Raw genomic sequence first — 72,089 nt, forward strand, 5'->3', positions numbered from 1 at the left:
TTCTTCAATAATATGGAATTTTTTCCTATTATTTCCTTTTGTGCCTGGTATAGAAATGATAAAAAGAAACAAATCATTTATTATGTGGAGCATAGTGAACACAGCGGAGAGAGAAATGAAATAAAGGTGGAGGCCTCATCAAGTGAAGCCTTGAGGGCCATGATCTTAATGTCACCACCACGGCCATCTCCACAACCACCACTCATAGAGCAGCAAGGTCAATAAAACAGCAGCAACACACAGCGCACACACTGTCCCCAGAGCACAGCATCCAGGAGCATGTCCTCCCCTCCATCCTGTGAAGGACGTCATTGCTACTCTGACAGGCTACTCGGTTCAGTCCCTGCTTGAAGGAAAACCTTAGGAGTTGGTACGTCTGGGTGGTAGTGTAGCTCGGTGGAAACTTCCCATGATTGACATGGGAAACACATGACTGAGGACATGTATTTCAGTCCAGCTCTTCTTTTTGTTAATAACTGTGACATTTGGGCAAGACCCTTCAGCTTCTGGAATCTTAGATTCCTTGTCTACAAGGTGATCATACAAATGTCAGTATCACAGTTGTGAAGGTCAAATGAGATAGTGTACAGCTTTCAACTGTTTTTTTAAAGTGAAGGTGTGATTATTGTAAACATGAAAATTACTTTCATGCTCACCATCTTTATATATCCTATCCCCTATTTGACAGTAAGAGAAGTAATCCTCTTTCTGCCAAACGAAAGAGGAACATATACAACAAGACTCACTCTTCCAGCACTAAATTGAGATGTTTCACAGACACATGTGACTTCTTAGAGTATACAGAAAAGGTAACAGCCTTAAAAGGAAATTTTGGGCCAAACACTGAATTGTAGACTTTATTTGTGGAACTAAGTAACACATATGACACATCATTTTCTAGGTGGTTTGGACCCACAGGGATGTTCTTTAGGGTAGGAAATTTTTCCATTCTGGGTAGTAATTAAAAACTCTGACAGTCTGAATCATATACTTATGTGGTATTCTTCTAAAAGGGTTTTAGCGCTTTTGTGTATAACGTGTATTTTGTTCAAGGCTATTTTCTTAAGTATTTTTTTTCCATTTTGATAATATAAGCTGATAAAAATCATTGATTCAGTAGAAAAAGTTTGCTTTATAACCAAAATTTTCAAAGTTGAAAAAGAAATCAGACACTCACATTATGGTTATTTCAATTTTAGCATGGAAATGAACAACTCTCCCTAGGAAATCAAGATGAAATGGTTTTACTTTTAAATTTCAATTTAAAATAAAATCCCAAATTAGTTAGCTGGCAATGTAATTTACATCAACCTTTCCCTTGTGAGGATCAGATGCCAAGTGAAGTCTTTATCAGGCATCACTAATGTTAGCTAGCATCAGGTGGCATAATTCACATATATGACTTATTGAAGGAACTGGGTGCAAATGAGGGTCCCCGAGGAAAAAAGTTCCAGCTTGGCTCATTCCTTTTTAATAATATTAGCTTCTGTTTCTATGGAAACTGCACATCCTGTTTTGCTGTTTGCATAAGATGTTTTTAGATTTATTAAAATAGATTCAAATAGTTAAAACTAATAGAAGCATTCTGCTTTGAGGATAATATCATATAGACATTTTCACAGATGAGTTAACAAATCACACTTTATTGTAGGAAACTATGCTAATATAAAGTGCAAATTACTATGTTTTTGAATTTCTGCATGTTTCTAAAATACTAACATTGAAACTCAAAGGGGGAAATGATTGTTTAAAAATCATTTGAATAAAATATACCAATAGAAAAGTGGGCAAAGAATGAAAACCAGTATATGTGTGTGTGTATACATGTACACTATATATATAAATATATATAAATGGCTAATAGGCATAAAGTATATGCAAAATATATATTTATATAATAGGTATGTTATATAAAAATAGATGTATTATTATATAAAATGTAAACATTATATAAAGTGTATTTTGCTAATATTATAAAAATATATTCCACATCAGCAGCAATCAGGAAATGCAATTTATAATGATAAAATATCAGTGTTTACCTCTTGAGTAGCCAAGATGAAAAAGAATGATAAAACCCAGGGTGGGAGAGTTGTGAGGACACAGGCACAGGAGGGGAATGTTGATGGGAAGAATGCAAATCGCTGCATTTCTGAAGGGAACATGGACAATATGTATCAAAATCCTTAAATATATGTAATATAGGTAAGCCACTGGGTCCAGACATTACACCTTTAGGATTTTTTTCTTTTTTTTTTTTTTTCAGATAGGATCTCACTCTGTTACCCAGGCTGGAGTGCAGTGGCACAATCTTGGCTCACTGCAGCCTCTACCTCCTTGGCTCAAGTGATCCTCAGCCTGTTGAATAGCTGAGACTATAAGGAAGCTTACCGAGGGATTTATAAAGAGATAAACTAATAAGGAAATTCATCATAATATTATAATTAAAAAAACCCAAATCTAGAAAGAAAGAAAATGTGTGCCACCAGGAAATTCTTCGCTTTGGTCACACTCCACCAGAGTGACACTCCCACCTACTTTTACTCCTCAGTGTTTCCCTAGTTCCTTGCACAAGGCCTAGATGCTCAGTAACTGTTGTTGAATGAATTTAAATGCTGGTATCAACTACAGTTAATTAACTGACAAGATATCCACGGTATGTTAAGTAAAAAAAAGTGACAAAATAAAATATAAAATGTGATTATTTAAAAATCATCACTCTATGTATATGCAGATGAACACTATAATAATGTACACCATAATGACTACATCAAAACGTGATTGAGAACAAGGGGACTGTGAATGTGAGTTTCAGAAATACCTTAACTGCTGTATTTCCCTCAGATTGTCTATGTTAATACAAAGAGTGACATATAAAACACAATGATACCTAACAGCCTCTCAAATAGTTCTTTCGGTAAGTATAAAATTAAAATTCTATTCAATAATATGTTATATTGTAATTCAATTGAAGTACTTTCTTCTTTAGAATTAAATAACAAATGATGCGTCTAATGATGTTACAGGTTTTATAAAATATGGTGCCTCTACATTGAACTATTATAGCAACATTTTAGCTGGTCTCTTTGTCTCCTTTCAATTCTTCTTACTTATTCACACCAGATTAACCTTCCTAAGCAATCTCATGATTTTATTTGCTTTCTCAAAATTGTCAATGTTTCTTCTTTGAGTATAGGTTAAGACATTATGAATGTTTGTGCTCCCCCAAATTCACATGTGGAGGCCCTAATCCCTAATGTGATGATATTTGGAGGTGGGACTTTGGGAAGTAATTTCAATTAGATGATGTCATGAGGGTGGATCCCCTATGACAGAATTAGTGTCCTCATAAGAAGAAGAAGAGAAGTCGGATCTCTCTCTCCCTCTCTCTCTCTCTCTGTGTGTGTGTGTGTGTGTGTGTGTGTGTGTGTGTGTGTGTGTGTCTTTGCCATATGAAGAGACACAGTAAGAAGGTGTCTGTCTACAAACCAGGAAGAGGGCCCTCATCAGAAACCTAATCAACCTGTACTTTGATTTTGGACTTTCTGGTCTCCAGAACTGTGAGAAATAAATTATTGTTGTTTAAGCAACCCAGTCTATGGTATTTTTGTTAGGACAACTAGACCTGAGACTAGATTTAAACTCTTTAACAGGGCACACAAAGAGCCCTTCATGATGGAGGCTCCATGATTTCCTCGGCCATTCGCCACATACCCAGCAAGTCTATCATTCTATACCCAATTCTGTTGACATCCTCTATACCTTTCTACTTCTGTTGCTTTTTTAATGTTAATTTGTCTACTCATGTTGTTATTCCAGACCCACAATCCCAATCTTTGCCCGAGGAAATCCCACTCTTGTTTCAATATCACTACCTCCATGAGGCCTCCTAGATTGTCTTATTCATAATTGAACTTTTCTTTTCCTAGGATAACATTGTTGGAAATTGATTATAGTACTTACAAAGTCAGTCATATTTTACTGTTAATTTTGAACATGTCTGAATCTAAATCATATCTTATTTGGCTTTCTCTACTCCAATCCTTCACCTGCTCAGATACAAAGTGTAAGGCTAAGCAAATACATAGTGAATGCTAGATTTATTAAACTCTTATATCAGAGTTCTAAACCTAATGTTAAAATATATTTAAATATATTTTAAAATATAGTTTTCTTCACAAAGGTAATACAGTTTGAGTCTTCAAAATCCTTTATTTCAGATTGAAGATTTCTGTACCTGATTGAACACAGGTGACTAACATCACAATCACAACAGTAATCATAGCACATACTATGTGCCAGACACTGAGCTGAACATTTACAGGCACCCTAGGCATTGAATTCAATAAGAACTCTCTTGTGTAGATACTATTATTTTCTCCATTTCACTGATGAGGAAACAAGTTTTGAGAGTTTCAAGTAACTTGCCCAAAGTCACTGTTTTAGTCTGTTTTCTGGTGCTATAAAAGAATACCACAGACTGAGTAATTTGTAAACAATAGAAGTGTATTTGACCCACAGTTCTGGAGGCTGGGAAGTCTAAAAGTATGGTGCTTGCATCTGACAAGGGCCTTTGCGCTACATCATCATATGGCAGAAGGTTGGAAGGGCAAGAGAGTGTGATTAAACAAGACAGTAAGAGAGAGCCAGAGACTAAGAGGAAGTCAAACTTGCTTGTATAGTAAGCCCTCTCTGGCAATAACTAGCCCATTCCCTTGATAATGATATTAATCCATTCATGAGGGAAAAGCTCCCATGATCTAATCACCTCTTATTAGAGCTCACCTCCTGACACTGTTGCACAGAGGACTTTTCCAACACATTAACTTTGGAGTACACATCCAAATCACAGCAGTCACATTCTGTGAAAGCAATGGAGTCAGGTTGAAAACCCAAGTCTGTCTAAATGTAGCCTATGTTCTTAACATCACCTGTTAATATGGTGGGGTTTTTTTGTTTTGTTTTGTTTTAAGACAGTCTTGTTCTGTTGCCAGGCTGGAGTGCAGTGGTGCAGTCTTGGCTCACTGCAACCTCCACCTCCCAGGTTTAAGCAATTCCCCTGCTTCAGTCTCCCAAGTAGCTGGGACTACAGGTGTGCACCACAATGCCCGGCTATTTTTTTTTTTTGTATTTTTTTTAGTAGAGATGGGGTTTCACCATGTTGGCCAGGATGGTCTTGATCTCCTGACCTTGTGATCTGCCCGCCTTGGCCTCCCAATATGCTGGGATTACAGGTATGAGCCACCGTGCCCGGCCCAATACATGTTTTTATGTAACATTTTACTTGACATTTGTGAAAAATCAAAATTAAACTTAACAAACAAGAAGCTACTACTTGAAACTATCAATCAGAGCAACATCATCCTCTCTGTGCCTGTTTGGTTAGGGTTGGCACCTCTTAGATTGTGAGTTTCTTTGACTGTAGCATGGAATGTCTTTGTTACATGCTCTGATGTTCTCAGATTAAGTATACCGTTATAAAAAAGATACATGGACGTATTATTACTTCCTTTAATTGTTGGATAAGTCAGATTTCCCTCTGATATCTGTTTGCTTAAAAATATATCACATAAGAATATTTTCCTTAGATTAATCTAAACTTTCTTGGGTAAAACTTAAGACTTAAACCTGAGACTTGGATGACAGACCTTCATAGATATGTAAAGACCAAAAAAAAAAAAAAACTCCCCATATACCATTAAACTAAATCAGATTAAATTTAAGTAAGTGAATAACACATTCTAAATAACACACAGAGAAGAAAACAGACTGTTTAGATAAAGGCATATGCAGGAAAGCATGATGCCTGTGGCCTTGCAAAGGCATATCACCTGCATAGTTCTATGCCTGAGCTTTGGCCCTAATACTCAGGGCTCACTCTATTCCTCAGGGGCCACTCTGCTCCTATTCCCCTGACAACTGTGCTTCACTGGGACACTAATTAATGGTCTTGACGATTGCTACTTAAAAGGTTATAGTTCTTTTGTTTCCCTATTTATTGTATTTCCTGACTTTCCAACGTTGATCATTTCCTACCTGAGATACAGGAAGGACTTGATTCATAATTTGTTTTGCCCCAAATAATTATTACACTATGAAATTATTGGTTTGACTTTAGAGTGAAGGTGTGGAAATAACTGTGTATATTTCAAGGTTAAATATCTAATAAAGGCAATTTGACTATACCCTTGTCTTCTCTAAATTTTACTTCTTTCTCTGTTGAGAGTTGTCAATGGCCCACAAAGAAAGACCATCCAGAGTACATCCATAGTTAAACCAAACGGAGTTTATTGACTTGTTCCAATGAGGAAGACCATATACCATGGAGAGCTGTGGGGTGACTCAGTAAGATGTGGTAGAAAGGACCATAGGATCTGGGCTTGTGTTAGATGATTTGGGGGAAGGCTAAAGGAAGTAGGTTTTGCTCTAGATTGGATGCTGTTGGGAAGCAATTCTATGACAGGGTATCTTTAATAAATCTTATCTATATGGCAGGAGGAATGAAGTGAGGCTAAAGCTGTAATTGGTAAAGAAGCAGCTTTCATATCAGCTAGAGTAGGGGATGTTTAATATTTTGGGGGGGTTGGACAATGTTCTTGTTTTTGTCCAAGTTCAGACATCTTTTGAAAGTGTCTTGATTTTGTCATGATCCATCAAAGTCATACAGGGTGCTTGACTGATGTGGGTGTTCTGTGAAACTGTGTTCAGCAGGACAGCACCACAGCCTAGCTCTGGGTGCCAGGACAGTACTGACAACACCAGGCCAGCTCCTGCCTGTCAAGATCTGGCTTTTCTCTTCTCTTTTTCAGAGTCCTTAACAAGATTTTAGAATCATTCAGAAACCTCAGAGACTATATTGCTCCTGACACCAATGACCTTGGCCTTGACTTCCTTGCTCAGTGAATGTGCTTAGCAAATGCTGGTTGGAGAGTAAGTTCTCCCTTTTCTCTGGCCAGCTTGACCTTTAGGGTGACATTTGGCTGGATAAACAAAAATATCTTCAAATAACATAAATCTAATTTTAAATCTGCTTGGGAAATCATAAACCATTAGTAAAATATGTTCTCTTGGTTCTAAATATACTACTTTTTCAGTTTAGTTGTCTTAATTAGCATAATTTACCAACACTAAAAATAATTTCTAGAACAAAAGCCTCTGAAAATAGAAGCAAAAAGAGCTCTTTTCCTCCGCATTTTAGAGCTCAATCTCCCACAACTTTACTACAAACCCTTTAAAAGACTTCGGTGAAATACTGATCCTGATTTAAATACTGAGCTATTTTGTTATTATTGTCCATTAACTATTTGGAATTCCTACCATGAAAGTACAGTGCTGAAGATGCATACATTTCTCTCATTTTCAGCCTCAACATTCTTACATGATTAGCATTTGGCAGATGAAACATACAATGCCTAAGATGACCTTGGTAGAGACAATAATCACAGCTTTTCACGTGGCTGCACTTTAAAAACCTCACAGTGAGGAACGGTCACCAGAAAATGGGGCTCCCTGTTATGAGGAAGATGAGTCAGAAAAAGAAAGGACTTTGATGGCAGAGGCCATTCACTCACCAATCAATTAATCCACCAGACAATTTAATGTCTATTCACTGAATTCCAAACTTGAGCCCGATTCATTGCTGTATGCTGGCACACCAATGTGAGCAAGAACAGAGCTCCTTCGCTCATGGAGTTTACTGGAGTAGGTAAGGCAGGCATGCAAATTAATATCTGCATAATTGCAAATAGAAGTTCTATAAAGGAAGGGAACTGGTTTCCACGAAAGCATAGAACAGTGGGACCTGAATTAGACTGGACTTTCAGGAAAGACATTCTTGGAAAAGTGACCCCAGAGCTAAGAAAGAGGAGTAGGTGAGATACTCTGGGAAAGAGGGAAAGGAGGATGGCTGAAGAATGTTTCAGACAGAGGGAAGATCAGAAACAAAGGCTTTGGGGCAGGCATGAGGAGGGCTTGTGTCCTGGCATGGGCTCCCTGGAAACAGACTCTGAAATAGAGATCGGCGGCCAGGTGTTCATCAGGTGTGCCCTCATGAATAACCCCTGTAAGGAAGGGAGGGGGCTGTGGAGTTGGGGTGTCCTTTGGAGCTACCTAAAATTGAGGCCTCTGTGGCTACTTATGGACCAATCTTCTGTCCCGAGGCAGGGGCATGACCTTGGGAGAACCAGGTGAGGGCAATTCCCAAAGTGGGACTCAGGTGGGAGCTAAGCAGCTTAAACTCCCAGCAACTGGGGAAAATGAGTGCCTTGGGCTTGAAAGGGGAGCTGGGTGGGATGCCACACAGGGCTCCCCTGCGATGACTTGCGATGCTCTGTGGTGTTGGAGGTCAGACTGCTGAAAGGTAAGTGAGTGGTGGGACAAGAGTCTGGAAGTGGGAGCAGGATCCACACACATAGGGCCTCCTAAGTCTTCTTAGGGATTGTATCTTAAGAACTACTGAGGGGAATAATAAGGGTTAGGGCCAGCATGGCTTCAGGTGGATGATGCATATCCTGGCAGGGAGATACTCTAAGCTGCAGGGCGACCCTCCTGTGTTTCTGTCTCCTTTCACATTAGCTCAGTGACTTGTATTAATTGCTCTCAAGGATACCCACTTTAGCACTCTTTTTGCTTCTTTTTTTGTTTTGTTTTTGAGACAGAGTCTTGCTCTTGTCCCCCAGGCTGGAGTGCAATGGTGCAATCTCAGCTCACTGCAACCTCCGCCTCCCAGGTTCAAGCGATTTTCCTGCCTCAGTCTCCCAAGTAGCTGGAATTACAGGTGTGCGACACCATGCCTGGCTAATTTTTGTATTTTTAGTAGAGACAGAGTTTCACCACGTTGACCTCAGGTGATCTGCCCGGCCTGGCCTCCAAAGTGCTGGGATTATAGCCTTAAGCCACCGCGCCCGGTCCCATTTTAGCGTTCTTTTTTGTTCTCCTTCAGAATTCCCAACTCAGAAGCCAGGTAATACTATAAGTGAGACAATTAAGCATATTTGTGGCTGTGGGCTGAAAGATACTTCCTTCCTCTCAGGGTATTCAAATGCAAATGCTTAAAAAAGCTCCCTGCAAGATGTGCTATATTTTATTGGCGATTTCCCAACCAGTACTCAAACGTACCATGTAATATAAGAACTTCCTTAATCACATGAAGCATGTTATATGTGAGACTGTCATAATTGGTGTCAACTACGTTTAGGTAGAAAGATTTTGTGTTATGTGTGGCTATCTTCTGTACCTCTATCATCCCTACCCTCAGATGAAAGGGTATTCGTAATACTAACCAGAAAAATCAAGTTGATTCAGTAAAACCTCGCCACATGCCTGATAATCACATACCAAGCATGCACACTTTGTATTTAGATGTTCGATTTGATATTTGATGCTATCATTATGAATCAGTCTTCCTGCTCTCACGCTCTAGTGTGTGATCCTTCAGGAACTCCTGAGAAGCAGCGGAAATGATTCTTGCTCAGCTCCTTCCCCTGAAACGATGAATCATGGTAATTCATAAAAACCAGGGAGAGCTCTTGTCTGACAGTTTAATAGCTTTCCCTTAAGTCAGTCGGTGAAAGAATCTAATTTTGAGCCTATTCATTTGTGAAAAAAGGTCAGCGTAATTTCCCCATAGCTCCTGTGGCCTCCCTCCAGAATGAGCTGTCCTCCATACATGACAATGATGCTAGCACCATGTTGTGCAAAGTTCATGCTCTAAGGTTTTTCCCCACTGACTCCTGATCCTAGGTCCAGATTCACAGGCACAAAATCCTCACCTGGATATCATTCCAGACCTTCAGCTCTCTTCCTCACAATCAATCATCAATCAGCATGTCTGGCCAGTTCAACCCCCTGAACAAGTCTCTTCTCTCCATCTCTTCTGCCTTCACTGTAGACAAGTGTACCACCATCACCCCTTGGCTTGACTTCTGCCCCTGTCTAATTCAGACAGACGGCCTGTAATTGATTCCCTCAGAGGCAATTCCTCCAAATAAAAATCTGATCTGGTGCTTCCCTTGTAAAAACCCTTTAGGGGCTCCCATTACCCTAGATTTTAACAGGTTTGTAAGCCAGGTTTATGAGCCTTCCCTACTTCCATCTCCATGCACATTTCTAGGTTCCATTGTAAAAGGAGACTGTCCCATCTGTCTGTAGAAAGAGCCTTTCAAATGAAAATATAGCCTAGATATTGTAGGCTACTTTTGCAACTGGAAGCTTTGTAGGAAGGGCTACTCTTTAGGGGAATAGTCATGATTATTGCAAAGTTAAATACCTTTCCTTTTCATTGTTGAGAATAGTGTGAATCATCTCTCATATGAAAGGGCCTATTGAAATTATATATTTTAATTCAACAAACCCTAATATTGTATTGATAATAAAGATAACTGAAACAAAACCCCTAACCCTGGGGAGATTAAAATCTATATGTGAAATAGAAACTCTTAAACAACTAACTACAGTTGCAACTAATTCTGTATTGGAGGTATAACATGCTGTGGATGATAATAATTCATTCTGACTGGAATATCAGTAAAGACAGCATCTGATCTGGGCTTTGGAGTAGAAAGAGGATGTTCTGAATAAACAGAGTATCAAAAGAGTTTGTCAGGAACAAAGACTTGGGGAAGATATCCAGTCATTGGCCTGGAGAGAGAAGAATGAAGAGTTATAGCAGGAAATGGTCTTGGGAAGATGGATTATACTTAGGTCAGAGGAAGCTTTAAATGCCATTCTAAGGAATCTTCACTTGATAGGAAGCAGAGAGGTTTTGAAGGTCTTTTGTGGCAAATCTGGCTTGTAGTTTAGGTATGTTACTCAGCTGTAAGAAGGAATGTTGGAATAGTATAGAGATTGGAGGCAAGATAGTGAGATAGAAGAGTGAGTAGGCAAAAGTACTACAATGAAGGGGACAGGCATGGAAGATACTGAATAATTGATGAGTCTTGGCTACAGGTTATATATGGCAGTGAGAGTAAGAGAGTTGGAAATCTCCTGGTATTACGTGTCTGGGCATGGTTAGCAGCTTCCAAGATGGCTCCCATTGATCCCCACCTCCTCCCATTGATCCCCACATCTAGTCCAATGCTTATGTAGTCCCCTCCCACATTGTACCAGGACTGGCCTCATTGACCAATAATGGCAGAAGTAATGGTGTGTGGTTTTTGATGTTAGGTTATAAAATCAGTGTGCCCTTTTTTCTTGGTTGCTCATTCTTGAATATTTGCTTGGGGGAAGTGGCTGCCTTCTAGTAATTAGCCCTATGGTAGGCACACATGGTAAGGAACTGGGTCCTCTTAACAATAGCCATGTGAGTGACCTTGAAAGTCATTTTTCTAGCCCAAAGAAGTCTTTTTTTTGAGACGGAGTCTCGCTGTGTCACCCAGGCTGGAGTGCAGTGGCCGGATCTCAGCTCACTGTAAGCTCTGTCTCCCGGGTTCACGCCATTCTCCTGCCTCAGCCTGCTGAGTAGCTGGGACTACAGGCGCCGCCACCTCGCCTGGCTAGTTTTTTGTATTTTTAGTAGAGACGGGGTTTCACCGTGTTAGCCAGGATGGTCTCGATCTCCTGACCTCGTGATCCGCCCGTCTCGGCCTCCCAAAGTGCTGGGATTACAGGCTTGAGCCACCGCGCCCGGCCGCCCAAAGAAGTCTTTATATAACTATGGCCCCAGCTGACATCTTGACCACCACAACCTCACAGGAGATCCTGAGCCTGAACCACTCAGCTGAGCTGTTTCCAGAATTCCAACTCTCAGAAACTGCGAGATGATGTTTCTTATTTTAAGCTGCTAAGTTTCGTGAATTTTTAATGCAACAATAGACAACTAACACACTTGGTAATTAGACAGTTCTGATTAGCTAAGTTAGGGAGTACAGGGAAGGGGAACTGGTTTTATCAAGGAGATGACAAACTTGAATTTTGAGATATTTGGGTTGTGCTATATCTCTAAGTCTGTGCTCATCAGGCGTTTGGAAACAGATGTCGATTTGGAAGTCATCTGCAAGGTGTAGAACGGTGGCTCTTAAGCTGAAGCATTCATCAGAATCAGAATTTGTTGTTAAACAGAATGCTGGGCCCTACCCCCAGTTTCTGTTCTGTAAGTTTGGGCCTGGGCCCACAAATTTGTATTTCTAATGAGTTTGCTGGTGATATTATTTTGGGTCCAGGGACCACACTTTGATAACCACTGATGTTGAATCACTGAGAAGAAAACACAAAGGAATGATATTTATTATAACTAATAGTTCTCCTCTCTCTCTCTCAAGTATTATATATCTACATATACATTGTACACCTGCAATATTTAGTAATTAAAGAAGATGAAAGAATTTTACGTCATTGAGCAAAATGAAGGGTTGGAGATTTTTGTAGACAACACTAAATTGAAAACAGGTGCAAGGTAAAAATTGAGTGTCCTTGCTTTATAAGGTATATATGTAATCAACACTTGTATGGATTCACAATGGACACCTTTTCCTTTACTCTGCCTCTGAATTTTGCTCTTAGTTTTGTATTTATGACCTGAAAATGGATTTCAGTTGATCAGCAAGCAAATACGAAAAGGAAATCCAAAAGGAACTTTAAAATATTCAATTATGTGCTACAAATAGGACTTACATGTTTCTTCTTAGATTACTGGAATAAATCTCTAGAGATGCTGCTTTGACAACCAGGAAGACTGATTACATAGATCCCACAGAAAAACTGGTATTGGGTGGTGTATCTCAGCAGATAAGGCATAACAACCAACTAGATTAAAGGATATTTTCATAATGAATAGCTGCTTCTCAATAATAAAGAGCTGTATTTCTTAACTCCTTTGAGAGTTTGCATGTACACTATACTGATTAATTTTTGACTTACATAATTAGCTAACCAGGGAAAGACAATGAATTGAGTTTTGTGGTATTTTTTTTTTTTTTTTTGTATAGAGGCCCTTATGGGTTGACATTTTCTTTGCATACCCAGGATTTGGTTTAAATGTCTACTTCCTTAGCATAATGCATAAAAATGAGGATAGAGTATGTAATCTCTGATATTTCGGTGAAGAAGGCTGATCCCTTTCTGACCTGGGTAACCCGGTTTCCTAGTAACTGATCTCTTTCCTTGCTGTTTGAGATAGAGTTCCAACCTTGTTGCCTGGTGACTGTGCTGATCTGGATTTCCTGCCAGTGAATGCCTGAATTAGAATGTCAACCACCTGCCTTCTAACACCATCACCTGTTGTCTCTTGCTTAAAAATCCATAAATTACCCTGACCATGCATTATATCTCCCTTTCCTCCTGAATATTTCCTACAGATGTGCCTTTTTGTTGGAACCTGTGGACTCACACCTCTGTCGACCTGTCCTTTGACTAACCCATTCCAGATATTGTTCTCATGGGCTGGTGCCTATCCTTTGTTTGGTCAGTTGTGTCTCACTAGACTCTTGGCTTCTACCTTCTTTAGTCTGGTTTATTCCATCACAGCCAAGCCACAATATTCCCCTAGGGGGAAGGTAGATAAAAGAACAAGTAAAGGAACGTGCAGATTATAGAGAATCAAGGATGAAAAAACCCTCTTGGAATGGCATCATTTCACTCTGAAAGCTGAGACCTACAGCCACACTGGATCACCGTATTTTGTCATCGCTGTGTTTTGTTCTGTCATATTCTCTTGTCTATAAAGAAAAGAGACCTACTTGAAGCTATCATCTAAAGTCAGTGAGGCAGTTAAAAAGTCTCATTTTAGCTGACATTTTCTATTAATCACTTTGTTTTTTTCTAACCACTACTTGATACAGACAAGTCAGACTCCCCACCAGAAGGTTTTTGTTAATGTGTGCTGATAAAGGAAATGACTGCCTTTGCAAAGACCTCTTCAAGAGACCTTCAAAACAGCTCCTGGCCTCTATGGTTTTCTTCTCCCCCTTCATTAGAGGCATAGACTGTGTCATCCAGAGTGCTTTTGGCATAGAAGTTAGAGCACGATCAGCTCCCATAGGCAGGATGAAGAAGGCAGCTGCTCAGCAGCCACTAGTTAGAGTAATATATGGATATGTCAAAAAAAAGTTCCTCAAACCCAGGAGGTTTGGGAGCAAAACCCAGCAACACTCAGATTTTGTGTGTGTGTTCAAAGGCTTTATGGTCTCTAATACAATAAGAGGGTAACATCAATTACAGCTGATACATGAGAAATGACTTTTGTTTTGACTATGCATTAAGAGCATGAAAAAGTTAATGCCACCTCCCAATTTAGGCTAAAAGGCTCAGCTAGTATATTTTTTTGGGAAAGTTTTCATCTTGTTGACAGTATCACCAATAGCAGTCCTGCAGGATTTAGGTCATAGGCAGCATAATTGTCCATATCGTGGAGTAGAGGGTGTGTGTCTGTGTGTGTGTGTGTGTGTGTTTGCGTGTGTAAGTAAGCATGCATTCATGCATGTAAGTGTGGGTGTTTTATTTCCCGATTGGTCACACAGTAGTAGGATCTTCATGATCTCTGAATATTTTTTAAAAATGAATCTCTTCTCTTGAAAAATTATCTTTTACCTACTTTCTCCCAAATATCAGCATGTCTCTAGTTACTTTTAATCAGTTTATGTGAAAAATATATTATGTGTATTTTGACATTTTTTTCAGCTATTTCACCATAATAATAAAAGAGTCTCTTGTTTTCTGTTTCAGAGTAAAACAGGTGAAAACCATAAAACACAGAAAAGGGCTTCAGGAGTGTTTCTCACATTTGCCTGAGCAGATCCCCCTGGGGCCTTTACTCTCTTCTCTGCATTCTAGACCACACCCCGTCATTAATGCACTAAAATCTCCAGGAAGGTCATGTAACTCACTGGTGGAGGGCCTGATGATTCCTGTGCTCAGACAAGTGGAAGAACTCCTGTGACAGTGGGTGATTTATGGGCTCTGTGGACTATCTCTTGAAGATCTTGAAGCCTTGATGGTCAATTCCAGCAAGAACACACATGGACTTAGTGGTTGCTTGGATCTGAAGCAGATACAGTGATACAATCACAGAGATGGGTTGCCCCAATTACTGCAGGGTTAGCCCTCAGGAATAACTGAAAATAGAATGGTGCTTCTAGGTGAAATGAGAAATGAAAGTAAAGATGGAACTGTTTTCTCTCAATTTCCAAAGACTTTCAGAAAAGTTCACTTACACTCACTCTAAGGAAGACAGTAGTTGAGGAAAGGGCAATATTTCCAAAAAGCATCAATAGTAAGTCCCATGGAAAATTCTGATTCTGCACCCAAACAGTTATTAGAGACCAGAGTGAATAGAACACACAACAAGACCCAAGGAGGAGCCAGAGGAGGCCATTTTACCTGCTTAGCTTTGTGACAGGGGTGTAGAGCTCTTCCTCTCAAATAATTTGCTAACTTTGTCATTTGCCTATTTTCTTTAATTGAATTGTGAATTCCAATCTTGCCTCAGGCCAGGTCCCATACATACATACCACCTTCATTTCAAGGAAAATCTAAAGGAAGAGATAATAAAAACAATGTCAGCTGCCAAGTCAAAGACAAATTGTAGAAAGGCTAAGATAGGAGGGGGGATGGCTCATGTCTAAAGCAGTGGCGATTTTTAACATAGTTTATTATGAGTTTGAACTCGACGAAGTTGCCAGTACTTGACCACCTGGGATCAGCAAAATCAATAACTTCCTAAGATGGAACCTGACGGTGCCTATCCCCACTGCAGGGTGCTATTTAAGCCTCAGCACAGCAGAGCAGAAAGCTTGAGGGACTTGGGGTCAGGCAGTTCTTAATTTGAATTTATGTTTCTGTCAGTTAACTATCTTGTTAAATTGCTTAACATCAATAGTTTCTTCATCTGTAAAACTCCCTTTATAGAGTTAGGTATTAGATGAACTAATACAAGGCCATTTGTTCAGTGCCTGATACATAGTAAAAGCTAAGTAAATACTAAGTCAAGGTAGAACCAGCTACATAAATTGTAGGGCCCAGAGAAAAGGGAAAATGTAGGACCCTTTGTTCAAACATTTATAAACTTCAAAACAGCAATAGCAAAGCACTAAACCAAGCATGGGACTCTTCTAAGAACTGGGCAGCCTGTGACGGCACAGGCTGCCCAGGAAGCCAATCTTTATTGCAGTCTGGTGACCAACTATCGCAGTTTGCCTGGGACAGAGGAGTTTCCTGGGATATAGAGCTTCTCATGCTAAAACCACAAAAAAATCCCAGGCAAACCAGACAGGGGGTCACCCGAGCGCTGTGATACCGTTTCACATTCATGAGCCTTGAAGACAGATCTCAAGATATTCAGACTTGTGTCAGAGAATGTCCAATCAATCAGTGAATCTTTCCTGTAATGGGCCTTCTACTGCTCTCTGGAAGGTTCATCATCAGGTATTATTGAAAACAAAATAGTGCTTTTAAATGCAATTAATGCAAATATAGGTGAGAAACTTACTCTCAGTTTTGACTGCTCACAGGTTCTCTTTAAGGATTTCCCACACTCTAAACCAGAGAGGACCTATGACTCAGGGCATTTCATGTTTGACAAAATAATCTTGAATTTAAAAAAAATTGTGCCGGTTTTCAGCATATAAAAAAATATTGATATAGTGCTTTAATCCTTGAAAGAGCTAGCACCTCCAGAAATTGTCTTGTCATATGTATGATTGAGGAGGCTGGGTTTATTTGCATGCCGAAGAATCCATTTTTAACACCTGCCAAATGTATTCACTATCTAATTTATAACTATGTCTTAATTTGCACAGATCAAACCAAGATGTCTTAAAGGTCTGTAATGCCTTAGGGAAAAATTAAGGTTGAAAACAGCCTCTGGACTTTCAAAGAGAGTGTTCTTCCCCAACTCTTTCTCTGGAAAACACAAACAACAGAAAAGCGAAACACCTACTCACCCTTTAGATCTCAGATTGATGTCACTTTTCTGATTCTTCAAATTAGGCATTGCCCTGCCCTAGTTTTACTTTCAGAACGCCCTATTCCCATTTGCCACAGCACCCATCCCCACCCCTGAATATTATATAACGGTGTGTGTGTGCTGACTTGGGCAGTATTCATCTCTCCATGGGGTTATACCCTGTGAAGACAGGAATCTTGTGGATTTTGTTGACTGCTCTAGCCTGTGTATCCAACACAGTACCCAGCACATGGAGATGCTCATTACATAACTGTTGAATGAATGAAGGCATGTAAAAGCAAAACAATCAAAGATATGGGATCCAGGAGAAATACTCAAGCTTTGATAGCATTTACTATGACACTTCCTGTTACACATTAGATGCATTCCTGGGAAAATGGCTCTTAAAAGGCATTGACATTTATATCCTTAGAAGGTAGCTGTATTGAAAAGCTATATTTTATTTCTATAAAAAGGCGATAAAGTACTTCATAAAAAGCACATTGAAAACTATTTACAGCCTGTGCATTGTATTTTAATGACAGGGTAAGTGACCCCTTGGTCGTCTACTCAGTGGCCTCAGGTGCTAGTAGCAAAGAAAAGATTAGGCTATAGTCCTTTAGAGCAAGATTTGAGTGGCACAGTCGACCTCTTAGTAGCAGATGTGGATGCTATAAAAAGCCAGAATGGCTACTGAATTTATGAAAAAGATGATTGCCAGGTCACTGCGAGGATAACAATCAGCTCCCCCAAGAGGGATCTCTCTGCATTAAGTAGTCTTAGTGTTCCTTTGTGGTAGTCAGTGAACTTTGTCATGCTTGACAGGACCAGAGGCAAAGTACAGCTTTTTTTTTTTAACTGTTTATTTGACAATGGGCTCATGCTATGTTAACAGAAATTCAGATCACAGGCAATGGCAGTCTTGCTATATTCTGCACTGGCAATGTGACATTTAAGATGTTGCTTTTAATTATATAGTTGGATGCACTAATCTTTAAAATGGATATTCATAAATGATGATTCCCCCAGAGCAGAGCACCCTGGATGGTGGGGAGGGCTCAGATTGGAAGAACTGAGGACACATAATAGTTCTACTCACGTATGGTACCAGAAGGCAGAACTGGAGCTAAGGGTCCTTGACATCATGGCAAGGTGTGCTTGTGCCATTTTAAGAAGATGCTTTTTAAATGACACAGTGGGCCGGGCGCGGTGGCTCAAGCCTGTAATCCCAGCACTTTGGGAGGCCGAGACGGGTGGATCACGAGGTCAGGAGATCGAGACCATCCTGGCTAACACGGTGAAACCCCGTCCCTACTAAAAAAATACAAAAAAAAAAAAAAACGAGCCGGGCGAGGTGGCGGGCGCCTGTAGTCCCAGCTACTAGGGAGGCTGAGGCAGGAGAATGGTATCAACGCAGGAGGCGGAGCTTGCAGTGAGCTGAGATCCGGCCACTGCACTCCAGCCTGGGTGACAGAGCGAGACTCTGTCTTAACAACAACAACAAAAATAAATAAATAAATAAATAAATAAATGACACAGTGGTCTAGTGATGCAATCACAACCCTTATGAAGTAGTGAGCCCCCATGACAGAATGTGTCTGGATGACCCTCTAACAAGGACTTTATGAGAAGGATGCCTGTAATAGACAGAAATTTAATTTACCTTTAATATTCCTTTCCATGATTATTCTAAATTTATAAAGTCTTTATGAATACCAGGTATATTCATTTATTTTTTAAAAGATGACTCTGATTATTAGCATCTCAGACCTCTTCCGTCTTAAAAAGAAAGCAAATGTTCAGATTCTCCATTTTCTCTTTTTTTCCCCCTTCCTAGCTAAATCACTTACCATAGTTGACTACACCTGCTACTCACTCCACTTTTCCACCCCACCGTGACTCAACCTGCTGAAGTTGGGCTTTTGTCTCCTCTGCTCTATTTGGAACATCTTACCAAGTCCACTAATCATCTCCTGGTCAATAAATGCTCTGGAAAATTCTGAGTTATTACAGTACTATCTGGAGCATCTAACATAGCTGCACACTCCTGTCTTCATAATCTGGCATTCCTTTGGCCATGGACTCAATTTAGAACCTATCCCAGATAATCCAGGATGTTCTCTTCATCTCAAATCTGGGCTGCCTTTGTGATACTTTTCTGGTTTTCCTCCTATTTCTTTGGCTTCTTATTCTGTCACCTTTGGGGGTTCCTCTTTATCTGTCTGTCTCTACAATGTGGTATTCCTGCAAGTTCCATCCGTGTCCCTTCTCATTTTTACTGCACTTGCTCTTTCTGGGATTTCCCAATTACTCCTATGGCTTCAACAATCATCTATGTGCTGATGACTTACAAATCTGTGTTTCTAACCCAGGTATCTGGTTTCAGCTACAAACCAACATATCCAGTTGCTTTTCTTCTTCCACTGGCGTGGCTCTCCTACTCACCTTCTCTGAGCTCATCATATCCTCCCCCAAGATCTGCCCCTCAGCCCACTTTCCAGAATTGAGAAATAATACTATGATCCCCTCAGTTGCTCAAGCTAGAAACCGAGATGTCTCTTTTCTATTCCTTATATACATACTTACCCAAGTGTCAATTTCTTTCTTTTATACCCCCTTCATGACTCCATAGAAATGTCCTATCTGTTCATCCCTGCATCACTCCTCTAGTCCAGAGCATCCTCATCTCTTGCCTGGGCTGCCACTGTTGTCTCATAAAAAGTATCTCTCGCTCCAATTTCTCCTGATGTTAGTTAACACCATAGATAGTGATTTTAATGATTTTTTTAAATGCCCTTATGTCTTTCTTCTGCTTAAAACCCTCCAATGACTCCCAATGCCCTCATGATAGAGTATAAACTTCTTAGAATGACTTACAAGGCTCATCATTTTCTGTTCTCTGCCTACATCCCAGTCTCATCTCTTGCCTCTTTCACACCCACTGCTATCTCACAGAACTCCTTTCATGTATATTTTGCTCTCAGACTGAACCTTCTCTGTTCTTCCCCTATGCCATCTACACCCCTCTCCATGCCATTGTACCAGCACTGGTACAATGGATGAGTTTGCATGCCATTGTATCAGCCCTACCATGCAAACTCATCTTTCAGGTTTCACTGACTTTAGGTGTTTGTTTTTCTGGAAAACTCCCTGTGATTTGTGTTCCTGCTGTCTCCTATGTTAAGCTGTATATTCTTTGGACTCCCATGCATCCATGCCTAGAAAGAGTTATCCTAATGTATTCCCATGTTGGTTCACTTGTCGATATTCTGCTGGGATGCTTCATGAATATAGGTGGTGTCTGACTTATTGTTGTTTCCAGAGGGCCTAGCACAGTATTCGGCATGTCGATTATATTCAACAATTAGCATAAACTAAACTTGACTTTAAGACATAATATTCCAGAGATTAATTTCAACTCCATTTAATGGAATCTCATGTGATATGGTATGTGTGAAGGGGTACTAGCAGTGTCTCAGTGCATGAGTATATACATACATATATGTGTTATAAACACAGACACAGCATATACACATTATCTTCTTTTCCTGTGGCTCCTATAATAAATTATCACAAACTAATGGTTTAAAACAACAGACCTTTATTCTGTCACCATTCTGGACACCTGAATTCCAACATCTAAGTAGGTGTTAGCAGGGCTGTGCTGCTTCCCAACACTCTAGGGGAGGTGCTGTTTCTTGGCTCTTCCAGCTTCTAGTGACTTTCCTTGGCTTGTGGCCCCATCACTTCAGCCTCTGCCTCGGTCTCCACATGGCTTTCTCCTCTGTGTGTGTCTTCTGTGTATTTCTTATAAGGGCACTTGTCCCTCAATTTAGAACCTATCTCAGATAATCCAGGATGTTCTCTTCATCTCAAAATCCTTAACATAATTACATCTGCAGATACTCCTTTTTCCAAATAAGGTTACATTTACAGGTTCCAGGAATTAGGACTTGGACATATCTTTTTGGAGGCCATCATTCCATTCACTAGAATAGATTATCCTGGTATAACTTAAAGAAAAAACCTTAACATCTTTTGTTTTTCTCCTGGAAAACCAAAAAACTCTATTCTGTACCTGCCCTGCTCTATTCTGACTTTAAATATATATATTTTGTATGTAATACATATATTTTAATATATGTAACATACACACACATATGTTTATTTATATATATGTATATGTATATTTTTATTATACTTTAAGTTCTAGGGTACATGTGCACAATGTGCAGGTTTGCTATATATGTATACATGTGCCATGTTGGTGTGCTGCACCCATTAACTCATCATTTACATTAGGTATATCTCCTAATGCTATCCCTCCCCCTCCCCCCACCCCACAATAGGCCCCAGTGTGTGGTGTTCCCCTTCCTGTGTCCAAGTGTTCTCATTGTTCAGTTCCCACCTATGAGTGAGAACATGCGGTGTTTGGTTTTCTGTCCTTGCGATAGTTTGCCGAGAATGATGGTTTCCAGCTTCATCCATGTCCCTACAAAGGACATGAACTCATCCTTTTTTATGGCTGCATAGCTTTTTTTTTTTTTTTTTTTGAGACGGAGTCTTGCTCACCAGGCTGGAGTGCAGTGGTATGATCTCAGTTCACTGCACCCTCCACCTCCCAGGTTCAAGCGATTCTCCTGCCTCAGCCTCCCAAGTAGGTGGGACTACAGGTGCCCGCCACCATGCCCAGCTAATTTTTGTATTTTTGGTAGAGATGGGGTTTCACAATGTTGGCCTGGATGGTCTCCATCTCTTGACCTTGTGATCCGCCTGCCTTGGCCTCCCAAAGTGCTGGGATTACAGGTGTAAGCCATCATGCCTGACCACATATATACATGTAATATATTCCTTAGTTTGGAGGAAAATAACAAAAGGCCTATAGATATATTTGTACTGTAGTCTTTCCTTTTGTTATTTTCCTTCAAAAACTTTCTAAACACTATCATTTTAGAGTTATTAAAAACAACTCTGTCTTCTGGATAGAATACTAAGGAAGTGAACAGGTTGTTCCATAAATTTAGGCTCCTTTTTAGTATGTGTGCTATTTTATCTACTGAAATATCTGTTCCTTCTCATTTTCAAAGAAGGAAGGGATTAGCTGGTAGCACAACCGGTGCTACAGTGCAGATATTTCTGACTAAATAGGATTGTTTTTGCATATCTGCAGACATTTTACACGATTTTTTCTTAAATTACATTCTTACAATTCTATAATTCAAACGTGGCTAAACATTTTTGCATACAAAACTGTTCCTAGACAATGAAGCTAAGAATAAATGTTCCCAAACAGGTTCATACATTTATAAATCTTACTTTTCTTGTGTGAACTTTCATTAAAAACTAGTCAATCTAAAAATTAAAACTAGCCCAGGATTTAAATTGTGACATATTTAATAACTGCTTTTTAAATTTTACTTATAAAGTATGTTACTTAAGATGACCACAGCTCTCTACTACATTTTATGAAGAGTTGGTTTCTCTATTTTCAATAATGGTAAACTACACATAAAATAAAAGGCTTATAAAGATAATGCAAGAGGAAAAAAATCTGTCAGCATATTCAAATAGTAATGCCAACTCTTAGCATTGTATCATGTTCATAACCAGCTTTCTCTGAATCGGTTACCTTGAATTTCATTTCATTAGTGGAAGCATACAATCCAAGTCCTGGAAAATGCTGGTGAATTTTACAACTCAAAATAACAACATAGTCCTGTAGATTACTGATTTGTGCTCCTAAATTCTCTTTGTAAGGAATGCTAGAAATGAATAATATTTTTTAAAAAATTAAAAATGTTTTCTCTTAAAGTATTTTTTGAATAAGAATAAAATGGATCCTCTTTAAGGTTGTGGAGGGGCACCCACACAGAGGAGAAGGGGTCTTATCTTATAGATTATATCTTCAAATGCTCTTTGTATTTTCTACCCTCTTTTTGATGATTTAAAGTGGTTGCACATTTTTTTCCCAAGAATGGGCTTATTTTTAAAAAGTTTTTTATTTGTCTAAAGTTCTGATATAAGCCACACAAAACTGCATGAACATTTGTTGTTCATATGTGTTAGTAGTTGTTGCTTCTTTGGTAAATGTCTAATAAATAATGATATTCCACAAATGTAATTATTTCAAATTGCCTATTATGTATTGTGAGTTATTACTCAAGAATAGATCTTCTATACTTGGTCTAGAAAAGTGATGGACTGACTTCTGTTTTGATGTCATATGGTTTTTCTTTGCCTAATTATTCCATTTAGTATTATGAGTTTTTGGCAAATGAGCTAATGATAACCATGGGGAAAAAGTAATATACTCTAGAAAGAATTCTTTTAAATATATACTCTAAAAAGAATTCTTTCATCAGAAAAAAAGAGGAACAAGAGGGAAATTATTTGAAGAATGAAAACTGTGAGACTATATAGATTGATTTTGGTAGCAGTGACTGCGCTTTAAAATACTGCAGGAAATTAATTAGGTAATATTTTGGGTAGATAGGCCTATTCTTAAAGTCTAATTAAATAGAAAATCTCTCTGGACAAAAAAGTGAACCTTAGGATATTCAAGTGTCAAAAAAGATTCAACTGCCTTGTTTGAAAACTGACATTAAAAAGTTGATAATGGTAACATACCTTTGTTCTTTTGTGGATTTATAAATGTCCTCAGGAAAAGTTTATATATAAATATTTAGTAACCTGGTAGGTTTATTTCATTTTATCTCATTCAAGTACCACCTTAGCTTTCATTAAGTATATTTTAATAATACAACACTATACAACATTGTAAAATCCTTTTCTTCCATTCTGGATTTTAATTGTTTATCTTAACTTAGTTTTATAGTACAAAAGTATGTAAAGTCTATGGCATAAAAATATGTTTTATGAATCAGAAAAAGATAAAATATAGTATTAAGCTTTCTACATAAAATAGAGAGCATTTTTTCTCTAAAAAACCACATTTTACTTTTATTGTTTAGCTACAAACTCAGTGTAAGAAATAATTAATATTGTGCCTGTCAAAGTTCTTCCATTGTCAATGTGCTTATCTTTGATTTTCACTCACAAAAGAGTAAGATAATGTAGATAAATGTTGTAAAGAAATCACTGACAGAAAAGATTGAGAAATAATATGAGATTAAGAAATATGTCTATTAGTGAAAGGATAATTTTCAAAGAATTTTTTTCTTTAGCTATATAAGGGAAAAATCTCCTGAAATATCAATCATAGGTTTTTTGCAATGTACATGTTTCTTTGCAGTTGGTAGCTTTTGGCTAGGATACAAGGCATGTCTAACACATGAAGGATTTATGTACTAGACCACAAGTATATTTCATTATTTGACACTGTGCCTGATGCAAAGTAGATGCTTAAGAAATGTTTCTTGAATGAGTCAATTTCATTTCCTGCTACCCACCAATCCCATCTCAACTCTTTTCCCTGACCCGGTCCAGGTAGCTTATAATATATATAACAGTCTTTTATTTAGTACTTCCCAAATCTCAGACATATCACACTTTATATGTACACTTCATTCTGGCACAAACTATCTAGGTTTTTATTACTTTCCACTTTACAGATGTGGAAACTGAGGCTCAGAGAGATTAACTTCCCCAAAGTCACAGTTGTCTCTGTCTCTAATCTGATGCTCTTCTATTCACTCTTCTCACAGCTGCCAGATAAATCTTTCTGAATCTAAAGTTTGACCACATCATCCAATGAGTAAAATCTTTCTGTAGATCTTACAAACTTCAGAGTAAAATTGAAACTCCTTAATGTAGAAAAAATATGTTTTATAATTTGGCCTTTGCCTTATCTTTCTTTACTCCTTCCTCACAACTCTGAGGTAGATATTTTATGATACTTCACCATCTGTTTCAAACTTCTTTTAGTTTCTTATTAATGGCAAGATTTTACTTCCTTTTTACCTCTGCATATATCGTTTCTTCTGCTTAAAATACCCCTCTACCCTTATACATTTGGCCAGCGCCTATTTTAAATACCTCTACCAGAACTATTTCAAAATGTCCCAGTGGTACTATTATTTGAAAAGTGAAAACCATGATGAATTTATTTTGTTCCAGCATGTATTGCTTTTAAGTGGCTCATGGGCGAATCTGTACTGATTAGAAAGAACTGGCTGTAACAATGTTCCAGAATTATAAACTTTCCTCTCCACATCCAAGACAAAGGAGTTGATACAATAATTAGGCTACTCTCCTTTCCACAGGTCTTAGGAGTAAAGAACAAAAGTAAGCCCCACAGTCTTGCAGAAAATGAGCCATTGAGGAAAACCCCACCTTCTGATGGACTGGGTACAAGAAAGTGATGGGGACATAGCGTCACATACGGGTGGGATTGTGGCGCTGGGTTTTCCTTCTAGCTGGAAATTCCTTCCTGAAGAAGAACACAGGGCTAGGGCAGCCTTTTCGTATAAGGGAAGCTTGACTCAAAATTACAGTCTAAAATCATGAAGACTTGGGTTAAGACTCTCTTTTCAGACATGCCCAGGACCTTTTCTTTATTTGTACATCTTAAAGTCAAGAATCAAGTATAGGCCAGATGTGGTGGCTCACGCCTGTAATCCCAGCACTTTGAGAGGCTGAGGTGGCTGGATCACAAGGTCAGGTGATCGAGACCATCCTGTCTAACACAGTGAAGCCCTGTCTCTACTAAAAATACAAAAAATTAGCCGGGCGTGGTGGCGGGCGCCTGTAGTCCCAGCTGCTCAGGAGGCTGAGGCAGGAGAATGGCGGGAACCCGGGAGGCAGTGCTTGCAGTGAGCCGAGATCGCGCCACTGCACTCCTGGGTGAGAGTGAGACTCCGTCTAAAAAAAAAAAAAGAAGTATAATGACTTAGTCATATCAATCTTTTGCAATCTGGAAGCTCTAGTATGACTTGATTTTATTATCATTATCATTATTTTAAAATTGGGCTCCTGCTAAATAAGCATCCTCTGTTCAATACTGGCTGTTGAGAATAAAGGGTCTCCTGAGCCAATGAGTGCATAGCTTCTCTTTATTAGAACAAGGGCTATTATAACAAAGAAAACTTCAACATATTCAAGAGTGGAAAAAGAGTCTCCAGAGAGGAAAAGCACATTGCATCTTGAAGATCTATGCAGATAAACTTACCTTAATGATGAGTGAGTTAATCAACTTGAGAGAGCTCTTGAAATACTCATATAACCACAGACTCCACACTAATTATTTCTGAATTTAAAAAAATGTGTCGAGCAGTTATGTGAACAAAGATATGAAAGGGTAGGGAGTGTATTCTTGTATATTTGATAGTGTTTGGAATAAAATATCAAGGAATTTATATCTGAGAGACAGAGCTGATAAAAACCATTGAACAAATTCCCAGAAAATGTGTGTGATCTGAAGAATGCAGCAGGGAGCCAGCAAAGGACCAGGAACCCCTGCCCAATGAGTCCAGTGCTTTCAAGTTGTGTTGAGCTTTGCTTGAAGGTTTTTAGGCCAGATACATTCCAGAAATTTGTCGTGGGGTTTCTGTTCAATCACTTAGCATTCACAAGAGCAAAGAGGTGTCGAAACATCTAAGCTACCTGCACTTGACATCTGGAGCCAAATTACAGTCACTACTGCCTTAGTACCGTGGAGTGTTTCTCAGCAGTTTCATTTTTTGTCTCTTGTTCACTCTTCCCTTTGTCGTGTCCTGTGACTATACAGTTGTCTCGTACACGATACTGTGGCCAGAGGTGGTTGTAATGGGAAGCTCATTGTACTTGAGGTGAGTGGTTATAACACAAGGTCTGTAATCCAGGTATAATACCTACCTGTTCCCTTCTTTTTCTAACTGGTTGAAGCACATCGCTAAAATGGGGGGAGGGGGTGGGCGGGGGGAGAAAGAAAAGATGGATGAGGGTGTAGATATCTGGAGAATGGGGCAGGGACAGGTGGGCGTCCTGAGCTGGGGCACAGCAGAGTAGATTTCCTGCTTCATGCTGCTGCCTCTGTGCCTCCAGCGCCTGCTCTTAACATCTCGGATCTTACTTCCACCCCAGCTACTCCATGCAAACTGTTCTTGCCACAATCTCCTTTTCTGTCTTAAATGTGGGTGCTATTCTTGGTTTGGGCCTCAGCTCTCCACTCTTCTCTTACTACATTATCTTCTTTGGAAATCTCTCTCACTACCAGATGGTAGATTCAATGTGGTAAAGAATGACGGATACAAAGTGAAACTAACTAAATTGTTCTTAGTCAAGGAGAATGCTAAATGAGATCACAAAGGGTAGGACCAATGTTAGACAATGGTTCTCAACCAATGGTGCACATCAGAATTACTCAGGCAGCTTTTTCTAAATACAGACCATCTCCTGGCCAAACTCCCTAGGATAGTAGTCTAGGCACATGTATTTTTACAAAGTTTTCCCCCAAAAATATAAAGCCTGTATCTGGTTAGAACTGCTGGTATAGGAGAATTTAAGCCCTATTTAATCTATTTCCTCTCTGACTTTTTAAGCACTCTGCATTAAAGTTTGCCCCTGGTGAACTAAAAAAAAATACTTTCAGGTGATCATTCATTGTATAGTAAAGTGTCTGAAAAGAAAGACAGAAATAGATGACAAGGCATAGTATGGGATGAAAAGGATAGAATGATAAATAGTTGTTCTTGTCACAAAAATCAGGCTACATGCATTATGTGGGAGGAATTCAAAGGTTTACTAGATGTGTGAATATATTAATTGTCAACCAAACATCAATGTCAGATGAATTACAATCTTTAAAGTGGTATGCTTTCAAGGGTTAATGTTTGAGGTAAACTTATTCCAACTTTTAGTGTCAGATATTGATTTTGAATTTTAGGCAGAAACAGCTGCCTGCATTTTAGGTCAAGTTGCAACTAATCCCAGAATCCATCTATATAGACACTTCTTACTAGATCTCATCTATATGTGAATATAATACAAAGCAGCTAGATAATTGTCTGATATCTTGAAATGCTTGCATATGGATTATACAGAGAACACCACTGAGACTGCAAAAGTGGGATAAATAAATGGATGTTACAGAAAGATTTGTGACTCAATATAACTAGCAGTTGGAGCTGTCCAAGCATAGAACGAGCTGGCACCCAAAGCTTTTAGTTGCTTAACACTGAAGGCATAGGAGCAGAGACTGCGTGGAGACTTGCAGGGATGTGTGAGAGGAGGGAGTATGGCAATATTTGGTCTCAAATGTGGTGTCAGCAGGGGTGTGGGCTGTGGGTCAGAAGAGAGAGAGGGGGCGAGATATGTGGCTGCTGTACTTAAACACCTTTTGGAATGACGCTTTACAGATCCCGAGACACCCTTGGTTCTTTGCTGAGTTCTCTCTCCCTAATGATAGAGGCAGAACTGATCTGTCTATCCTTCTGACCTCCAGTGAACCTTGCAACTTTAAGGACCTACCATCCTACAATTCCTAGTTTCCTATGGCTCTGGCACCAATCCTAATACCGCCCCCATCTCTCTCATCACCAACTGCCTAAGGCCACAATTCCCCCCATTTATCCATCTCAGAAGCAAACCCGCACTTCAAATGGCATAATAGATTGTTATTTTGCTTTTATTCACCAACATAACTTCAAAAGTTTGCTTTCCTACAAGTGTGTATACTGAATTGAAGAGCCGTTGCCAACCTCAGGAAATATCCTTTATTGTTTCTTCTCAATCTGCAAGTTGCTGACTCTGTCAAAGTAGATTAACATGTCAGCAAGGAATTACTGTCAGCAAAGCTTTCTTTCTTGTCACACAAATTCCTGTTCTCTCTGGAGTTTGATAGTTTATTTTGGAATTTGTTGCTATGTTTTCTGGTAGAGGTGGATCTCTACATACAATTAGATGTGTTTCTGATGACCAACGTGTAAAGCAATTATCTGTAAGTACCTAGTATTTTCCTACTTACTTTTATAGAAGTGTTTCTGCACAAGAAATAAAAGGATTCGATGTGCAATGAAATTTACTTTTATGACTCTAAGCATCACCTTTAGAAGCACTCTCTCCTTATCATTGTTCATTACATTTAGTTCTTCATAGAGCCTGACCTTATAGGTAATAAATGAAATAAACAAAATATTACACAATGAATCAGGTATGTTGGAGCTCTGATCTCAGGTCACCTTTTTCTTACTGTATGACTTTTTAATTAACTTCTCAGCTTTCTCATCTTAAACACAAAGATAATAACATCTACCTAGGAGTGTTGCTGCTGTGAGGATTAAATGAGGTAAAATATGTAAAGCCCTTAGCATGAGGTCTGGTATTTGAGAAATATTATCTTCTTTCCCTTGTCCCTACTTTACTGGGGTCAGCTTCATGCTTGGTCAGTATTTCAGATAAAAAATGACTGTAGAAATCGCATAGACATAATTTTCAGATGACTTACGCCAGAGATCCCCAACCTCGGGATTTTAACTGCTACCAGTCCGTGGCCTGTTAGGAACTGGGCTGCACAGCAGGAGGTGATGGGCTGCCAGGCGAGCATCACCACCTGAACTTGGCCTCCTGCCAAATCACCGGCGGTGTTAGTTTCTCATAGGAGTGCAAATCCTATTGTGAACTGTGCATGTGAGGGATGTAAGGTTTGCACACTCCTTATGAGAATCTAATGTCTGGTGATCTGAGGCGGAACAATTTCACCCTGAAACCACCCCTGTCCCATCCGGTGGAAAAATTGTCTTCCACGAAACTGGTCCCTAGTGCTAAAAAGGTTGGGGACCACTGACTTAGGCAATGTCAACAGTAACTGATTTATAAGGATTACAGACCCCACCCCTTCAAACAGAAGGCACCCCACTGTGGTTTGTGATGCTGATTGGTAATATTTCAAGGATCTCTAACCTAATTGAGACAAAGAAACTGCAAAGACATTTGTGTTGCTCCCCAAGCTAAAATAGAGTTTCTGTGGATACTTATATGACAGGGTGTTAAAGGATATGATGTTTAAAACCAAGCACCAGCCACATCCCTGTCATACTGTAATCCAAAAGAGACATCCCAACCTGTGCAAAGGAATAGATACGATATATTTTTTAGAAGAAGCTTGGTTCTTCTCACCCCTTTTCTGGCTGCAAAAAGTTTTCATTTTGTTTATTTTTAAAATTTACTTTTAAAAATATCTCATGTATTGGCCAGGCACGGTGGCTCACGCCTGTAATCCTAGCACTTTGGGAGACCAAGGTGGGTGGATCACGAGCTCAGGAGATCGAGACCATCCTGGCTAACACGGTAAAACCCCATCTCTATTAAAAATACAGAAAATTAGCCAGGCGTGGTGGTGGGTGCCTGTAGTCCCAGCTACTCGGGAAGCTGAGGCAAGAGAATGGTGTGAACCCAGGAGGCGGAGCTTGCAGTGAGCCGAGATTGCGCCACCGCATTCCAGCCTGGCCGACAGAGTGATACTTCATCTCAAAAAAGAAAAAGTGTGTGTGTGTATATATATATATATGTATCATATATATGCATGATATATATCATATATAAATATGTATATATGATATGTATATGTATGATATATATAAATATGTATATATCATGCATGTATATGATACATATATATCATGTATATATGATATATGACATATATGATATATGACACATATTATATGTTATATATGATATATGACACATATAAGATATATATGATATGTGTATCACATATGATTAAATATCATGTATTATATATTTATATATCAGTATTATATACCTATCATATATAATGTATTATATAATGTATTATATATAATGTGTATTATATATGTTTCATATATGTGTATTATATATAATATTTCATATATGTGTATTATATATAATGTTTCTCATATAATGTGTATTATATATAATGTTTCTCATATAATGTGTATTATATATGATGTGTCTCTCATATAATGTGTATTATATATGATGTGTTTCATATATAATGTGTTTTATATGATGTGTTTCATATATAATGTGTTTTATATAATGTGTTATACATAATGTAGTATAAGTGCTATAGAACTTAAGGAATCAAATAGTCCAATAAGTCATATTGACTAAACCTTGCAGCCCCTCAATCCTAGCTCCCTCCTTCTCCTCAGAGACAGACTCTTTCACATCTTTAACTGATTAGTGAGGCATCTACCTCCCAGCTGCTACATTAAAAATTATGATTTTAAAAAGTTAGGGATCACATACTAACGACTTTGTATGGAAGATGATTTTCTCTTGCTCCTACCACATATACCTCCCCACCTGCTGGTATAGAGATAAAGAATTTATTTGTATTAATATTTGGTGTTTAAATGTGTAGATGATGTTGATAGCTGAGCTATGCAGTATACTAGGCTTGCCATTCCTTTCTTGAAGACACTTTGTTTTCCCTGTATAATTGTGTGAGGGGTTTTGCTTGTTGTTATTTTTCACTTTCTTTAGACTTTGTTTTCTTCAAACTGCTTTTTCCCCATTTTGGCCACAGTGTTTCACATTTGATGCCCTCCTCCAAACCCGTTAGAATGCTGGAGGAGGGGTATTCAGCTTGTCAACTATAGTCTTCAGTGGAGAAGCAGCTGGCTGGGACATTCTTTTGAGAACTTGGATGTCTGTATTCTTGAATGTTTTCCCTACAGGTAACTAAATTACCCAGAGACATCTTTTCTAGTCTGCTAAATGTGTTGACTCTATTCCTTGCATAACTCTTATTTAATCCTCCTGTTTCCCTATGGCAGTGCCTCCTCAACTGAGCCTGGTGTTTCCCAGTCCAGAAATCCTTTTTTATCCTCTCCAGAGGAGAAATCTTTAGGCTTCCATTGGGATGGAGAAGAAACATTAGCCTGTCACAGTAATTAAGGGTGCAAAACCCCTAAACACTTAAATATATTCATCTTATTTAAATTACTTTTTCAATGTTTTTTTCAATTTTTACCTCCTATAATCCTGTAAGATTCAGAAGAAAACATCTCAATTTCCTTTTGGAGCTAAAAGAACTAAACCACAATTCGACTGTAAATTATATAACGTGTTAATTCAAGAGCACAGAAGTCTGTACTTTTATTTATTGGTGTCTTGCAATATTTTTGCTTTAATGATATAAAATGAAGCCTGATATGCATTAAGGTGAACTTTGGGAATTGTTGGGGTTTTTCCTGGCTTGGTTTCTTTTTAAAATACCTTTTCAGTTTCATTGCAAGATGCGTGATTAATCTACTATAAGACAAACTATGTATTCAAAGTAAAGCTTTATACCTTTTATCACCTAGTCTTTCTTAAGTTGTAGAGTTTTGAAGCATTTATTCATATTCCATTCCACTGAAACACTATAGAGTAGCTTCTTTTGAAGTAGGGTGGTTTATATTTTCAGACATAGAACTATTTTGAAGAATATACATATTTTTAAAAGACTTCTGTTTTTAGTACTTTAATTCATAACTACTTTCTTTGATGATAAAATCTCCATTCTGATTTTAAAATGCATCTTTAGTTATATAAGTGTATCCTGAAAACTGCTAAACTTTTGTAAATTATGAAAAGAAATATACTTACTAGTTAAGAACTCTTACCAAAAGTGGTTTGATACAGGGCTTAAAAATCGCTCAAAATAGACAAGATGAATAAGTCTTGGAGATTTATTTTACATCATGATGACTAAAGTAAATAATAATGTATACTTGAAACTTGCTAGAAGTAGATCTTAAATATTCTCACCACAAAAATGTTAACTATGTAAAGTGAATATGTTAATTAGCTTGATTGTATAATCATTTCACAATGTACATATATATCAAAACATCATGTTGTATACTGTAAATATATACAATTTTTATTTGCCAGTTATACCTGAAGCTGGGGGGAAAATAAAGACAATCACAAAGATTATGGGTGTCCTAGAATTAACATGGGGATTATGAAACATTTAGATGCATCCTTAGGTATTTTATTTTGTGTGTGTGCTACTTTAAAGGGGATCACATTCTTGATTTGGTGCTCAGCTTGAACATTATTGGTGTATAGAAATGTCACTGATTTTTGTCCATTGATTTGTGTATTCTGAAACTTTACTGAGGTTCTTTATCAGTTTTAGGAGACTTTTGATGGAGTTTTTAGGGTTTTCTAGGTATAAAATTACATAGTATGTGAAGACAGATAGTTCGACTTCTTTTCCTATTTGGATGTTTTTTGTTTCTTTCTCTTGCCTGATTGCTCTGGCTAGGACTTCCAGTACTCTGTTGAATAGAAGTGGTGAGAGTGGGCATCCCTGTCTTCCAGTTCTCAAGCGGAATACTTCCAGCTTTTACGCCTTCAGTATGACACTGGCTGGGGACTACTGGAGAGGGAGGGAGGGGTGCAGAGGGGCTGAAAAACTGTTGGGCATTAGGCTCACTACTTGGATAATGCGTTCAGTCATACCCCAGACTTCAGCATCACACAGTGTACTTTTGTAACAAACTGTACAAGTACCCCTTGATTCTAAAATAAAAGTTGAAAAATTATTTTATGAGGCCATATACAAATCTTGACTAAGACTGAGAATCTATTTTAAAATACATGATATTTTTTATTTAAAAAAATAAAAAAGACCTCTTTAAGGTATGAAACACAAAAAAAGTATGAAAGATAAACCAAAAGAAGACCAACCAAGAACTAATTTTCTTAATAAAGCGTTCTTAATATCAATACGAAAAGGATGAGCAATACCCAACAGATCTTAGGAAAAGATGATAAGCCTTACTGATAATGTAAGAAATACAAATTAGAGTGCACTTATATATCATCTTCACCCATCCGATTTTTCGTAACATAGCAGTTAATGATTGAAGAATAGGCATATTGATAATCCTTCCTAGTAAACTGGAGAATCTCTTTGTGAAGATATTGATGATATTCATCACAATTTAAAATGTACACATTTTGTGAAGAAAATACACTCTACAGATAAAGTGTTATATATTCATAAAGATTTATATAAGGATATTTATTACGACATTGTTTGCAAGTAGCAAATCACTTTAAACAACTTGTCCTTCAAGAGTGGAGTGGTAAAATCAATGTAGTCGGAGGCAATCAATTCCCATGTAGCTGTTAAAAAAGGATGATGCAGGTGTAAATGTACTAAATTGAAAAAATCTTGGGGAATTTTATTTGAGAAAAGAAGCAAAGTTCATAATATTCTATAACTATATTAAGTTGTGGGGTAAATGGTTAGGAATTAAGGAAGATACACATACGTTTACTTTATTAGGCATAAAATTTCCAGGATATATTCAGCCATTTATCCACTCAATTTGACAAATATTTACTGCGTATGAATACCTGCTTTAAGCATATGAATAAAATATACAACCTCCCAGTACTCACGCAACTTGGTTTCTAGTGTGAAAGAGAGATGATAGACAAATCATAGTAAGTCAATAATATGTATGTTAGAAGGGGACAAAAATTTATAACAGAAAAAACAAAGCATGCTATATAATATGAAATTTGAGAGCCTAAATGGATTAACATTTTAAATAGAGTCGTCAAGGTAAGTCGTAATGAAAGAAGCAAAAACTATGATACAGCCAAAAGCTGGTGGCAATGATGTTTTTGAGAAGAGTATGTGAAGACAGGAAGAGAGGGAAGGAATACTTTTTATCTGTAATATACTTTTATATACTATTTGAAATATTTATTGTGTAATTGTGTTATCTTAATGCAATGAAATTGTTTATACACACAAAAATTGCCCAAAGAAAATTATGCTAATGTATTCAATTCTTTCTCTATTCAATCAATATTCTCCTCCAAACTTACATAAATGTAGTAGACATGAATCTAATTCTTCCTCACTGTCACCAGCCTACACAAGAGGATAATCACTTATTTTAGTCACAGTGGCATTGGTAGGTATTTTGTCCCTGGAATTGAACTAGACAATCCAATCCATTTTCACTGATGAGTTCTAAAACCAATAACTATTTCACAAGCATGTCACAGAGGTTATTTTGCTAGTTTTTACTGGAAGAGTATACAAATAAAAAATTTCAACAGAGCACACATAGTCAAATTGAAAATTCAACTAATGCTGCCTATAAGATTTTACTCTGAAATAATTGTGTTTAACAAAAATGTTGATTACCCGAACTATAAAACTTTGCTTTATATTTCAGTGGCAACTTAATGATAACAGATCCATTCTTCCCTTTAGAGAATCAATAACACTGGTTGATTACTCTGTGTAGGGCACTTTTTTTTGGACACAGTGGTCTCTTTAACTTCAAAACACTTAACACATAAGGAATCCTAAATATAAACATCAATATACAGTTGACCCTCAAATAAGACTGCGTTTGAACTGAGTGGGTCCACTTGTATGAGGATTTTCTTACTCCTCTGCCACTCCTGAGACAACAAGACCAACCCCTCCTGTTTCTCCCTGTCCTCAGCCTACTCAACATGAAGATAACAAGGATAAAGACCTTTACAATGATCCACTTCCACTTAATGAATAGTAAATATATTTCCTCTTCCTTATGATTTTCTTAATATATTTAATTTTCTTTAGCTTACTTTATTATAAGAATACAGTATGTAATACATATAACATACAAAACGTGTCAATCAACTATGTTATTGGTAAGACTTGTAGTCAACAGCAAGGTATTAGAAGTTAAGTTTTGGGGGAGTCAAAAGTTATACATAAATTTTCTACTGCATAGGAGGTCATCCCTCTAACCCTCATGTTCAAGGGTCAACTGTAATCAGAAAGGGACATGTGGAGCATGAGGGTAAGGAATTTGCTTGTTTCAGAGGGGACTAAATTCCTTACCTCCCTACAGAGAGGAAGAGAAATGAAGCTTGGAGGTGTGTTTTTTGTTTTTTTTTTTTCCTTTTTTTTTTTTTAACTGAAGAGAAGGAAGAAGTGGGGAACAGATGAGAGCAATGGTAAAGCAAAACAGTTTTTGGAAGTGGTTTAACTAGAGATAAGAGTCATTAAACAAAAGTATTTAACAGTTGTCCTCAATAATTACTGTTGTGGGAATGAGTTAATGAATGACTCGTGTATAAAACCCAAGTTGGAGTCTCTGTAAGGCTTGAGTAATGGGAGTCACTAGTTTCAAACCTGTCTTGAAATGACTTCCACCCTGGTGGCTGGCCTGACTGAGGAAGGCTGCACTAGAGGGAGAAAGAGACAGTGGAGGTGTAATTGTGGACCAAGCCCAGACGACTGTCAGTGCAGCTCACCTTGGACTTGCTGAGAGCTGCAGGAGAGTAAGCCCTGAGGGTCAGGGACAGAGAGGGCTTAAAAATGTAAATGGAATTCTCCTAAGAAGGTACAAATGTGCTATTGAGTATTTTTTCACTGTTATTTAGCTGTTAAGTAAACCATTTAATATTTTTGATGATTTTTGATGACAACTTAAGATTCCATTGCGAGACTAGACTTGACTTTCATTTGTATTGAATTTCACCATTTTACATTTTTAAAAAGCAGTACATGGATTATACATAAATGCCACTTCCTGTACAATGGAGCCACATCAATCCAATCATTGCGTTTTGAATAATGCATATTAACAGCAGGAAACAAAGTCTGCAGAGATCTACACTTATTGGAAACAAAAATTAGAAAAATGTCTTCATGTGAATTTTTTAAAACATAGCTTAGGAGTAGAAAAAAAGCAGACTAATATATTATTTTTAGAAGCAGACTGACCTATAAATGTGTTGAGGGAGAGGGGGCATCAGAAACATTTGTTTCACACCCTTAAATTTTCATTAAGAAAAATATTAGCTGTTGAAATGTGACAGAAAACTGTCATCAGTAAATGTAATCAGATATATAAATTGGACTATCAGCCACAAGGCAGGGTCAAAAGGCAAATTTGTCATTAAGATGCACAAAAGAAACCCACTATTACAAAAACAAAGGAATTTGTATGCCCATATGTGATAATGAAAATTTTTGGATGAATCTATTCATTATAATAGCTGTTAACTAGATTAGAAATAATTTAACTTCAGAAATAATTTCTCAGTTATATGTGTAATGATTTCCTTCCCATTATTTAATTCTGAAAAGAAATAGAAAATCTACAATGAGATCAGAAAAATTTATTCACTTTTGAGCTTTTGATCACTTTTTTTTATGGAAATACAAAACTGACTTAAAGTTCTACGGCGGCCAATGGGAAAGCAAACTGAAATCCGAAATCCTCACATTTCTTTCGTCATTCAGTCCAAGAGCCTTTCTGAATGGAGTCAGGTTTTATTGCTCATACAGTGTATGATCAATACAGCGTATTATAAATATGCAAAGGAGCATGCATTCATTAGAGACGTGAGGAAAGGGTGAGTTTATGTTCAAAGCATTTTTGTTTTCTTTCCAAGTTAAGCTTTGTGGTGAGGGGACGTGGTTCACAGGAAGACCAGGCTAGCTCCCTGCACCCCAGATTCCCTGGGTGTTGAAGGTACACCAGATTCGACAATAAATGGCCCAAACCTCTTGGAGGAATGCCAATGTAGAAGAGAACAATTGTAAAGATGGTTGATGAGTTTGGGAGGTGAGGGAACAGGTAGGAAAAAATGGAGAAAAATACTGACTTGCTTATTTGACCTTCATCCCATTCACGGGCAAATATTAACCTGCTGCTTTCAATTCCTTTTTGTCTGCTCCAACAGGCAAACTGGAGGCATATGTATATAGAGTCAATGCAGCACACCACAAAGCCATATTAAGACAGGAAGCCACAGAAATGTTCAACCACAGCTGCTGTAGCCACAACAAGAAACCTCACAGGTTGTGGGAAAGACAGCTATGGTACAAAGGGTTTCTAAATGAAGGGGATGGGACTGCCTGTCAATCCCTAAAGCTTTTAACTCAGGGAGGCCTTTCAAATATATCTCACCTCAATAGTGGAAGAGATTTTCTTAAAGCCACGGGTAGATGCATTCACATTGCATGTTATAGGTTTGTGGAATAGGAATAAAAATAGCCGAAGTCATTGTAATGTGGTTGGAGGTGTTTGTATCATCCAGTCTTAAACGCTTAAAATTTCAAGGCTAAAATTTATGATTGCAAATGGAGAAATTGAGAGCACTTTGAAAACAGTTTATCAGCTACAACTAGCCCAGACTAAGCCAGAAGATGATGCTTTGTGGTAGGATGGCTCAGGCTCTTCGTGATCTAACTCCTCCTTGCTTCCCCAGCCTATGGCTCCTAACAAGTCTCCTTGGATTCTACACTAAGGCCTGTAAAACTACACAGTTCTCGGTCATTTGCTACTCACTCCCTAACCTCAGAAAGTTCTCCCTGTACTTTTTACCTTGCTAGTTGCTCTTCAATTTTCATGCTCCAGTTTGAAAATAATCTCCAGGGAGCTCTACAGTTATGTTAACTGAAATTTTATTCCCTTATTGTAATCTATTTACTTGATAATCTCCCTTACTAGACTGTCAGCTCATTTGTTCATCCATGTATTAATCTCTTGGACAAGTATTTAACTTTCTATGCATGTCACCGACAGAATCTTACATACAACAGTGAACCATATGGAAATTGTCTTTACTTTCATAGACTTTCACTCTGTGGAGGGGTCACGGAATCATCGATCTTTTCGGCAACCCTGCCTGATGTTGAGGATTCACTCAGTTGCCAGATACATCATGGAGAGACACAAAAGGGCTAAGTTCTGCATATGGGTTTTTATCACTTTAGTAATACAAAAAGCTACATCTAGTACTTGTAAAGTATGGTTCAGGGTAATAACGATTAGGAAGAGTTTTGGCTGCCTGTAACTGAAAATTAAATTTACAAATAAGGATTTAGTGCTTTTCACATAACAAGTGTGTAACTAGACAGTTCATTGTCTCCACAATGCCATCAGGGATTCAGGCTCTTTCTGCTTTCAGCCACCCCTAACATGTAACTTTTATTTTCACAATCGTTGCCTCATGGTGGCAAAGTGGCTGCTCTACCTTCACCATCATACTGCATTCCAGGCAGAAGAAGGAGAAAGGTAAAGAGCAAAAGATACAGGCTAAGCAAGAATATCTCCTCCTATATTTTCCTGAGTGAAGCCACAGCCAGCACGTTCTGCCTACCTCTCATTGGCCGGGAACTATGTCACAAGACCACACTACAACTGTAAGGCAGGCTGAAAAAAATGTCTCTGTTTTAAACTGGGCATACATTGTCACTCTGAACAAAACTGGGGTTCTTTTGTAAAAAAGAAGAAAACAGATAGTAGGTAGCTAGTAGTGTCTGCTGTAAACATAAATCATTATTTAAAATCATTTTTAAGCTGGCAATTCCTAACTCTGAATTGACTGAAGTTCTGAAAATACTCATTTCTATTTATTGTTTGCAACTCAGCTTGTACTTACTTGTGGTGAAACTGTAAAATGGGTTTTGAGTGCTCATTTATTCCCAGTGTGTTTCAAGCAATAGAGAACATATGCACAGAGGCAAACTCCAAAGTGTTGGAGGATATTAACTCCCCTGACAGCTGTGGGAAGCCTTATCCTGTTTGGCATAAAGCTGAACATCTGATAACAAATAAATGTCTCAAAAGATAAAAGAAACAATGAATGGAACTAACACAAAGGCTTAATTCTAACCAACAAGAAAGAATTAGACAAGTGGTGTGGTGGAAATAGTCCAGGCTTTAAAATCAGACAGCCAGATTTTAATTCCTGACTTTTATACTTATTGGCTATTTGACCATAGGCTGTTTTCTCAGTCTTTCCAAGCCTGTCTTCCCAACCATCTGAGATAATAGAACTGAGATAATACTTCATGGGGACTGGTCTGAGTGCAGTGGTGTTAACAACGAATTGATCTTAACCAGTTACAGATTTCTTTGTTCCTTCTTCACTCCCACTGCTTCACTTGACTAGACTTTATAAATTTTTTAAGTGAAAAATAAATACTTCATGGGGTTGTTGGAACAATTAAAAAAGATAACGTAGGTTAAAGGCCTAATGCATAACAAGAACATACTTTTTAAACATAAAAGCCGTATTTAATTTTTGAACTGGAAGCAATCAGAATATTTAGAGAGAAGTGATCCTTAAGAAAATTCTAGGAAAACACGGGCTTCAGAAAATACAAATTTGCCTTGGTGAGCAAAAAAATGATGGCATTTCTGCTTTTGAAATATAGATCTCAAAATTTTTCCAGGACAAAATGGTATGAATTTACAGCCAGAGATGAGAAGGTTGGTTAGCAACAACAACATTTAGATCATACCTTTACTGTGATGAGAAAGAAACAGGACTCCAAGAGTATCCTCATCATAGATTTTTAAAAACACACACAGAGGCTGGTGGAAGAGAGGCCCATCAGTAAAGACGCCGTGTAGGTCTGGAAGAGCCATGCTGTCCTGCAGATCAGATCCTCATTGGACTCTCTCTGTCTCTCTCAATCCTGCACTTCAGGAAGGTTTTTTAGAAAATCAGAACAAGTCAGAAGATCATTCACGACAGAGAGAAGTTTGGAATCCTTATATACAGAATGGTCAATGAAGGTGGTGCCATTTGATCTGGAAGAAAAAATATCCCTAGAGACCCACTGTCTGTCTTCAAAAGCTCACAGGCTATGATACGGTGCAGCCTTCAAATTGGAGGTGGCGGGATAGTGGCCTACAAATGCACTGTGTTGACCCAAATAAATTTTTTAAATGTTTTGAATTAGCAGCCAACTCTTAAAGTCACGAGATTTTGTGTAGAAATCTTGATTTCTGACTTCCAATTTTTGAAGAATTAGAAATTCTGTCTCCCTTTATAGCAGCCAATACCCGGGGATGAGTAGAGGTTGCCCATTGTAGAGGGGATGTGCTCTCTTTTTTACCGATCTCTGTTATTTTCAACATATCCCTTAACCACTAAGTAATCTTCACAGCAATCTTTCACCAGGATTTTTCCCCATACTTTTTCTAATAGGAGAGTTACATTGTTTTCACATCTTTATCGAAATGTTTCTCACTCCCAAACAGCATCACTCACTGGCATTTGAAGTTGTAGCCCATGGTGTAGGTTTACTCTGTATTGTGCTGGGTGTCAAATTAGAACATATGGCAGATTTGAACTCAGTCAAAGAGCTTCCTAACAGATTTGTTTGAAAATGGAGTGACCGGCGTTTTCAGAGTGTGGCTATTGATAGCTGCCTCTAACTATGAATATTCAAGAAGAGGCCGAATGCTCACTGACAGAGAAAGTCTTGCACATCATACAACAGTTTCTCATTGTTGTGCTATAGATTGGAGAGGTAACCATGACTCTCACCCAGTTGTGCCAGCACATTTATATATATATATATATATATATGTATATATACATATATAAAACTTTAAGTTCTGGGGTACATGTGCACAACGTGCAGGTTTGTTACATAGGTATACATGTGCCATATTGGTTTGCTGCACTCATCAACTCATCATTTACATTAGGTATTTCTCCTAATGCTATCCCTCCCCCAGCCTCCCAGGCCCCTACAGGCCCTGATGTGTGATGTTCCCCTCCCTACGTCCATGTGTTTTCATTGTTCAGCTCCCACTTATGAGTGAAAACATGCGGTGTTTGGTTTTCTCTTCTTGTGTTACTTTGCTGAGAATGACAGTTTCCCGCTTCATCCATGTGCCTGCAAAGGACATGAACTTACCTTTTTTATGGCTGCATAGCATTCCATGGTGTATATTTGCCACATTTTCTTTATGCAGTCTATCACTGATGGGCATTTGGGTTGGTTCCAAGACTTTGCTGTTGTGAACAGTGCTGCAATAAACATATGTGTGCATGTGTCTTTAAAGTAGAATGATTGATAATCCATTGGGTATATACCCAGTAATGAGATTGCTGGGTCAAATGGTATTTCTAGCTCTAGATCCTTGAGGAATCACCACAATGTCTTCCACAATGGTTCAACTAATTTACACTCCCACCAACAGTATAGAAGTGTTCCTATTTCTCCACATCTTCTCCAGCATCTGTTGTTTCCTGACTTTTTAATGATCGCCATTCTAACTGGTGTGAGATGGTATCTCATTGTGGTTTTGATTTGCGTTTCTCTAATGACTAGTGATGATGAGCATGTTTTCATATGTCTGTTGGCTGCATAAATGTCTTCTTTTGAGAAATGTCTGTCCATATCCTCTATGCATTTTTTGATAGGGTTTTTTTTTTTCTTTTAAATTTAAGTTCTTTGTAGATTCCGGATATTAGCCCTTTGTCAAATGGATAGATTGCAAAAATTTTCTCCCAGTCTGTAGGTTGCCTGTTAACTCTGATGATAGTTTCTTTTGCTGTGCAGAAGCTCATTAGTTTAATTTGATTCCATCTGTCTATTTTGGCTTTTGTTGCTATTGTTTTTGGTGTTTTAGTCATGAAGTCTTTGTCCATGCCTATGTCATGAATGGTATTGCCTAGGTTTTTTTCTAGGATTTTTATGGTTTTAGGTCAGGTCTTACGTTTAAGTCTTTAATCCATCTTGAGTTAATTTTTGTGTAAGGTGTAAGGAAGGGATCCACTTTCAGCTTTTTGCATATGGCTAACCAGTTTTACCAGCACCATTTATTAAATAGGAAGTCCTTTCCCTATTGCTTGTTTTTGTCAGGTTTGTCAAAGATCAGATGGTTGTACACGTGTGGTGTTATATCTGAGGCCTCTGTTCTATTCCATTGGTTTATATATCTGTTTTGGTATCAGTACCATGCTGTTTTGGTTACTGTAGCCTTGTAGTATAGTTTGAAGTCAGGTAGCGTGATGCCTCCAGCTTTGTTCTTTTGGCTTAGGATTGTCTTGGCAATCTGGGCTCTTGTTTGGTTCCATATGAAATTTAAAGCAGATTTTTCCAATTATGTAAAGAAAGTCACTGGTAGCTTGATGGGTATAGCATTGAATCTATAAATTACTTTGGGCACTATGGCCATTTTCATGATATTGATTCTTCCTATTCATGAGCATGGAATGTTCTTCCATTTGTTTGTGTCCTCTTTTATTTCATTGAGCAGTGGTTTGTAGTTCTCCTTGAAGAGGTCCTTCACAGCCCTTGTAAGTTGGATTCCTAGGTATTCTCTTTGTAGCAGTTGCAAATGGGAGTTCACTCATGATTTGGCTCTCTGTTTGTCTGTTATTGGTGTATAGGAATGCTTGTGATTTTTGCACATTGATTTTGTAACCTGAGGCTTTGCTGAAATTGCTTATCATCTTAAGGAGATTTTGGGCTGAGACAGTGGGGTTTTCTAAATATACAATCATGTCATCTGCAAACAGGGACAATTTGACTTCCTCTTTTCCTTATTGAATACCCTTTGTTTCTTTCTCTTGCCTGATTGCCCTAGCCAGAACTTCCAACACTATGTTGAATAAGAGTGGTGAGAGAGGGTATCCTTGTCCTGTGCCAGTTTTCAAAGGGAATGCTTTCAGTTTTTGCTTATTCAGTATGATAGTGGCTATGAGTTTGTCATAAATAGCTCTTATTATTTTGAGATACATCCCATCAATACCTAATTTATTGAGTGTTTTTAGCGTAAAGCACTGTTGAATTTTGTCGAAGGTGTTTTCTGCATCTATTGAGATAATCATGTAGTTTTTTGTCATTGGTTCTGTTTATGTGATGGATTACATTTATTGATTTGCATATGTTGAACCGGCCTTGCATCCCGGGGATGAAGCCGACTTGATCTTGGTGGATAAGCTTTTTGATGTGCTGCTGGATTCGGTTTGCCAGTATTTTATTAAGGATTTTCACATTGGTGTTCATCAGGGATATTAACCTGAAATGTCTTTTTTTGTTATGTCTCTGCCAGGTTTTGGTATCAGGATGATGCTGGCCTCATAAAATGAGTTAAGGAGGATTCCTTCTTTTTCTATTGATTGGAATAGTTTCAGAAAGAATGGTATCAGCTCCTCTTTGTACCACTGGTAGAATTCAGCTGTCAATCCATCTGGTTCTGGACTTTTTTTGTTTGGTAGGCTATTAATTACTACCTCAATTTCAGAACCTGTTATTGGTCTATTCAGAGATTCGACTTCCTCCTTGGTAAATATATTTTTAAAATCACTTAAGAAAACTAGGAGCATAAATCCTACACTTTTAGAATGTTGGGATAGAAGATAATGGTAGCATAGAGTAAGGTTCAACCCACAGAAAGTACTTAATGGAGGCAAAAATAAATAAATAAATAAAAGATTGCATGTTCCCAGGAAAATAAGAGAACTCGGCTCTGTGGGTCTCTAAGAAGGTATAATCAGGCCAGTAAACAATTCTACTCAAATAGAGATATAGCACTGAAGGGCAACGAGCATGATAACCAGGGATGCTATAATAGATTCTATGAGACCTTGTTATATGAGATGGAGACTGCATTGCAACTATTAATCTGTTTATACTCTTTGCAGTCTTTTAACCTCTTTAAATTTACGATATAATGATAAAATGTTCAGAATTTTAAGTGTGCTGCAAACATAACTGAGGACACGATAGAAGACTGAACTGAACAGTCTCTTCTTTGGTTCAAGGTTAGATAGTAATACACTGTTCATCTAGATTCTAGACCAAAGAAGACTCTGCTGTGAACTCATCTCATTTATTAAAAGGGATTTTTAAAAATGTAGAGAAATACGGGCCCAACTCTTTTAGGTATGATACAGACCTGAGACTCAGTTGATGCATTTTTTTTTTTCCACATTCAATGTTGGCTTGTGGGTGCAGCAAAATATGATTGCAGTCATGTGTGATAAAATTACTATACACCATGCGTTTGTTGATTTGATTAACGAAATATAAGAAGGGTTTTTTTTTCCAGTTTATTATTCATGGTGTGCTGTAGTGCTGGTCCCTGATGTTGTTGTTCCATGATGTGGGCCTCTAATCTCCAATAACCTACATCATTCCTATTAACCTCAATCAATAGGGATTAAGAGCGAAAGACCAAGGGAAAACTTGCAAATAATCACAAACTAAAGTGCAAAATTCAAATCTGAAAAGCAAGTGGCAATAAAGTTTTAGTCTGAAACAGCACTCAAGCTATCTTTCCTTTTGTTGTGCTGTTTAATTTAAGGAGGCAATAGTAATAGAGCATTTCAAACCACTTTGTTGTGGATTATAAGGATGTTTCTTCATTGGGACAACTCATTCCTCCTGTGGGGGAAACTCTTCTTCATTTTTGCATTAAAAAATAGGATAAATTTTCTGGTGAAAGATTAGACAATTATTCTCATTCAAGGGTCTACAAGGCCATCATGTCAAAACATTTGTGAAAATGTTCTGTTCCTACCTTTTCCAAAGGCCAGAAGTTTGCCCCTGTAAGTGGCAGGAGATATGAGTTTATCCTTGTTTTTATTATTTGATAAATGGATTTAAGTTAAAATATGTTGCATTTTGCAAAATTATAGTATAATGTTACAGCTGGGATGTTGACATTTATGCAATCCACCTCTATCCCTAGACTTACTTGTACTAAGTTCTATATAATGTTATTACCCATAAAAGTTCATGGACTGAACAGGTCCCACACCACAATGATCTCCCGTGCAGTCATTTACAGCCATGCTGTCGCTCCCTCACACACTCCCTCTACAACCCCTCACTCTTGCCCCTCACCTCTCTTTTAACTGGGGTCTTGAGATTGTTTGCATTTAGAGTAATGATATTTTGCATGTTCTTCTTATTTATGGGATCTAAAAATAAGAGCAACTGAACTCAATGGACACAGAGAGTAGGAATATTGTTACCAGAGGTTGGGAAGGGTAGTGAGGTGGGTAGGGTGGGTGGGACAGGGTGGATGAGTGGGAGCTGGAGATGGTTAATGGGTACAAAAAAAATAGAATAAATAAGACCTACTATTTGATAGCACAACAGGATGACTATATTCAGCAATAACTGTACATTTAAAAATAATTTAAAAAGTATAATTGGATTGTTTGCAACACTGGGGATAAATGCTCGAGGGGATGGAAACCCCATTCTCCATGATGTGATTATTACTCATTGCATGCCTGTATCAGAATATCTCATGTACCCCGTAAGTATGTATACCTACATGTACCCACAAAAATTTTTTAAATTAAACATTTTTTGTAAAAAAAAGAAGTAATTAATGATATTTTAGCATGTAAGTCTGCTATTTTATAATTTATTTTCTATTTGTTTCCTCTGGTTCTTGTGCCTCTGTTTTTTTCTTGCCTCTTGCAGGTTATTTGAACTCCTTAAAAAATAATTCCATCCTGATTAAATGTAATTTTAAAAAAGTAATTTCAAGATAGTGATTTTGTGTGTATCTCTTTGTGTTGTTTTCACGATAGTTACTCTGGGTTTTATAGGTATGTGACATCGTCTATTAGAACCAGTATTTACTACTTTGAGTGAAGTATGGGAACCTCACTTCTATTTAGGTTCCTTTATCTTTACCACGTTTAAATCTTATGTATCAGATGGTGTTATATTTTTGTTTCCATCATCAAATATAATTTATTAAACATATGAAGAAAATGAGAGTTTACTGTATGTACCCCTATTTCTTTCCTTTTCTTTGTTCGTTCTTCCTGATGCTGAAACATTCTTTCTTTTATCATTATCTACCTGTTAGAACAACCTCCTTTAGTGAATCTTAAAGGGTGTGTCTATTAGAAATAAATTCTTTTAGTTTTCCTTTTTCCAAGAATGTTTTCATTTCCTCTCATTCCTGAAGGATACTTTTTCCAGATATAGTGAAATTCAGAGTTGACAATTCTTTTCTTTCCATACTAGTGTACCACTTGCTTTTTGTCTCCATGGTTTCAGATGAGATACCTGCTATAATCTGAACTGGTATTTTTAAGCAATGCATTATTACTCTCTAGTTGCTCTCAAGACTTTTATCTTTCATTTTCAAAGGTTTAATTATCATGTGTCTTGGCATGACTTTGTTTATCCTGTGTGAGTTTCACTCAGCTTGGATGTAGGTCTGGCTGTGTCCCCAGCCAAATCTCACCTTGAATTGTAAAAATCCCCATAAGTCAAAAGTGGGGCCAGGTGGAGATAATTAAATCATGGGGATGTTTTCTCCCATACTGTCCTCGTGGTAGTCAATAAGTCTCATGAAGTCTAATGGTTTATAAATGGGAGTTTCCCTGCATGAGCTCTCTTTCTTGCCGCTGTGTAAGACATGTCTTTGCTTCTCCTTTGCCCTCCCCCATGATGGTGAGGCTTCTCCATTAAACCTGTGAGGCCATTAAACCTCTTTCCTTTATAAATGACCCAATCTCAGGTAGGTCTTTATTAGCAATGTGAGCACAAACTAATACAATAGGTTTATATCTTCTGCCAAATTTGAGGAGTGTTCAGCCATTGTTTTTCCAAGTGCTCTTTCTGCTCTGCTCTTGCTCTTTCTCTTCATTTTCTGGAACTTGATGAAATGACTGTCAGATCTTTTGTTAGTATTCCACAGGTCCCTGAGACACTGTTCATTTTTTGTTTTAGCTCATTTTCTCTCTGTTTCAGGTTGGGTTAATTCTATTGTTTTATCCTCAAGTCTACTGATTCTAACCTCTGTCATCTCCACTTTTCCACTGAGCCCAGCCAGCAAGTTTGTCATTGTTTTGACATTTGTTATTGTATTTTTCAATTCTGTAATCTCCATTTGATTCCCTTTTGTAACTTCTATTCTTTGCTGAGATATTTTTATTCTCATTTATTTCAAAAGAATTTTGATTATTGAAGTGTTTTCATGATGGGTGTTTTAAAATCTTTGTCAGAGAATTCCAACATCTGATCCATGTAGTGGTTAGCATCAATTGATTGCCTTTTCTCTTTCAAGTTGTGATTTTCTGGGTTCTTGATGACGAGTGACTTTATATTATATCCTGGGCATCTTGTCAATTATGTTCGGGGACTCTGAGTCCTATACTTTATTTCAGCAGCAGTTACTCTGTTTAGGTTCAGCATGCAGGTTTTGGCTTATTTTTGTGGGCTGTTCTTCCAATGGCCATTTACTTTTTAGAGCCTTTATGGGGTTATTTTGGTGCGTTCAGTATATCAGGTGTCTCTGGGGCTCTCACTGGTCCCTGCTGGTGCTGCCTATTGGAGCAGAAGGACCAATTTGCATGGAAGTGGCTTTTAGTAAGGGTGGGGAATGGCAGGATACCTCCTTGCTGCCCTGGTGTCTCTGAATAGTGGGGACAGAGAAATTCTCAGAGCTGATGGGACAATGAAACTTGCCAGACCCGGCTGCTAGGCTGTTGCCTTTGCTGGGTCCCTCGCCTGCCCCCCCTGTGTCTTTGACTGAAGTTGGAGAATTTCAGGCCCACAGGGACAGAAGGGCTTCCCAGACTAGGCTACTTATTGGGACTGGGTCTTCTCACCTGCTTCTACACACCTTCCCTAGAAAAACATATCATTTAAACATTATCTTTAACAGTGATATTAAGGAAAAGGCAGTTTAGTTATGGTTGGCACTATGCTCATACTGTATTTGTGCAGCTGATTTTTTAAGATTTCTAGAACCTAAACTCCACAAGTTTTTCATATGGCACGATCTGATATTCCTGCTCAGGACATTAGTTGTCTTATCTGCTGAAATGATGGTATCCAGAGAGTATTGATTGGGGGTTGATGGTAAGCTGGAAGGAGGCCCAGATGTGTGTTACAGGGTTTTACCTTGGCCATTGGTTTTGTCACAGACTTGGATATAGTAAATGATGGAGACATCAGATTTGAGGACAGCACAAAACTCAGTAAAACAGATACAAATTTGCACTGAATGTCTCTGGTTCTTTAATATATCTAATTTCACTTTGAAACCGCAGACTTTTCCCCACTTTTTGATGGATAATTTGCATATGTTCCCACAATCAGATTAATTTTGGTCCAAAAATGAAATTGTATAATTTAGTACTTCTTAGGGACCCAAATTCTGCCTTGAATTCTTGACCTCTAGCATAAGCTCAGAGATTTTACGAGTGGGTCTCAAAGATTCAAGTAATCACAGCAGTGTGGTTAAAAGTTTGAACTTTAGAGTCAGACCTCTTAGGTTTAAATCTTGGCTTCACCACTTATCAGATATAGGGTCTTGAATTAAACTCTCTATGTCTTTTATTGTCTCAATCAGGTTAACAATAGGATCTACCTCATAGGCTGGTTGTGAATGATATTTGAGAAAATATATGTAAAATATTTAACATAGTACCTGGCGCATAGTAATAGCTACTGATGTGATCTATAGTTGAAAGATCACAGGATTTCAAACCCTGGCTTCACTCTTACTGGTATGTGACCTTAACTTTGAGATTTCCTCATTTATAAATTAGAGGTAATAATAAAGAATGGCTTCTTAGTGTTGGCGGGGTGCGGTGACTCATGCCTGTAATCCCAGCATTTTGGGAGGCCGAGGTGGGTGGATCACGAGGTCAGGAGATCCAGACTATCCTGGCTAACATGGTGAAACCCGTCTTTACCAAAAATACAAAAAAATTAGCCAGGCATAGTGAAGGTTGCCTATAGTCCCAGCTACTCGGGAGGCTGAGGTAGGAGAACGGTGTGAACCCGGGAGGCGGAGCTTACAGCGAGCCGATATCGTACCACTGCACTCCAGCCTGGGCAACAGAGCGAGACTCCGTCTCAAGAAAATAAAAATAAAAATAAATAAATAAATAAACAAATAAATTAATTAAATCTATATAAATAAATAAAAATAATGGCTTCTTAGTGTTGTCATAAGACTAGTGAGAACACCTACGTAAAAGCACAATGTGAATGGCACATGCTAGTCACTGTATTGCTCTTGGTGTGCATCGGTCTCGGTATGTTTCAGTTGTGAGTCATATTATAACCAACATTCTGATGCACAGTTTCTGCCCTCATACAAATTTCGTGGATTCTCCATTTAGTAGAGTCTCACAATTAGTGATTTCTTCTATTCATGTATTCATATTACAACCAGGGACTTTAGATCCAAATAATTTTAATAGTTAATATTTCTTGAATGCTTCCAGTATATCAAACACTGATTAGTACTGCATATAATGTAATCTCACAGCCATCTTGTGAGGTAGCTTATCTTCATTTCAGATGACAGACTGAGGCTTAGGGAAGTAAGTAAGTCACCCAAAATCACACATCTTGTAAATAAGTGTCAGACTAGGCACTTGAACCCCTGTCTTTCTGACTCAAAAGTCAAAATTTGTATTACACCATCCTTGGGAGACTCTCAAGCCATCAAGTCGGAAGTCATCCTAGATTGTTCACTAGCTTCCCCACCTGATCACTTCTTCCTATGTCAGTCACTCACTGAGACTTGTCCTTTACCTGCCAATTGTCTTTCCCAAGTCCTTAGCTCTCCTCCTCCTGTCACTACTGCCCATGCTGTCTCTTTTGATTTTTGCAATAATGAACTGATCTACCTGTGCAAGCCTTCCTCCAGTCCTTGGTCCACAGCACCAACAGAGAAATCTTTCTAAAATGACAGTTCCGTTCTCCTAGTAGTTCTCCCATTCCCACAGGGTAAGATCCAAGCTTTTGAGTATGACATACAAGATGTCTGTCTTATCTAACTTAGGTTTGCACCATTCTCTCTCCCTACCTACCTCATCTTGATTTAAGTTTTAACAATATCAATCTACTTCTACTGCATAATGCACTATGCTGTTCCCTCTACCTGGAATGTCTCCTTGACCCCACTGCCCCGCACTTCTACTCTGGGGTACAAGTTCAATACATCTTTCCAAGTTACTCCGGACATCACATCCTGACCCTCTCTTTCCTCGTATGAAATTTAAAATATCATTTGAACTGTGTCTTTGACTTTGTATAAGATTCTGTTCTGAAGTTACTCTTATGTTTTAACATGCCTACCACCCCCACAACTCTCATTGATCAAAAGTCACTGGACTGCAGATTTAAAGAGTAAATTTTATTGAATGTAAATTGTACATAAAAAATTATTATAAAAAGAAACTTAAATATCAATCAAATGTAATGTGCAGATCCCATTTAGATCCCAATTTTTTAAAAATCTACAATTTTTTGAATAATTAAATTTCATTTTTCACTGAGAATTGGGTTAAATTGAGGAAATAATGTTAATTTTGTTAGCTATGAGAGAAACATTGTAGTTATGGTCTTTAAAAGTCTTTATCTGTTTTATATATATACATGGAAACATTTATGGAGAAAATGATATGATGACGGATATTCTTTAAAAACACCTATGGAAAACGTGAAGAGGTTAGGGAGATTAAATAAAACAAAGCTGCAACATTTCTAATTATTGAAGCTGGGTAATAAATACATGAGGAGTTCATTATACTCTACTATATCTGCTCTACTTTATATTTGAAATTTCTCACAATAAAAGTTAAAACTCTAAAAAGCAATACTGATGAACAAACCAGCCCACTATGGCCCATCCCACTAGCTACCAACAGCCCTATTTCTTTTAGCAGTTTGTCTTCCTTGTATTTTGCTGGGAAACAATAACTGTGAAACTATACAAGCACTTCAGTCTCTGCTCCTACTTCTGGGGTCATGACCAGGACTGGTGCTGTGGTTTAGCCTTTAGCCAGAGACTTATACCCCACAAGGATTATTGCAGAACATCACCCTTCTCCTCAAGCTGTTACATTGCCCTCCACTCATTCCCAACAGATGGCCTCTCCTCCTACTTTATGGGACAGACTCCGTCACCTTTATTCTTCCCAAATTAAAAATAAAAATACTATAGTACATCCAGGCCATGGAATATTCAGTGCTAAAAAGGAATGTGTTATCAAGCCATGGAAAGACATGGAGGAAACTTAAGTTCATATTGCTAAATGAAAGAAGCCTATCTGACAAGGCTACATACTGTAACCAACTACATGACATTCAGGAAAAGGCAAAACTATGGAGAGTAAAAACACCAGAGGTTGCTGGGGTTAGGAGGTAGGGAGGGATGGGTAGGTGAAGTACAGAGGAATTTTAGGGCATGGAAATAATAATGTATGATATTATAATGGCAAATATATGTGTCTACACAGTTGTCAAAACAGGTAGAATGTACAATGCAAAGAGTGAACCCTAATGTTAACTATGGCCTTTGGTTGATATTGATGTGTCAATGTTGGTTTTGTCAGTTGCAACAGATATTCCACTTTGGTGGGGGATATTGATAGTAGAGAAGACTGCATATGTTGTGGGAGGGATATATAGGAGCTCTCTGTAATTTTTTTGTGAACCTAAAGCTGCTCTAAAAAAAAAAGTCTCCTAATTAAAAAAAACAAACAAAACAAACTGATTTGCAGTTTCTTTTCTTCCACCCTTTGGCTTAGTAGATGACATGCCTATAATTCTTCCCTCTTACCAGTTTTCAACTCACAGCTTATGACAAGGGGTGATGCATCACACGAACCCACAGAGCACTATTTACAGAGACTTAAGATGTGAATAGTCCCCCCCAGGAGAAGGGCACCCCATAATCAGTTCATGTGAAACCCCCAGTGGTCTATGCTCTCTTGCTCCTCCTGTGCTTGCAGTTTCCACTCAGCGTTGAACAGCAATTTCTTCTTTCTTAGCCTGGATGACTCTCATTGCCCATTCACAGCAAGGCCAGGTGTTATCTCCTTCCTTTACAAGCCCTTTCACCACTTGCCTAAGTCTCATCATGACCAGGTTCTCCTTGTGAAAGTCCTCATCACAAGCTGAACTCCTCTGGCTTAGAGCTGTTACCATTCAAGATTGTGGGGTCTGTTTATGTGGCTGCCTGCTTCGTCTAATGACTGTGTGCTCGCTGAAGGCAGTGTGTCTTCACATGCTTTACAACTCTATTTCCAGGGTCCTGCTTTTTCTATCATGGAATAGGAGTTTTGTACACGTTTGTTAGATAAATGAATGAGTAAATGAGTTAGTAATATTGCTATTGCTAAAATCCAGTGTTAATTTTATTTAACAGTACTGGAAGTCCTATGTGAAATAGGACAATGAGGAAGGAAAATATGGGGTCAGAGACCCCACACACAGTCCCCACTGGGGCACCGCCTAGTGGAGCTGTGAGAAGAGGACCCCTGTCCTCCAGACCCCAGAATGGCATATCCACTGACAGCTTGTACTGTGCACCTGGAAAAACCACAGACACTCAATGCCAGCCTATGAAAGCAGCTGGGAGGGGATCTGTACCCTATAAAGTCACAGAGGGGGAACTGCCCAAGGCCCTGGGAGCCCACCTCTTGCATCAGGGTGACCTGGATGTGAGACAAGGAGTCAAATACATATTTGTATTTCGGACAGGCCTGTTGGATTTTGGACTTGCATGGGACCTGTAGCCCCTTTGTTTTGACCAATTTCTCTCATTTGGAACAGGTGTATTTGCCCAATGCTTGTACCCCCATTGTATCAAGGAAGTAACCAACTTGCTTTTGATTTTACAAGCTTATAGGCAGAAAGGACTTACCTTGTCTCAGATGAGACTTTGGACTTGGACTTTTGAGTTAGTGCTGGAATGAGTTGGAATTTTGGGAGACTTGAGAAGTCTTGATTGTGTTTTGAAACATGAGGACATGAGATTTGGGAGAGGCCAGGAGCAGAATGATATGGTTTGGCTGTGTCTCCACCCAAATCTCATCTTAAATTGTAGTTCCCATAATCCCCACGTGTCATGGAAGGAGCCCAGTGGGAGGTAACTGAATTGTGGGGCAGTTCCCCCTATGCTGTTCTCATGATAGTGAGTTCTCATGAGAACTGATGGTTTTATAAGGGGATTTCCCACTTCACTCTGTACTTCTCTCTTCCTCTGCCATGTGAAGAAAAACATGTTTGCTTCCCCTTCCACCATGATTGTAAGTTTCCTGAGGCTGAAATGCAAATCAATTAAATCTTTCCTTTATAAATTACCCAGTCTCAAGTATGTCTTTATTAGCAGCATGAGAATGGACTAATACACATAGGGTGTGCAGTACTTCAGTGGGCTCAAGGGATTGAGACATAGAGCCTTTATTCATAGCCTCTACCTTTAAGATATCTCCATCCATTGATCCATCCATGCAATAATTAGACCTTGTAATTCATGCAATTAATGTTTATTAGGTTACCTGGCTCTTCCTGTTGGTTCAACAGGAAGGAGTACAAAGCAATCATAAAAATAAAACACTAGGAATTTCAATGAGCTCACTACAGAGTCATTCGACATGTTTCTTTTATGCCCCAAGTACAACCCTAATTTTTCAAACCCCTTTATTTAGGGAATAAGCCATTATTTCTGGCTTGAGACATCAAACAACACTTTAAGAATTCTTGCAATTTTTCTGCTAGAAACAATAAATGGCATTTCATCCAATGTACATCTAAATAGGTTGGATAAATTTTACGAGCACTGAGTGTACACATTTAAGCCTGGAGTATGTACAGAAGAGAGAGTTCTAGAAGGAGAGTGACTTATACAAAAAATACCAATACTGCAAATGAAATGATTTGGTGTTTTCTTTTTTCTCATTATAAGTTACTCTAAAAACTGAAGAAATTGTTAGGACCTGACCTAGAACTCTAGCTGTCTCACGTAGGAAGAAAACTGGATGTGTCTTTATTTTAATCACTTGTACACTGGACTTGAAATGTACCAGGGCTTCCTGCTGCCAAAAATTAATTTGCACATGCATCAGGGTATGTACTGAGTGCATGGCCTGGTTTCAGGAGCAATGTGCCCGTGGTTATTTTGTGAGTTAATGTGAGCTTGTGCATCAGCACAGGGCCTGTCATTGGCTGGAACACTGGGCTATGACTCAGAAAACCCTCATTTCTATTTTTACCTTTTTATGGCCTTAACGTGTGACCTCAATCTTTTAACCCCTTTCTTCCTCAGTTTCTCACCTGTTTTATGCTTTTCCCTTTAAAGAGGGTAAATAAGTTTACGAAATATTGCTTAATAGGAAAAATATGTGTTTCGTTACAGCAAAAATATTGATTTTTATAAATCAGTTTTATAAACAAGTCCTCTATAAGCTGCCTTAAAAATGAGATGTCACAAAGGAACATGAGGATCTGCCAAATGGTATGTGAAGATAATCCTGGTAGGCACTCTGATAATTGTCCCTGGTATTATTATTATTATTGCTCTTAATGCTGAATTCTTGGTGCTTTAGTATGAGAAATATCACAGTTTGAATTTCCATCTAATTAGATAGGTTATTCCTGTAGCAGCATAATGGGAAGGAAGAAATTATTTTATTATATGTATATGTGTATATTTCTTCTCCCCTTCTCTCTCTCTTCTACACAGGGAGGAAAAATAGCTTATGATCAGTTGCTCAGAAACAGAAGTCTAAGGGTGAGGAAAGAGTCTTTGGGAGGGAGAGGAAAGAGATGCGGCTGTTCACCTGGAACTTACAAGTGGGAACTCCACTGATGAGTTTCCTCTCAAACTTCAGCAACAATGCGGAACATGATTCACTCAGCAGTCAACCTAGATTTTCTAATGGATAGACACTAATCAAGAGGATTTTCCCCTTTCTTGTATTTGTTTAAAGATTATGAATGGCCCTTCCCTGGGAGCCAGGTCCCACTCTAGGCACTGAATAAACATAAATTGGTCTTTCTTTAGAATATAGCATTAGGCCATGTTTAAAAATAATACATAGTCCATAGAGTTCCAAGTGTGGGCTTTGACTAGTGTGTCTAATGCAGGAAATAGATTTGTGTTTCTTCATTCACCTTCTCTTTGCTATGAAGAGTTCCCACTTGTAACCACGGGGGTTCTTTGCCCGTGGTGCAATGCAGAGCCACACCAACCCAGTCTACACATTCTTGGATTAACGTCATGTTTTTTTCTCTGACCAAAGACATGTTAGGCACTGGCAGGCATCTAGTTAGAAAACATAGAAAGTTGAAATCTAAAAGTATCTAAAAGTCAACTCAATTCAACTTGCTTTTATTGAGCCCCTGACATTGTTCAGGAACAATGATTTGTTGAGGAACACGAGGTGAACTGATTTGATTAAGGTCACAAGGCTAGTGTCATGAATAGGACCTATATACATTTATTTTTATTAGTCTTTACTATGTCAGAATTAAGCTTCTTTTATGTTCAAGGATATATATTTTGTTTATTAAATAAAGGTTCAGGTCAGGTTCCTCATGGCTCTTAATCCCAGAGCTTTGGGAGGCTGATGTGGGAGGGCTGCTTGAGGCAGCTGTTCCGACCAGCCTGTGCAACATGGCAAGACCCTGTCTCTACAAACAAAATTTAAAAATGATCTGGGCATGGTGGCATGCATCTGCAGTCCTCACTATGTGGGAGGCTGAGGTGGGAGGTGAGCCTAAGAGTTCAAGGCTGCAGTGAGCTATGATTGTGCCTCTGCTCCAGCCTGGGTGACAGAGTAAAAATAATGAAATAAAAACAAAAATAAAGACAAGTTGGAATGAAATGTCAAAACTATAATTTGGTGGTTAAGGACCTGGATCAAGAACTGGGCTGCCTGAGTTCAGATTCTGATGGTACTTAATGTGAGAACTTGGGAAAGTTATTAATTGAGATGAACTTCTCAGTTCCTCCATCTATAGACAGATAAATGATAATAACAAACTCGGGGGTTTCTGTAAGAATAATCCATATAATGTAGTTAGTACAGTCTCTGGCTCTGTGTAAGCAGGAAATAAGGCAAGGTGTATAGCAAAAAGTAAGTATTTGTTTTCTTCTAGAGTATTTTGGTACAAGTCCAGTTAAATCACAGAGACATTCTAATGTTCATACAAGTTCTTGAAACTTGGGCCATGGATGTTATCTCAAACATAAAATTCAAAGAGCTGAAAGAAATTACTCTGAGAAATGTGTGAAAAGCTCCTTAAATGTTTGTTTATTTAAAATACATACTTGATTTCTGTACCCAAGCCCAGAGCAAATTTTAAATGACATGTAAAGAAACACAATAAATCTAAATTTGGAAGAAGAAAGGAGAACAGCAAATGAGGACAAGCTCTCAGCGAGAATTCCATTTATTAATTTTCTTCTTTAAAATCTCTAGGGGCTAACCTCATCTCGTGAAGTTTTATACTTGGCCTTGATAATCTGTTTCACTTCCTTCAGAACACAGAACTATGGCAAGACATACGAATCCAGCCTGTCTGCAGATCAAACAAACACCAGTGACAGGTTTTGCATTTCTCCATCTTATTCTCTTGTCTGAGTTTAGTAGATCAGTTAAATGTCACTGGAGCCAGCTCTAGATTACAGAATGCAATTTCAAAGCTGCCCTGGGAAGGGAACTCTTCTACTTTGTCCCTCACCTCTCTGATGTGTTTTCATTTGCTCTACCAGGCTCAAGCGATTCTGTCTCCCTTGCCCTCATCCTCTCTGTGGGCTGCCATTGTGCACATACTCAAGTCTAAATTGCAATGTAAGTAATAAATCTCAAGCCACAATCCTTTCTCATTATCACTTTTAGTTCTTTTCACCTTGACCGTTATGCAACCTCTACATGAGTTTTCAATATAGAATATGAGTACACATTGATCCATTTTTGTAGTGCATTTTTCTCCAGGAAATAAATATTAAACAATGTGTTTGCCCAGTGAATCAGGGTAGAAGCGTAATGGTGACCAGCTATGTCTGATGACAGTGGCACATGTGGCCTCTATGAGCACCTTTCTCTTGCATTGTTCTTTAAGACACTCAAACCCTATTTGTGCCCTTGGCAGGTGCCCAGAATTCTATGGCATATACATGTTAATGCCCTCTGCCCTCATCCTATTATCTATGCACATTTTTTATTTTTTGTCTCAACTTCTGCATGTATCTTTTCCTGTTTGTGTGTTTTCTTAAATACATTACTTTTCATAATGAAGCATGAATGAATGATAATTAAATGAATAAGCTTCTCAATGTGATATATAAATTTGTCTTGCTTTCACACTTAGGTTTTAAAATTAATAAAAAAACTACATTTTATTTGGTAATGACATAGTTCCTAGGGCAGTCTGTGTTTAATTCATGTATTAGCTGAGTCCTTGTTTTGCAGCAGGTTCGGTATTATGTGCTAATACAGTGGAATATAAACACACATGATTCCTGATCTCATGGATCATACAATCTATATAAATGAAGCTTTCTACTAATCCATTATTACATCTGCATCAGTATTTTCTCTCAATATACTTTATTTATTTCAATGTACCTTGCATGAATACGTGTTTGTATTTGTGATATATGTAGCTGTTAGTATTTACATTAAACCTGTGTAGATTGACAGAGAATGCAGCATGCTACAAAATCTTCCACTTTTCTGCTGAAGGTTGCTAGCATCATTAATATAGAAATTATTGATTAAGATTCTATCCTCATATAACTCTGCAGTAGAATTTAGTCCCTGTTACTACAATGGTTTATAGGATAACATTTATTTACTTGTACTCATTATAAATGGAATTTCCTCTGAAATGTCATGGATGTTTTCTACTACCTTGTAACTCATAGCTGTAGGCTGTTAAACTTAATTAAAGAATTTCACATATGATTCGATTTATGTACATGTGTGTGTGATTAAATGTTTATAAATATGCAGCCAGTAGTTAATCCTGATTCTCTTAAGCCCACACATTTCCCTTATCTTCTCATTCTTTTCCTCCTCATTAAACCATTTATTTATCTACTTGCTTATAGACTAAGTGAGTTGAACAGGCATGATGTATGCCCTGTAGCATTATTGTCCAAAAGTGTTATTAAGTGCATAATTGCACAAAGCATGGGGTGGTTGCTGTACCAAGCGAGCTGCATACTCAAAGTGTCTGGATTTTTTGCTGTCAGAGATGATTCTTATGTAGCATAATCCCCATATTCATGGAGTTAAAATATTGTTGTATTTTTTTGTTTCATGGAAGATTGATGTAGTGTATATCAAATACTGTATTCTTCCACATGAATCATCATCCGGAAGTAGCTCTTTTCTTTTGCTGGTTCTTTTACTTTCATAGTAGTTTTTCTCTTCCATTCCCTGTCACTGAGTCTGTCTCTCTCATATAAGAAATCCTTAAATATTTTAATGAACATTTTAGGGGAAATTCATAGGATATTAGATTTCAGGTATGTTTATGTATTTAATTTCAATAGTTTTAGGGGCACAAGAGGTTTTTGGTCACATGGATAAATTGTGTAGTGATGATGTCTGAGATTTTAGTGCACCCATCACTCACGTGGTGTACAGCATTTCCAATATGCAGGGGTTTTTTTATCCCTTACTGTCATTCTACTCTCCCCTCTTCAGAATCTCCAATGTCTATTATACCACTCTGTATGCTTTTGCGTAACCAGAGCTTAGTTTCTACTTATAAATAAAAACATAGTATATGATTTTCCACTCCTGAGTTACCTCACTTAGAATAATGGCATCCAGCTCCATCCAAGTTGCTGCAAAAGGTATTATTTTGTTCTTTTTAATGGCTGAGTAGTATTCCATGGTGTATATATACTGCATTTTCTTTATCCACGTATCAGTTGATAGGCACTTAGGTTGGTTCAGTATTTTTGCAATTGTGAATTGTGCCAAGATAAATGCATGCAGGTGTCTATTTTATGTTGTCACTTCTTTTCCTTTGGGTAGATACCCAGTAGTGGGATTGCTGGATCAAATGGTAAATCGACTTTTAGTTCTTTGAGAAATAATTTTTATCTAACTGGTCATTTGTTCAAATCCAGCTGAGGAAAATATCTTCAATAATTAAAACTTAAATACCTCTAATGCATGCCACAGCACTGCACAATTCCAGGGGACACCACGGCCAGACGTGCACAGGAACCCCTACAGCCTTACCTCTGGCTCTAATCCTACATTTCTAGTCCATACACTGACTTGTCTGAAATTCAACATGTTTAAAATGGACATTCTCTTTTCGTGCTTCATAACCCCAAGGAACTCCTTGCACTAATTTTCCTATTTTTTTCTTTCAGTTCTCTCCTCCCCCAAAATTCAATATTTTGAAGTCGTCCTTCATGCTACTATCCAATTAGTCACAAAAACGTATTGACTATTTTATCAAAACATTGTGGGCATCTCTCCAGCCCTTTTTTTTTTTTTTTTTTTTTTTTGCTGGTTCTGATGCTGCTAGTTTAGATTCCTTCCTAGTTCATGTCTGGGCTATTGCCAGTCCCCTTGCTTAGCAGCACCTTTCTGTTTCACTGATCAAAACTCTATCATTCAAGACTCACTTAAATTGTCTGGTTGCCATAACTCAAAAAGGTTTTTCCTTGTAACTTCTTTAAGCGCCCCTGTGGAATCATGTGACTGTTTCCTAAAATAGTCAATAAAGTTGTAAGCTTTTTGAGGGGTGGGGCTGCTCCAGATGCATCTTACGTCATTCATACACCCAGCACTGTAACTGTCACAGAGTGCATCATCAGGAAATAAAGACTTCCTCGAACTCCAAATATTCATCTCCAACTACACTTCATACATTTCCATCTGAGAACATCAACTACAATAATTACTGAGTTCCCATCACATCTCTTGCCCACTCATTTCCTATTTCTGTACATTATTCCACCCTCCATCCAGTTACCCAAGGCAGAAACCTTGGCTTATCCTCAATATTCCCTTCCCTTCCCTTGCCCTGACATCCATTCAGTCACCAGACCCTACTGAGTAAGGCCAGCATTCTGTTGCCTCTTTACATTTTCCAAATCTATTCTCAGTACCATTATCTTAGTTCAAACTCTATATTTCTCTCTTGTATTGCCACAGTGATCACAATTGCTTCCCTTGTTTTTAGTCTTTCTATTCTCTATAATGCCATTTTAATGACCTCTAAACACTGGGAAACTGATTCTACAGTTTCCTTGCTTGAAATGGATCATTGTTCACCAGTAGCCTTTATGGCAATGTTCAAACTCCATAGCACAACACAAAAGACTGATTCCTGCTTCCTTTATAGTCTCCTGTCTCTCCACATCTTTCCTCCCCATACACCCAGTTCCAGTGTTAATGGTGATTGACTCCCTAAAGTTCTTCACCCAAGGTGATTTGTCAAAGCAAATCATGGTAGTGATTATTTAGGAAAGGTTAAGTGAATCAGCTTGGGCCAATGGGATGTAAGAAAACATTTGATGATGGTATCCTAGGAATTATTTCATAATAAATAGACTCAAGGAAAAAATGGCTTCATTCTGCTTCTGAACATTTCTGTGTCTGGACATGGCATCTGGACCTTCTGAAGCCATCTTGCTACAAGTATGAGGATAAGACCAATAGAGGGAGGAGGGCTGAGTCAGAAGAACTTCAGAAAAGTATCACTGGAGGCCTTATGAGTTGCTCTTAGAGCTTGCCCTACTTACTTACTTCCAGATGAGCTGATACATTTCCTTATTGCTTAAACCAACCCAAATACAGGTTTATTATTTGCAGCTAAAGGCGTCATGATTAGGAGTTGCTGCCAACATGCAATATTTTCGCTTCCCTTCTGAACTGTCCACATGCTTCCAGAAAGAAAGCCCTTTCTCTAGCCTCCAGGTCTCTAAAAGAGAGTCAAGACATTCACAACTGCCTAAAGTTTACATGATAGAACTGTTTGCTTGCCTAGATATTAGAGCTTATTACTCTCTTTAAGATTGCTCATTCATCTCCTCCAATAGCCTTGTTCTGGACATATCAATTACAGTCCATCTATGCCCAGAATACCTTGAATTAAAATTCACTCATTTACACATTTATTTGACAAATCTTTATTGAGCACTTACTATGTACTAAACATTATTGTAAATAGTAGTATATCAGTAAATTAATAATTTCCTTGTTATCATGGTACTTAAATTCTAGTGGAAAAAGTAACCAATAAACAAAGAAGTAATTATACAATATAAGGAAGTCAGGGAGATAGTGATAGGTAGAAGAAGAACAATTTAGATAAAGACTCAGATAAGGCTTCTCTGAGAGAAGCCCCAAGTGAAATAAGGGAGTAGGCATGTGCGTATCTGAGATAGGAACAGGCCAGAGCACGGAAACTGTGTGTGAAAGGATCACGAGGAGGGTGCTGTGTGTCCTGAGGAGCAGCAAGGTAGCTGGTGTGGCTGGAAGAGAGCAAGAGAAGGACAGAATGGTGGGAGATACAGAAGTAGCCTAGGAACAGATGATGTGGTATCCTGTATACATTTAAGTTTAGATTTTGTTCAGATGGAGTATTTTCAGCAGAACAATTAGATTATTTGAGCTGGGTTTTAAGTATGTTACAGTGGCTGCTGGTGAGGAAAAGGATATAGGGAGAAGAGAACAGAGGCAGGAGATGATCTGCTACTATTGTGGTCCAGGAGAGAGACAGTGGTGGGTGGGCCAGGACATAGCATGCCAGTTTCTAAGGGACGTTGCAATGCTCACCCCCTTGCAGAGAAAAGCAGCCCTGAGTTCAGGATCAGACAGCTCTGTTTTCACCACCACTCAACTTCAGACTCAGCTACTGGATGTCCCATCCCAGGGCAACCTTTCCATAAACTGTTTACTGACCTGTGAAGTAGCCTTAAAGGAAAAGCTACTTTCCAAGACATGAATGAATTATATGGTAAGTAGCAGAAGGAGAAGCAGGAAGAACCATGGGCAAGGACATGGGGATGCAGTAGATGGATTGTACTAATGGCAGACCATCCAGTAGGACCCATGCATTGAAGCTGCTATGGGAGAGATAAGTTGACCTGGTCCTAGAGTAGCCTCAGGAGCTGACTGACTTTGAGTTCCACTTCTGTGGGGCCCACAGTGGGATTCCTGTTACCAGGAGTACTGTCTTTCCCTGATACCTTGTCCCATTACCACAGATAGACTTACTACAAACCCTTATTAATTGAAAAAAACTTGAACGAATCTATGTTCTTTGCATCCAGAAAACCAGGACATTAGATTGCTCATAACAACCTCTTGGGGAATGTGAGGTGTGACATTTGGTTGTGGATGTAGAGCGAGTGGGGCACTCCAAGACTCCAGCTCAAATCTCACTGTGGATGGCAAGAACCTATGGTTTGCAGTAGCAACCTAAGCTTTTGCTATGATTTCAAACACGTTCCTTTTGAAAGAAGCACTTTGCATGACTTGATTGCTCCTGTGTTTGAGAGATGTCAAGGGGCGTAGAAATATAAAGACAAAGGAGTTGGAGGGTTGCTTCTCTCAGAGTAAGGTGCCTTCAATTATCAATTTACAAGCTCTGTCCAGGGTTGCTTAACTAATGGCAGATAAAGAAACAAAATAACTTTACATAATCATTGCAAAATGAATTTTCTGTCTTCTTGCATATCCCAGGCTAGGAGCCGGCTGAATATTACATTTAGAAAATGGTTTTCTGAATTGAGGAAATGAAGCATGAAACACATTCCCTTTCTTGGTTATTTGACTGTGAGCTAAGAAATAGTTGTTTAGTTGGTAGTGGGAATAGAAGCTGAAAAGATGCATAGGGTAGGGTTATGCTCAGATAAATTTCTGAGTAGAATCTAAGAGCCAGAGAAAAGAGTGTGGGCAATTGGTCAAGTGTGGCAGTTATAGTAGAAACAAGATGGTAAAGGATCCCATCATCACAGTGGTGGAGGAGCAGCAAACACTTTTTGCTCAGTGACAAAGGCATATGCTGGCCTGTAAGCTGTGCTGGACTCTCCCAGTATGCAGACAACATGCTTATCATAACAAAACCTGCCTTTTCAGCTGTTCTTGGTGTCCAAGTGTGTGTCTATTCCCTAGGAAATATAAAACGTAAAACAGCCTAACGAACACAACAGCAAGTTCTCTGAGGACGAGGGTTCTGCCTTGTAAGACTTTGTATCTCCAGCACTTTGCACGGGCCTGATAAAAAGCAGAGCTCAGAAAGTGTTTGGTTGATAAATCACAGGATGAATGAATGCATGTTCAATGAGCAGTGTATGAAAAGGAATGATACAGAAAAAGTGTGGAGATATATTTCTTATCAAATCAATTTCTGGAAATAAAATCTATTATTTCAAGAGCTTTTATCATAAGGATGTAATTACAGCATCACATGTTTGAGAGTTTACAGCTAAACACAAGCATCTCAGTCCATGATGAGGTTTATGTGGGGGTTTCTCTGGTATTAGAGAGCAACATGCTTTCTGAATTGCTCTGAAAGCTTGTAATGAGATTAATATGAGGCAATTTTAATAGTCATTTCCAAAGTGATCTCATGTCTAATTTTCAATTGACACAAGAATCTTAATGAAGCACTTTGGAGGGATGGTATCTTTATCTGACAGGTTCAGGTATGTGTCATTCTATAAGGTTACACAGCTACTGGGTAGTATGACCTCAGTGCATTCCATGCTCTTGCCAGTATGTCACAGAACTGCACAGCTATCCAGGGAGCAATGGAGACCATTTAGTCTCCAGATTAAATCTGTGGATCATTTATCTTATATTTTACTTCTCATTAACAACAATTCAATTATCAAGGTTTCAAACTATAGGTGCCTGATGATTAATAATTATATTGTTTGTTTCTTTTTTGAATGACAAGTTCCATTACCGGAGTCAGAATGTCATGAGTTTGCTGCTGGTAATGCATAGCAAGTGCAGGGGTTAGTTGATGCTCCAGGTCTTTGTGTGGTAAGACCTGCTTATATTTGATGACCCTTAACAGATATGATAGCTGCTAATATGCATAAGGAAATGAACTTGCTGTTTTAGGAAGACAACAAAACACAACTTCTTTTTTAAAAAATTCAAATCCACACAGAAGAGCAGTGAGATGTCAACAAAGTGAATTTTTAAATAAATTAACCTTTACTTCTTCAAAATTACTCAGTGCCAAATTATCTTCTTTGTTGTCTGTAAACTACAAGGAGTACCAAAGAGGTATCTTGTTACACACAACTCTTTTCTCTTAACTGGTGTCATTGTTGAATTAATAAAGGGACATCCTGTTGTGTGAAATTTGCATGAATTCATAAAGAATTATAGATTTTCAGTGCTAGAAGAATCCTGATTATCTAGTTCTATCATCCTTCTCAAGTTTAGAATACCCTAGTGATTTCACTGTTTGCAAAGAGTAAAATTATTGTGTCCTGACATTGTATTCCTGGAAATTTCTAGGAAGTATGTACAAATAAACAAACACTCAAAATGAAACATAATAAACAGAACCCTACAACACTAGCAATTGGAAGGTGATGTGTTTGCGATCCCTTCTGGAAAATAACTTTGTGGTTGATCAATGTGATGTTGCCACATGAACCTCATTATATGCAGGCCTCATGACCTCAACTGAGGCAAGATTCAAGTCTATATTTTCCTATAAAGACTAACACAAAATAACTCTAAAACATTGGTGCATACAGAGCAGAAATCTAGGATATATATTTTTTGGTCTAGTAAATTCTCAGAAGTTTGGATAGCAAGATGGGAAGCTGCACTAGTGATTTAGCGAGATTGAATGATTGATTCAATAAAAGACTGACATGTTGAGCATTGGAAATCCAGCAATGTCCTCTTGTCAGGATATGCCAACAGTCTTCTATGAGACATTCCTAGTTGCACCTTTCAAACACAGGATTTTAATGAGACGCAGAGATGGTCTCCTAATCCTGCAAGTCATCTGAAGTTATTGCAAGAATAACAGCATGAAGGACTCCACATGTCGCGTAACTGCCAAGGAGGTGTGATTGTCTCAAGAAAGGATTTAGGAAGTAAACAAGTGAGGATTAGAGCCCACATCTACCTGACTCTAAAATCCATACTAAAAACCACAGCACTATATTCTCTCAGTCAACATGAATTGTATATTCAAAACAATGTGTTTCAGTATTCAGGAATAATATACCAGTATGTCCATTAAGTAGATTTCTATATAAATAGGCAAATATATTAACAACATGTGAACAACTTGAAAATTGAGGTGTGACAGATGAGAAATCAAAGATAATAAGGTAATGCCAGCAATGATCATTTTCATGCATGGTGTTTAGCTGATTATAAACTACCTTCATGTACTTTTTTTTTTTAACCTGACCTTTGCAATAACACAACTGAGGGTCAGAGATACTGAATACCTTATTCAAGGTCACAGACCTAATAAAGGGAGTCAGTGAGACCAAAATGCAACAGTTTGCAGATCGCTTTCATATTGGTCAACACCTACCCCCCATATTTAGATTGAAGGAGGCCCTTCTGAGATGAAATCAGAGTTGACAAAATCATATTTGATGCTGATTTTCCAATGTATGTAATCAATGCCTTGTGTTATTCAAGACATCAAATTCAAGTTTAGGAAAATTCCCCAGCATACAAATACTTCCAATTTGAATACAGAATGATCCGATTTCTAAATAGTAGAATGAGCACACATTGAACCCTAATACACTACAATAAACTCTGGAAATGAAAGTATGTATGCATATATATTTGTGTGTGTCTGTTTATATGTGTGTTTAGGCATATGTATAGATATAAAAACAAATACGTAGTCAAACTCTCTCCCTTAAAAGATGAAACGTTTTCAGAAATCGTGATGAATCTGTAAATTACTTAAAACAAATTGGATCAGACTCTAAAGATAAGAAAAGCAACCCCAAACATGTACAGAAGTCTAGGGGACAGTGACACCACAAAGAGTGAGAACAAATCAGCGGCTGGATGAAGCCAAGAGGCAATAAGGAGGAACTTAATTGGATTATCGTAAAATCTACCTGGCTGGTGAACCTCTTAGAATCAATCCCTCAGTCAGTCTCTCTCTCTCTCTTTCTTTTAGGACTAGGAGGCTCTGACAGAAGTATCTGTTTTCAGAAGAAGCAATTCTCTGGGACAGAGAGCCAAGCCCTTGGTGACAGGTGGAGGAACAGGAACTGTTAAGCCCAGAAGGCCAGTCACCAAGACATCCCATCAGGGGCATCCTGCCTTCTCCTTACACTCGTTTAAAGCCTTGTGGAGCCCCATTCCCCTGCTTTTTCCCCCAAGGCAGTCATCTTATAGAGAGACAACTGTCCATCTGTGGAAATCACAGCAGAGAGATGAACTCAGGGTCAAGAATGAGAGACTACAGAAATGATTGCTGATAATATTCATAAGGAAATGAACTTGTTGCCTTAGGAAGACAACAGAACACATTTTGTTTTAAAAAAAATCCAAATCCACACACAGAAGAGCAACAAAAGGAAGACAAACGCAAAACCTAGTCTGAAAAAACAGCTAATAAAGTATTAAGAACACGTTGCTTACAATGAATCTGATGCTATTATCAGAAAGATTAGGGAAAATATTGCACCCAGGAAACAAATTACAAGCAGCTAAAAGAAAAAACTAATTAGAAATTCAAAATTCAATACCTGTGTGTGATTAAAATACACACATACACATACATACACTAAATAGCAAGCTAGGGATAGAAGAAATGATCCCTAGCCTGATGAAGGTTATTTACCAGATTTATGTAGCAAAGATTATACTTAAAGTTGAAACTTAGAAGTATTGCAAGTAAAGCCAGGAATAACACAAGGAAGCTGACTGTCACAGCTGATATTCCATTTGTATTAGACAAAGGCAACAAGTCAAAAATAAGAAGTGAACGGTATGATGATTAAAAAAGAAAAACCATGGTTATTTATAGATAATATAATTGTTTAGCTGGAAAACTACATAATGAATTACTATTAGAAGTGTGTGAGTTAGTCTGGAAGTGGAACTGATATGAAATCGGCATAGAAAAATAAATGGCTTCCATATACCTGGGCAATTACCATTAAGACAATCCCACTTACAATAGCAACAAAGACATTGAAGTAACAAGAAATACACTTCATAAGAAAAATACATTTCGGAAAAAAAAATGAAATGTTATTGAAGGACATTAGACACCAATAAATGGTGAGATACCATTGAAAGAAAGACACATTATTATAAAAATGCTGCTTTTTTCCCAAATTAATACATAAATGTAGTTTCATTCAATAGCCCCATCAGACTTTTCATAATAATTGATAAACTGAATCTAACATTTTTATAATACTAAATAGGGAAGGCTAATCAAAACAGTCCTGAAAAGTTAAGTCAAATGAGTTGGACTTAACCTATCAGATATCAAACTTTATTACAAAAGTAGGGTAAATAAAGTAGTATTATTGCAGGAATAGACAAATAGATGAATGACACAAAACAGCCAGGAAGAGATTCATAGACACGTGAATACTTGGGATATGAGAGTGGGAAGAAAGAAAGGATGGACTACTTAATAATTGGTTTCATAAACAACTGGTGTAATACATGGAAAAAGCAAATTAGATAGCTACAAAAAGCAAATGCAACTGGATTTCATACCTAAATGTAAAGCAAAATTAAAACTTACATTCAATGAATATATAGAGTATGTTATGACTGTCAAGTAGGAAAATAGTTCTTAAGACAAAAAGACTCAAAATAATTAACACTGGTAAATGTGCCTACTTCAGGTTACAAAATCTTCTATACCACAAAGACTTCATTCAAAAGTTAAAAGATCAGTGATACACTTGAAGAATATATTTGCAGACTACATAACAAAGGATTCCTATCTAGAACATATAGGGGAAAAGCTAATTAAACAACATACTATTTTTCACTAACCACACTGGCAAAATTTAAACACTGGCAAGAATTTGAGGAAACAGAAAATGTTCCAAACTGTTGATAAGAATGTAAACTACTATGATCACTTTAGATAGGAATTTGCCAATAGCTAATAAAATTTAAAATATTTATACCTAGAAGTTTTACTTCTGGCATATATCCTTTACAAAATTTTGCACGTGTGCCAATGATGTTCATGGCATAATTTGCAAAAGTGAAACATTAAAAGGGATTTAAAAGGGCATTTATACGTGCAATATAAATTCCATTTATCAGGGATGGATAAATGTGCTTTGCTCACAAGCTGGAGTACCCCTGTACAATAGTGAGAAGGAATGCTCTGGATTGAAGCATAACGACATGGCCATATTTAATAAACAATGCTGAGTTAACCAAACAAAAATAGTGCTAGTATATGTAGTACTATTAGAGCATTTAATGACTGAAAATTTCATTTGTTTATTTTTATATTTTTATTTCCAGAATTTCTTTTTTAGCTTTTGTTTTAGGTTTGGGGTACATAAGAAGGTTTGTTACATAGGTAAACACATGTCATGGTGTTTGTTGTACATATTATTTCATCATCCAAGCATTAAGCCCAGTATACAATAGTTATCTTTTCTGCTCCTCTCCCTCTCCCCACCATCCCCCTTCAAGTAGATCCCAGTGTCTGTTCTTTCCTTCTGTGTGTTCATAAGCTTTTATAACTTAGCTCCCACTTAAAAGTGAGAACATGTGGTATTCGGTTTTCTTTTCCTGTGTTAGTATGTTGAGGATAATGGCCTGCAGCTCCATCCATGTTCCTGCAAAGGACATAATCTCTTTCCTTTTTATGGCTTCATAGTATTCCATGGTGTGTATGTCTCACATTTTCTTTATCCAGTCTGTCATTGATGTGAATTTAGGTTGATTCTATGTCTTTGCTATTGTGAATAGTACCACAATGAACATTTGCGTGCATGTGTCTTTATGGTGGAATGATTTATATTCCTCTGGGTATATACCCAGTAATGGGATTGCTGGGTCAAATGGTACTTCTGCTTTTAGCTCTTTGAGGAATCTGCCTCTGCTTTCCACAATGGTGAACTAATTTACACTCCCACCAACAACGTATCAGCACTCCCTTTTGTCCGCAACCTTGCCAGCATCTGTTGTTTTTTGACATTTTAGTAATAGCCATCCTGACTGGTGTGAGATGGTATCTCATTGTGGTTAAGATCTGCATTTTTCTAATTATTGGTGATATTGAGATATTTTTTCATATGCTTGCTGACTGCATGTATGACTTCTTTTGGAAAGTGTCTGTTCATGTCCTCTGCTCACTTTTTAATGGGGTTGCTTGTTTTTTCTTTTGTAAATTTAAGTTCCTTATAAATGCTGGATATTAGAACTTTGTCAGATGCATAGTTTGCAGATATTTTCTCCCATTCTGTAGGTTGTCAGGTTACTCTGTTGATAGTTTCTTTTGCTGTGCAGAAACTCTGTTTGTTGGTTTAATTATTTCTTTATTTGAGATGAGTCTTCCTCTGTCACCCAGGCTGGAGTGTAGTGGCATGCTCTCTGCTCACTGCCTCCCAAGTTCAAGTGATTCTTGTGCCTCAGCCTCCTGAGTAGCATGTTGGCCAGGCTGGTCTTGAATTCCTGACCTCAAGTGATCTGCCTGCCTCAGCTGCCCAAAGTGCTGGGATTACAGGTGTGAGCCACTGCACCCGGCCCCAGAAACTCTCAAGTTTAATTAGATTCCACTTGTTAAGGTTTGCTTTTGTTGCAATTGCTTTTGCTGTCTTTGTCATGAAATCTTTGCCGTTCCTATGTCCACAATGGTATCGCCTAGGTTATCTTCCAGAGTTTTTATAGTTTTGAGTTTTGCACTTACGCCTTTAATCCATCTCGAGTTGATTTTTTTGTATGGTGTAAGGAAAGGGTTCAGCTTCTATCTTCCGCGTATGGCTAGCCAGTTATCCCAGCACCATTTATGGAATAGTGAGTCTTTTCCCCAGTGCTTGTTTTTGTCAGCTTTGTTGAAGATCAGATGGTCGTAAGTGTATGGCCTTATTTCTGAGCTCTCTGTTCTGTCCCATTGGTCTATGGGTCTGTTTTTGTACCAGTACCATGCTGTTTTGGTAAGCTTTGTAGTATAGTTTGAAGTCGGGTAATGTGATGTCTCCAGCTTTATTCTTTTTGCTTAGGATTACCTTGGCTATTGGAGCTCTTTTTTTTGGTTCCATATGAATTTTAAAATAGCTTTTTCTAGTTCCGTGAAGAATGTCAATGGTAGTTTGACAAGAATAGTATTTAATCTGTAAATTTTTCTGGGCAGTATAGCCATTTTAATGATATTGATTATTCTATCCATGATCGTGGGATATTTTTTCATTTGTTTGTGTCTTCTCTGATTTCTTTGAGTTTTTGTTTTGTAATTCTCATTATAGAGATCTTTCACCTCCCTGGTTAGCTGTATTCCTAGGTATTTTATTCTTTTTGGGGCAATTGTGAATGTTGTTGCCTTTCTGATTTGGCTCTCAATTTGGTCATTGTTGGTATATAGAAATCCTAGTGATTTTTGTACACTGATTTTGTATCCTGCAACTTTGCTGAAACTGTTTATCAGAGGGAGGAGCTCTTGGGCTGAGACTAAGGGGTTTTCTAGATATAGAATGAAGCTGTCTGAAAACAGATAGTTTGACTTCCTCTTTTCCTATTTGGATGCCCTTTATTTCTTTCTCCTGACTGATTGTTCTGGTTAGGATGTCCAATACTATGTTGAATAGAAGTGGTGAGACAGGGCATCCTTGTCTTGTGCCAGTTTTCAAGGGGAATGGTTCTAGCTTTTCCCCATTCAATATAATGTTGGCTGTGGGTTTGTAATAGATGACTCTTATTATTTTGAGCTATGTTCCTTCAATACCTAGTTTATTGAGAGTTTTTAACATGAAGGGGTGTTGAATTTTTCCAAAAGCGTTTTCTACTTCCATAGAGATAATGATGTGGTTTTGTCTTATTTCTCTTTATGTGATGAATTGCATTTATTAATTTGCACATGTTAAGTCAATCTTGAATCCTGGGGATGAAGCCTACTTGATCGTGGTGGATTAGCTTTTGAATGTGCTGCTGGATTTGGTTTGCAAGGATTTTTTTGTTGAGGATTTCTGCATCAATGTTCATCAAGGATATTGGTGTGAAGGTTTTATTATTATTATTATTGCTATGTGTCTGCCAGGTATTGGTATCCAGATGATGCTGGCTTCATATAATGAGTTGAGGTGGAGTCCTTCCTCCTCAGTCTTTAGGAATAGTTTCTCTAGGAATGGCACCAGTTCTTTTTTTGTGCATCTGTTAGAGTTCGGCTGTGAATCTGTCAGGTCTTAAGCTTTTTTTGGTTGGTTGGCTATTTATTACTGATTCAATTTTGGAGCTTGTTATTGGTCTGTTCAGGGAATCAGTTTCTTCCTAGCTCAGTCTTGGGAGGATGTGTGTGTCCAGGAATTTATCCATCTCTTCTAGGTTTTCTAGTTTGTGTCTATAGAGGTGTTTATAGTAATTTCTGATGGTTATTTTTATTTCTATGTGGTCAGTAGTAACATTCCCTTCATCATTTCTAATTGTGTTTATTTGGATCTTCTCTCTTTTCTTCTTTATTAGTCTAGCTAGTGGCATATTTTATTAATTTTTTTCAAAAAATGAACTGCTGGATTCATTGGTCCTTTGAGTGGTTTTATGTGGCTCAATTTCCTTCAGTTCATCTCTGATTTTTGTT

This window comes from Colobus angolensis, unplaced genomic scaffold, assembly GCF_000951035.1.
Source record: "Colobus angolensis palliatus isolate OR3802 unplaced genomic scaffold, Cang.pa_1.0 Scaffold322, whole genome shotgun sequence".
NCBI lineage: Eukaryota > Metazoa > Chordata > Mammalia > Primates > Cercopithecidae > Colobus > Colobus angolensis.